The 65,003-nt window shown below is 51.1% G+C and overlaps 1 protein-coding gene across 1 annotated transcript; it reads right to left on the bottom strand.

Annotated features, from left to right (window-relative positions):
* Positions 1 to 5,588: 5,588 nt before the first annotated feature.
* STUM (stum, mechanosensory transduction mediator homolog) lies at positions 5,589 to 52,615 on the bottom strand. The gene is made up of 3 exons (XM_058669268.1): positions 52,247 to 52,615; positions 9,873 to 10,052; positions 5,589 to 6,032 (listed from the first exon to the last, which is right to left on the bottom strand). The coding sequence occupies exons 1-3, from the start codon at positions 52,446 to 52,448 to the stop codon at positions 5,998 to 6,000; spliced, it is 417 nt and encodes a 138-aa protein (XP_058525251.1). The 5' UTR covers positions 52,449 to 52,615; the 3' UTR covers positions 5,589 to 5,997.
* Positions 52,616 to 65,003: the final 12,388 nt, after the last annotated feature.

The following is a 65,003-nucleotide window of genomic DNA, read 5'->3' as shown; positions in this document are numbered from 1 at the left end:
TCACCTTGTGTGGTGCCTGTTGAAGCGGAAGACTGCACAGCCAGCATTCCCCGGCCAGGAGGATCCTGTCTTCTTTGGAGCACACGGGGTATGGGGCAGACACTCAACTCCAAGCACTGCTCCCTAGAGGATCTGGGCAGACTTGAAAACGCTTCCGGTTGTTGTCATGCTGCCTCCGGCTTAAGTCCCCACCTGTCAACCTCAGGCACACATGACATCCGTGAATTGAACTTGACACCTCCCCAAAGGATTCCCTCTGGGGCTATGGCAGCCTGCAGGCCCAGCTGGTAGACCAGAAGGCCCTGGGAAAGGGCCTAGCCCAAGCCCCAGCAGGCTCCCCAACCAAGGGGCCTGGGCTGACCCGAGGAAAGGAATCACAGTGGAGTGAATAACAAGATCAGTGCCTGGACACACCCTGTTGGGGCACACAGCCCCACAATCCCCACCCAGCCTCTCCATAGAAGTGACGTCACCTTAGACCCTGGCAGGCTGCTGCTCACGCATCTGTGGGATTTTGTCAATCCCATCACAATCTGGGGGAGCAATCACAATTTGGGTAAGCATCAAGCTGCCTGTCAGATCCCCAGGCATGATGGGGGAGGCTGCGAATTCCAGGCACAACACTTTGATTGTAACGTGATTAGATTTCATCTTGTTAGCTGGCCTCTGCCTGTCAGGAGTCTTTTGGATTCAGATTTGTTCACTAATAGATTTATTTCCCTCACTCACAAATCTGATCAGTTTTCTAGGTCTTTATCCAATTACTCACGACAGCTTGGCCAGGCTGTGGAGAGCAGTCCAGGGTTCCCTATGAGGTGTAGCCAGCCCCTCATTCTAGTTCAACAACTACCTGCAAACACATACATGTCCCTGAGCCGGTGGAGAAACCAGGAGAAGGCTTGGGCTACACCTGCCCACCTGCACTGATGGGTCCCTGGTACATGCAGGCATTTCTGGATGCAGGGAATCCGGGTACCAAAGGTGCAGTGGGTGGAGGAGGTGGTTGGACCTGCTTCCCAGAGAAGGGGAATTCAGGAGAAGGGTCTTAAATGGAACAAGACTGACCTGGGGAGGGGTGGCTGGCATGACAGGAAGAAGCCTGACAGCAGAGGCTGCTGGGGCGGTGGGGAGGCAGGCATCTCGTGTGATTCTAAACATGGGAGGGAACAGGAGCACGAGAAGCCACCAGAAAGCTCACGTGAGTGTTTATTACATAGAAAAGAGGGAGGGGAAGAAAAAGGTTCCAAAGCCAGATTTCCAAGGATTAAAAACAAACAAACAAACAAAAAATCTACATACACACAAACTTAGAATGCCAGGGATGCCGTGCTTGCTGTCTGTGCAGTGGCAGTTCGTGTGTCCATGGAGTTATGTACATGGAGTTATAAACACAGGTTTCTGTCATCAGACGTGATGTTTCCATTACATGGACAGCAAAGCTGCTCGAGTCACAGATTTTAAAGCTGGCAGAAGCTGGAGAGACTGTGACACTGCTGGACACTCAGAGTGCACCCTACAGGGCACAGGGGCCCGCCAGGCTGGGCTCTAGGCAGCCCTGGACCCCAGGCTATGAGAGTGGGCCAGGGTGAGTCCGGAAGCTTCTCCGAGGTCCCCAACATTTGAAGTTTTCTTTGAAGAATAGGGCCCGTCATTAGCCTCGGCTGCAGGCTGTCGCCTTGGCTGGGTTGGGCTGGGGTACGGTCCCCGCAGCTCAGTGCGAATGTACAGCGATCAGTTCAACAGAGAGGAAAGAGACCCAGCAGCAGAACCCTGCAGATCTGAGCGCTTGTCCCCATGCAGCCACAGCAGGTACACTCAGAACCAGGTGCCTTGCTTTTCTAGATGTCGTTTTCAAAAACAGCACCACATGCAGAAGAACGGAAAATAACAGCCTGCAAAGTGGGCTAGCCCCCGCCATCGGACGCTGCCTAGGCCTTCCTGTGGGGAGCAGGGGAGCACACACAAGAGTCTGTCCCAGCCACCACACCCCTCCTTCCTGCTGGACACACCCCTGCCCCTGCTCTCCCCTTGGTCCCTGGGCCAGGACGGGTTGGGACTATGGGAACAGTCAGGACAACCTTGCCCTACTCTGGACAAATCCAGTCCTGCTGATCCAGCAGTTCAGGGTGCATGAAAGAGAGAGGAGAGAGAACAAAAGGGACTCTGCCCGTGTGAGGGTGGGATGTGGTAAGCATGCGCTGTGGCGGCCACACAAGCCTGGGGGTTGGCAAACCCAGGCAGGAAGGAAGACAGAGGTGTGGGTGCGGGACGGGATTGAGATTCCCAGGCAAATGCAAATCAAGGAACAGCTGATGCTAGAAAAATGGCTTGTGCGCAAGCCAGATTGTCGCCTGCATGCTGGCCCTCTGGGATAGCGTCAAGAGGGAACAGGAAGCAGGGTCTACTCTCCCTAGGAGAGTCTGGGCTCCAGACTGTTGGAGTGGCAGCTTAGTCCAGGGAGCACACTTGCCTCTTACCAGCCCCCTGTTAGGCCCAACCCTGCTCTGTCCACAGGCAGTCCCTACAGCCCTGCGGCTGGACCTCACTGGTCTTGACATTGTGGGGTCACTCTACTTCTGTGTGACCTTGGATTTAGAATGGGACCATGAATGCCTTCATAGGAGTCCTGGTGCCTGGGGGATCCGTGGACTTTCAGAAGCTCTAAGACAGATGCCAAGTTCAGGAGCTGAGCCTATCACCCATCAACCTAGGCTTACACTGACCTCGGAGCCATGCTGGTCAGGGAGGACCGCTGCCCTTCCCCTGCCACGTTGGCCTCCACATGCCAACAGCCCACACATAGCGCTGTCTGCAAGGAGCAGCAGCAGCCAGGCCTTAGAGAAGGTGCCCACACATCTGCCTCACTGGGGAAGCTGGACAGCATCTGGGGCAAGGTGATGAGGCCAGCCTTGTTTCAAATTTGGACCTGCGGTAGCACTCCCAGGGAACTTACTGGACAAATAAACAAAGCAAGAGAACGAGGGCTGCTTGGGGTCAGCAGGTGGCTTCTCCTCAATTCTACAGAGAGGATCACATGTGTCCCTCAACCCCAGGCTCTGCATCTGTCCAAAGGTGTGTATGTGTGTGTGTGTGTGTGTGCGTGCACACACAGATGAGCAGCAGTGACTGCAGCTGCACCCAAGCCTGAGGCCCCAGCCATATTCAAGGTCCCCAATGTCAACCTTGGCAAATCCTCCAAGGAAAGCCCAGCCAGAGGGAATCCCAGTGGCAGAATGCTCAGCATGTGCTGGGGAAGCCAGCATAGAGGGATGTGAACCATTCTGCACGTCCCTTTCCGCCTCTCCATGTGCAGCCAGAGACTGGCTCCAAGACAAGGGCAGTAGCTTGTCCAGCTGGATCAGATCTCAGGGAGGGTTCCCACAGCACAGCCTCCACTCCACGGGCCTAGCACCTGGACAGGGCCAGACCTGGACCCAGGCACCTTCTATTCCCCATTGTCCCCAAGACTCCAGCCTTCCCCAGCTGGGCATCCTGAACCATCCCCACTGTTGGGGGATACTCCCAGACTACCTGATAACTCATCCTTGTCACCAAGGGGCCCCAGGGGCATCTCATTGAGTCTGATTTCTCTGTACATCTGGGATTCCAGCCCCCAGCTCCCACAGCCAGGTACCTCCTGCTGAGTGCCACAGCCTAAGCCCGAAATGGCACCCTGCGCCTGTGGGGCCAGCAGTCTTGTGCCACACACAAAGGCAAGGAAGGGTCTACATGTCTGCCAAGCACTGCCTGGCCCAGGGACCCAGTCTCAGCAGATAGTGGGGGGAGGGCATTCACAGGTGTCCACCTGACAGGTGGAGGGGCCAGCTCTAGACCACACTGTCCCTGAGCTCGGGAAGGAAAAGTGAGTCAGTCCAGAGGACACTATTTTGAGCTGGTGCCACCTACATGGCAACCCTCACAGGCTCATTGTTCGGGCAGGGTGGGAGGGTGGGCTCTCAGAAGCGACTCCCACACACCTGTTCACTAGAAAGGGGCTTCCTCCTGAGACCGGTGTGTGCTCCAGCCTGCAGAAGCAGCCCACAGGGAAGGGGAAGGGAAAGTGGGCTGGGGAAAGGGACGGTCTTCCAGGAACACACTCCCCTGCATGAAGCCACCCCACACTGCAACTCACGGTGACACCTGCCACTCAAGCTGTGCCCACCTGCATCTGGATTGTCATTAAACACGCAACACAAATTGCTATCTCTTCTCTACCCCCTCAGAAGCCACCCCTAGCCCAAGCCAGGAAAATGGAATCCTTCTTTCTCTGGTGGGCGTGGGCCTTTTGAGGACTTCTTCACTTAGCGGGGCCAGCACAGAGGGGCCATGGGATGGGGGCTGAACCCATTATTTCCCTCAACTGAAGCTGTTTTCTTGGATTGCGGAGCAGCTCTGACCCCCGATGTGGCTTCCTCCAGAGCAGGGAGCTTCCAGCTTGGAGGTAGCCTGGTGTTTAGGATAAAAATCAGATCAGAGCCCCCAGTCTGAAGACATGGAAGCTCCCAGCTCCCGATTGCTGCATTCAAGTGGAAGAGGCAGTAGGAAGGGTTGAAGGCAGAGTTAGTGCTCCAACAGGGCAGTCCAGGGATGGAGGAGGGAGCAGGTGCTAAGAGCGCAAGCGCAGACAGGAAGGGATAGAGGCTCTGCCTCAGTGGACGTCCTGGCTGAGCCCTGGCTGAAGTAGGTGAGTGGCTCCAGGAAGGTCTGTTTCTCTTAGGTGCTTCCACTGAGTTGGGGGCGGCGAGGCCTCAGAGCAGGGGGAAGACAAGGTGGCTAGACACATCCCTGCTCTAACCCTGGCCAGTTGTGACTGCCAGGGAAAGCTCCTCCTCCAAGATGGACATTCTCAGGGCCTGGGGGAGTAGAGTGGGGGGGCGGGGCGAGGTAAGGATAGAGAAGACCTGCCTTTGGACCAGATCTCTCTCGATCTCTCTCTCTCTCTCTCTCTCTCTCTCTCTCTCTGCACATGGGCTCTAACTCTGTGCCAAGCAGTCCCCCATGGGTCTCCTTGCCATGGGCAGTCTACCCTTCTGTCTGCAAGGAGGATGTTGGGACAGAGGCCTCAGCACCCACAAACCTGGCTTGTACCTCCAATGGGCTTAATCCATGCATTGGTGCTGTCTGACCCGGCCTGAGCCAGCTTTGTACAGTGCTTGTTGACCCCAGTGAATCTGATGTCACACGTTTCTCTGCAGGAACATTCACAGGCCTGAGACCTGCCAAGGTAGTCCAGAGTCCCACTCAGTGGGTCATATTCCTATTTTCAGCTCCAATATTTCTGAATTCTTCTGACTCCAAGGATGTCAGAGAGAAAGGAGTATGGGTGAAGGATGCCCACCATGCCCATTCACCCCAGGTCTAGCAGTGTTGGCATCTTCCAGGCTGGAGTCACTGTCTTCCAGAGAAGTGGGGCCAGTGCTCCAACAGGGTAACAAAGCACAGCCGGGGCTCAGCGTTCAGTGGCAAGGCGGCCAGTGGTGTGAGCCCAGGAGACTCCTGCAGAAACCCACCCTCCCCCTGAGGCCCATGGCCTTTCCATGCTGGGCTGGGGACTGGTCACCCTCTCCCTGCCGGGGGCTGCTCCCATCAGGCCACAGAGTCCACTCTGAGGACACCAGGTTTTGAGGTAGGGCTTGGGGTCCCCCAGGAGATCCTTGGCTTACCTGCTCCACATTGTGTCCTGGCCATGAGCAGCAGGCGTCCCAGCCTGGAGTGCCCCAGCCCCCCTCCCATTAGCACTGCCATCTCAACCCTGATCCCCAACACTCTGGGTGCTGCACCTATGGCACTTTCTGGAACAGGAGGAGGGCCCGGCAAGCCCTCAGAGCCTGTTCAGAAAAGCAGATGCGTTTTCACAATAAATAATATTTTTAAAAATAGTCCCTTTCCACCCCAAATCCGAGAACATCAGAAGGAAACATGTAAAGGTCTTGGTGCCTGGAGCCACCTGGCTCGGTCCCTGCAGGGCCCTGGACTCTCCCTGCGGCTCCTGTGCGCTCACAGCTGCTGTGGGATGCCTTGATCCTTGTAGCCTGTGGAGAAGCAGCAGAAAAGAGATGGTCAGAGTCCCCACTCCCTTCTGGCCATCTTCCCAGGACATGCCCCCAGGCCCACACATGGTCACAAGACCAAGTTTATACTAGAGTGTCCATGACTACTAATTCCAGGATTAAAAAAAAAAAATGTCCCCATGATGGGGACTTCCCTAGGGCTTCGGTTTCAGTGGAAAACAAAAAAGAATGGATCAACAGCTGCGGAGTACTGGGTTCCCTGGGACTGTACGAGAGGAGGGTATTTGGAGCAGGGCTGGAGCATGCTGCTGTGCTCCTGACTATGTGCACAGCAGTGACCCCCCACAAACACCTGGCCTGGTGTGGTTTCCCAAGGCAGAGCCCCAGGAGGGGGTGCCAGGCAGCCTCCCCCAAGAGGCAGGCAGGGTACAGGTGGAAAGAAAAGGAGGAGGAGGAGGTAGGCAGCACACAGAGCGAATAGCCATATGTGCATATGCCCAGCTAGCTGGAGTGCTCAGACAGGAAAAGAGGACTGGACCTTAAAGACCTCATCAACACCGATAAGATCTTCAGTGAAATTTGAACACTGCTGGGACCAAGGAATTGTTGGTAATTCATGTAGGTGTGCAAAGGTATTGTGTTCATGCTGATTTTTTTTAAGATACTTTAGAATATTTATGGCTGAAATGACATGAGTGGAATTTTCTTTTAAATATTTAGTGATTTGAAAGGCAGAATGAGAAAAATCTTCTACCCAGAGGTTCACACTTCAAATGGCCTCAACAGCCAGATCTGGGCCAGGCTGAAGTCAAGAACTCTATCTGGATCTTCCATGGGTGGCAGGGGCTCAAGCACTTGGCTCATCATCTGCTGCCTTCCCAAAGTGCAATAGCAGGAAGCTGAATAGGAAGTGGAGCAGCCAGAACACAAACTTAGCCTGCTGTGTCCCATCACTGGCCTGGTGAGTGGAATTCACTGAGTTGTCATCTCCAATTGGCCAGCTAATCTAGCCTGAAGAGGAGAAGTAGGGAGCTTCTCTTTACTGAACAGCTTCTTTGCTAATTTTAAATGCTAAGAATCCAGTGCTGGGTGGGCGTTGGGGGAAAGATTTGAGGAAGACACAAACAAGCACGGCCATGAATTGATCAGAGTGAAGCTGCTGTGAATATTACCAATTCATTACTACAGGTGCACCATTTTTGTCCACGTTATAATATTTTCCAAAAACAGGGTGGCCGTTTGATATCACAGTTAAGATGCCGTTTGGGATGCCTGGGCTTGAGACCTGGCTTTGTTCCAGACTCCAGCTTCCTGCTGACACACACCCTGGCTCAAGCAGGTGGGTCCCTGCCACTCACATGAGAGACCTAGATGAAGTTCCCAACTCTTGACCTCAAGGCCCATCCCCAGCAGTCGTGAGCATTTGAGGAGTAAAACCAGCAGATGGAAGCTCTGCCCATCCATTTCTCTCTCTCTTTCAAATAAATTATTTCAATAAATAAATTTTTTTTTAAAACTTCCTAAAAATATTTTTTTCTAAAATGTAAAAACTAAAACCAAACACCCATTGACCGAGACAAAGAGTTGGATGGGCCACAAGCAGGGGTGAAGCGCCTGGGAGGACTCACCTTGGGAAACTGCAGCGGGGCAGGGAAGTGAGGCAGCAGGAGGAAGAAGGGGAAAAAGAAAAAGAGAAGCAGTCTGAAAACAGAGACCACAGGAACGTGCAAAATACAGAAGGAGGGAGGACCCAAGGAGGGCCGTGCCAGGGGCATCATGGTGGCCAGGCCCTCAGACAAGGGGCCCCATGCCGGCTGTGGCTGGCCACAGTGACCAGCAGCCAGCCCACCAGGGGGATGGACATGGCCTCCCCTTCTGATCCTGCATGCCCTATCCAGTGCCTCCCCAGTCCTGCAAGGCAACTGTACTCACACTGCGGCTCATCCCTGCCCTTACTGTCTGTCGATCCCCAGCCCTTGCTTGCCTGGACATGAAGCCAGGGACCTGGCAAAGAACAGCTGCAGTACTGGTCGGATTGCTACAAACTAAATCTGCTACAGTGCTCCAGCTTTGGCCCTGGCCCAGCTCTGTCTAGGGCATATAGTAACGTTTATCTGTGGCCAGAAGCCACATATACAAAACCTAACACTTGGGTAAAGACCCAGGTCTGCGGGTGGCAAATAGGTTTCATCTTGGTCTGATCGGCAGTGCCTGCCTACAGCCCAGTGTGGAGAAAGTATGAGATGGCTCAGCAGGAAGTGTCATGATCAATTAGCAATGTCTGCTATGAGTACAGCAGTAGAAGAGTCCACCATGGAGCTGCCAAGTGTTCATTAACCCATGACCAAGTCAGGCTTTTGTCGCTTGCTCTTTGTTATCGTTAAGACACATACAGCAGCTCACTTACAAGTTCCTGAATTTAACTTGCATTTTGATCTGCATTTCCCTGAATCCCCCACGTCGAGGTTTTTCTTGATAGTATGTTTGCAGAGGTCACCTGTGTGACACCACAAGAAACACCCACCTGTATTGTTCCAACTGCAAAGTGTTCTTCGTTATTACAAGTAGGGGCTAGAGCATCAGCAGAAAAAGCAGCTCTTTGTCCTACTGACTAGGCAGGTCAACTATGGCTACTCCGTTCAGAGGAGTCACCCTGGGACACAGACACTCACTATTGCTCAGAGCGCTTAGGGCTGCCCCCTGCCCTCTTACTCCTCAGGCTGCCCCTGATTGCCCAGCATCTGTCTGCTTTGCTCTGATGCTGGGACATCTCCCCTGCCCTCTGCTCCCAGCTACTCCCAGGCAGTCTGCCTAGCTAACCCGCTGGCTCTGAGGGTCTCGCCTCAGGTTCTGCTTCCTGTACCTTCTCTTGCCCAGTGGCCACTGGCCCTGGCCCCAGCCATTGTGTGCACACTGGATCCTGGATTGTCCCAGGATTCTGAGTTCAGGCTGAGTCAGCTCCAGACCATTCTAGGGTCCCTGGATTTTGGGCTTGCCTCCTTCCTGGGTCATCCTTCTCCTGCAAGGCTCTTACTCATGGCTCTGGCAGGTGCACCTGGGAATGGTTTTGTTGGGTATAGAACACCAGAGGGAGCACAGGGTGGGGAGTGGCATGAAGGGTAAAGCACCCCAGGGGCTAGCGTCCCCAGTGCTGAGCAACTGGGGCTTAACAAAGCAGGTGACACTGAGGAAGCACAGGGATCAGGGCCAGTGGGGCTAGCAAATGGACACAGCTGTTGGCTTCAAGGCAGTGCCCATCAGGGGCTATTTCAAACAAGGTACACTTCACTTGCTTATACAAGGCCATTTGGGTTTGCATCAAGTTCCCATAAAATGACAGGTGAAGGCCCAGTCACTGTGTGTAAGAATGAAGGAAAAACACAGGCTGTCACAGTGGGAGGAGGAATTGGAGCTGCTTGGCCCCAAGTGGGGACAAATGTACCAAGAAGTCTTTTTTCTTCTTCCTGCAAACTACATGATGGAGACAGGGAGAGGACTGCAGGCCCAGGGGGCTGAGCTCACAAGGCCACACCCACCACTGCCCAGTCTTCCCTCTTGTCTGTTTCCTTGTCTAATGGCCAAGGTCATAGGGGAGAGGGGCTTCCTCCCTCCCTCTCTTCCTTACACTTGGTGGCTGGCTCTGGGCCTGCCATGTACTCACATGTTCCGCAGGCCAGGACAGGCCAGGACAGGGGAGAGGTCCCCTGTGCCAAGCAGCCACAGCTGCTAGTCACAAAAGCTTTTTCATAACTGGGAAGCTCTGGGGAACACCTGCCACACACAGAGCCCTCCCAGTCCCACCCTGGGCCTTGTCCATCTCCCCCGCCCTCTTCCCGACCCCAGCGGCCTGCAGCTACTCACTGGCGAGGATGACCATGTCCATGCCCCAGAAGATGCTCATGATCCAGCCCACCATGACGATGGCTGTGAGGATCTGGATGAGGGCTGCGGCGATGTTCAGCCAGAAGACGCAGCACACATGCCTGTCTGGGAGGTCGGTGCGGGCCCCGCACAGCACGGTGAAAGCCGAGACAAATGTCCCTGCCAGAAGCCAGAAAGCACAGCCTTCAGAGCGCGCCGGGAGATAGACCCAGGATGCTGCAGAAGGGGCAGGTTGGAGGGGGCTGAACTCTGTGTGCAGGGAGAACCCTGAATCACAGCCACACGGATGCTAGTAACCACACAGCGTCAGGGTGAAACGCTCCATAGCCCCTCTCCCTGCCTTCACCACCTCTACAATCTCGCTAGAATGGCCAGATCCATGGAAGACCAATGGGCCTTTTCATGGTCTCTGCTGGCCATGAACAAGGGCAGCCCTGGGGTCCAGGGCTCTGCAGCTGTGCAGGGCTGTGTAAAATAAAGAACCTCTGCAGAGGCCCCAGCTTACATTAGGAAGAGACAGGCTAGGTTGGCTGCCACTTTATTTGAGAAGCCGAAAGACACACAGTTCCCACTTACCAGTTCACTCCCTTAATGTCTGCAGCTGCCAAGGCTAGAGCCAGGAGCCAGAAATTCAATCCAGGTCTCCCACATAAGTAGCAAAGGATCCAGCCACATGAGCCATCACCACTGACTCCCCAGGTGCACACTGGCAGGAAGTTGGACTTGGGGACCAGCATAGACTACTGAACTTGGGCACACCAATAGAGGCTGCAGGCATCTGGACCAGTAGGCTAGATGCCCATCTTCTCCATCACGTAGGTCAGTCCACAGGAGCACATTTGTGGTGTAGGGACTGATTTGAGCCACTACTCTTCTACTCACATAGATGTATTCATGATAACTTCAAGACACATGTGCAAATAGCACATTGTATACACTCTGGCTTGTGCAACAGATTCACACAAATGCAGTGGCACCAACTGGGATTTCACCATTCGGGAAACAATGACAGTAAGTCCTTGTTGCCATACAAGGCAGCACCCCCCACATAAGGAAGGAATAAGTTGATGGGTGTACAAGGACACTCCAACACGTTTCTGGAAAATGGAACTAGAAGATAAGCCTGTTTGGGTGCCAAAAATTTCTGAAATCCATGCAGCTTTTTCATAACATGCATTTCCCAGAAACTTCATAAAGACTGCCTATCTGAGATGAAAAAACATTGTTTTAATCTTTTCAGCAATAAACTTAAGAAATTGTGTTAGCACATTTCATATGTAGAGGTGCTAATTATTTTAAATGAATCTCACCCGTTAAGCAAAGAGTTCTTCCCAACCATAGGGTGTCAGTTCCCATGTTCCATATACCAAGCTGGAGTCTAGGGAGGAAGAGACCAGGCAGGTCCTGGGGACCTGACCCCTCCCATTGCAGAACCACTAGGCCACTCACACCACGAGTAGTGATGAATGCAGCACAGCCATAGCAGGAGAAACTGCACAGAAAAGCAGACAATTGAGGGTCTCTAGGTAGCTGATGGGGACTCAGGAGAAGGAGGAGAGAGAACATCTGGAAACAGATGTCCAAGAACTTAGAGCATAGCATGCATAGCTGAATTCATGACATGTGCAGAACAGCAAGGAGAACCCAGGCTGGGAAAGGTCCTGTGGGTCTGGCCCTGCAGTCTGACTTTCTTTTCCAGCCAATGGGAAGCTGCTGTGGAGAGTTAGAATGGAGAGCTGGAGGGTCATGTTTGAACTAATGTTGTGATTCCAAAGGGAAGATGGTCAGAAAGGGTGAGGTGGCAAGAGGGCGGGGGAGGAAGTGTGGCCCAGTCCACAGCAAGATGACGGAGCTAGGGGAGCATAACAGAGGGCGCAGAGGGAGGACTTACAAAGACAAGATGGGTGGCATCCCTGAATTGCACTACCTGCTACACTGTTGAGATGGAGGAGAGGAAGGTGCACAGAATGACTCTGGTTCTCCCATTTTCCACTCTACCTACTGAGGGCGGAGCATGGAAGATGGGGAGGGACCATGCCGGAGACTGTGATTCAGGCTGTAACCGCCTCCCAGAAAGAAAGAGGGTCATATAGGAGGACATGAAGTGCAAGGAAAGAAAGTCAAGGACAGACACAGCAGAGATGGAGGCCGAGCAGAGAGGCTGGAAAAGAGGCTGGAAGAGAGGGCTGCAGACACAGGAGTGGAGGACCTCCCAGAAGATACGGGGGACAGGCCCACCAAGGCAACCATACTCACTGGACTGGACCAGGTGGAGCCCCTGGGGTGGCTCTGCAGGGAGACTGGGAGGTGTCTGCAAACCACAGCGCAGGGTCTGGGAGAGGATGGGCTGTGGATGCCAGGCCCTGAGTGAGGGCTGCTCAACATGAAATGGAAATCTGTGCAGGCAAGAAAAAAGGATGGAGATCTGCAGAGGGGGTGTCTGTGGACGTCCCTGATCAGATGGGAAGGCCACTTGGAAGGGGCTGGAAGGCAAGGTTTCCCACACCAGCATGACCTTTGGACAGAGGACCACAGCAATGCAGATTCCAAGGCCCCTACCTGCAGACCACCCATGGCACAGGGGCATCCAGGAATAAAAACTCCCCAGCTGACACTAAAGGACAACCAGGTATGAGAGGCTTCCCTATAGGGGAAAGGAGTTAACTTCACAGATCCAGGCCCAGGAAAGCACATAAACCTTGCTGGGAACCAGTTATCTATGCTGGCTTTTCCCTTGGGCCACACTGTCCCCTGTGTGACTCAGAGCTGAAGTTAATCTCAACAGAGGAGGCAGGGAGATAGGGCCCTGAGCCTGGTGCTCCGGAGGTGCCAGGACTTGGCTAACACTGACTAGCCCAAGGAAAATCCTGGTCATGAACTATGCTGTCAACCCCAGGACAAACAATTTATAAGACACCTGGTACATAGGCACACACTGGGCATACAGGCACACACCTGTACTTCACACATCCTGCTGTGATGTGAGAAAGCCAGGCAGCTAGGAACCGGCTGAGGAAGCTCCCCCCACCAGCCTTTGGAGGCAAGGCCTCTTGGGCCACCACTGATCCTGCTGTCACCTCTGGGCTGGCAGCTTTCCCAAAGAGCTCAGCGCTTCAGGTCAAGACACAGCCACAGGGAGTGGAAAGGTGCAGAAATCCCCAAGGGGACTCTCTGGGCCTAAACTCCAGGTTCAAATAGTCAGCAGGAAGAAGTTGGCTGAATACCAGCCCCGTCCCAGGGCCTGGCCATGTGTCCTGCAGACTTCTCTGGCTAACAGAGGCCATGGCCATAGAGGGCCAATGTACGTCCAAGGTTAGACCAGTTCTATATCCCTAGGGCCTCTGTCCAGTAGCATTTGTGAAGTTGTTGGGCCTCGCTCCTGCAAGCACAAGAGAAGCAGTGGAAGTAGCCACTGTTGTCTCTCCACAGAAGAGGGGCAGGTACCCGGGCAGGCCCAGGGCCTCCCTGGATTCAGCTATCCACATGGTGCCCATGGGAGCCCTGGCCTGTGCGGGGTTTGGGTCAGGCCGATCCTAGATGTCACATGCAGCTGGTTCAGTGGTCATTCAGCTGTGCCACTGGCTTGCACCTGGACACCTGCCTGTACTCATCGGGAAGGGCAGGGTGAGAACTACTCACACTGCAAGCTCTGGGGACAAGAAGAAAATGGCAGGGAGGCCCTGGGCTTTGTAGCCCAGCTGGAAGGACAAGCCACACCCTGAGTAAAGAGTCCAGTGCCAAAGAGTGCCTAGTCAAGGTCAGAATGAGGCACATGGAAGATCACATCCAGGGTCAAACTCAACCCTACGAAGCTTAGATTCTCACAATTGGGAGTGGTTGGGTGGGGTGTGAGAAGCAACGAGGGTTATGCTAGAAATCTGCCTCCCTGGCCCTGCCACCTGACTCTAACTCAGGAGGCCCTGGCAGCATCTACTCCAGCTCTGGGAAAACAATAGAGAGCTGGCTGCAAGTACACAAACGCTCCTGGTCAGGAGTCCTAGAGATGATGCAGAAGTGGCCTGACCGCAGATGTAAGTCCCTGTGACCATGGCTTGTGTTAGCCAGAGGAGACTGCAGGAGACATGGCCAGGCCCTGGGGCAGAGGGTGGGTGTTCAGCTGACTCCTTCCCGCTGACTCCTTTGAGCTGTTTTCTTCAGAAATGGGGCCGAAGGAAGTGGATCTCACATACAACCCTGGGCACCCTGGGAAGGCTCCATCACTCCATTGCTCCAGGGCAGAACATGGGAAAGGCAGAACACAGCAGGAAAGAGAAGGTTCTGGGGGATAGGAATGCGGGGCCAAGCCCAGTCCAAGTGCAAAAAAACTGTGCCTTCCCTGAAACTGGGCAAGGTCATCCTCCCAAAGAGGCTGCAGACCCTGCCTGACAAGCAGCTTGCAAGGAGGACACACAGAGCATTGCAGAGCAGCACACGGGCCATTCCAGGACCCTTGTCACTCTGAGCATACTCCAAGCTCCTCAGAGGGGATTGGCTAGTGCCCTTCACCCCGACACCCTGGGCCAGTATGGGGACAGAGCGGTCTGTGAAGGATGTTTAACACGCGCAGCAGCTCATCAGCTTCCTATAGGCACCCCCAAAGGAAGTGCAGGTTCGCTCCTGCCATCAGCTGCTCCCAGCAGCCCTGGATCTATCTTGGACATACCCACACCTGAGACAGGCAGTGAATTTATTATGACTGAGACCTTTCAAGCAAAGACGAAAATGGAGGAACAACAGAAAGGTGGCCTTCTGCCTCCCAGCAGAGGTGCCAGCACCCTAAATATCTTCTTTGGCCCCCATTGCTCCTCCATACCCACTCCCCTCTCCTCCCTTCCTCTCCTCTCTCCCTTCCCTCCCCTTTCCCCTCTCCTCCCCTCTTTTGCCCTCCTCTCCTTTGCCCGGACACTAGGCACTAGCTCAGGGCCTAGTGTCAGAAAAGCCTTCGGGAGGTCACCTGGCAGGCTGAAGACTGAGGAGCCAGTGGAGAGGGTGGAGGTGTTTGGTGGTTGGGAGGGGTATGTGGCAGCAGGTGTACAGGAGCAACCTCTGTAGGTGCCCTCAGAGGAACAGTAGGAAGGGGCTGCAGTTCCTGCCCAAGTGTGTGTCTGGAAGGGGACTGGGATGGGAGCCCACCAGCTGCCACACACAGTTCTGAGGACAGGAAAAAAGACCAGCCCCCTCCTCCATCCCCCTTGGTACCTCCATCTGATGGTGATCCCACGGGAGGTCAAGTCAGGCCAGAGCTGATAAGTAATTCTAATGACTCCAGGTGTCGCATCAGGCTCTCTGTGCTTGTTAACAAGCCTCATCTGCCTTTAGCCTTCTCCTCCTAGATCTGTGCCAAGTCCCCAGCTTGGAGGGGAACAGGGGCTGGGGAAACCTCAGAACAAATCTAGACAACTTAGGGCTCTCCCTGGGTGTAAAGCTGGAGCAGAAATGCAGCCACATAGCACGTCTCAGTTCCCTGGCTCTCACCCTTATCCTGACAGCATCTGGGCTTAGAGGTGAAGGTGAGCTAAGGAGACTGGGGTAGGAGTGGGCTGGAAAGGCAAGAAGAGAAGCAAGAGCGGCAGGGGAACCCAGAGCCTGGACGGTAGCTGGCTCCTTCCCACAGCTCTCTGCTAGGGGCAGTCAGGCAGGCAGTGAGATGGGCAGGACGATGGCAGTGGCATTTGTTGGCGAGGGTGGCATGGCTTCCAGCTCCTTAGAATTTGCATCCTGACAAGGGGGCATTTGCATGGGCTGATAAGACACAGGGAGGGGTCTTACCCAATGCCAGTGAAGGGGGTCCTCCTGTGGGCAAAGGCACCCAGAAGCCCACAAGAAACAGAGAACATGGCCCCCAAGGCGACACCTTGCCCTAATGTGTTTTCCGCAGTCTTCACATTTATGGGTGTAGGAAACCAGCTCGTTTCACACACACCAGGTATGGTTGCCAGTATATTCATTCCCTCAAACATTTCTGCTTTCTGTTGAGAATCCTGAGAATCCCCTCTGCCAGCTCTTTTGAAATAGACCATGAATTGCCAGCTGTGATACGGAATTGCTCTGCTGTAACAGAGAACTCTAGAACAGGTTCCTCCTACCTAAGTATATTTTGCGACCTGCTATCCAACCTCCCTCTCTCCTCCATCTTTCCATCCTTCCCCAGCTCTTACCACAACTCCACTCTCTTTCTTCTATGAGATTAACTTGTTTTAGCTTCCACATCTGAGTGAGGAGGATGTGCAGTCTTTGTCTTTCTGTGCCTAGTTTACTTCCCTTCACACAATGTCCTTGGGTTCATCCTTGCTGCTGCAAAGAACAGTATTCATTCTTTTCCTATGGCTGGATGAGAGACTCTGGTGTGGGCCCAACGTGGTAGCCTAGCAGCTAAAGTCCTTGCCTTGCATGCACTGGAATCCCATATGGGTGCCAGTTCTAGTCCCAGCAGCCCCGCTTCCCATCCAGCTCCCTGCTTATGGCCTGGGAAAGCAGTGGAGTACAACCCAAAGCCTTGGGGCCCTGTAGCCACATGGGAGACCCGGAAGAGGCTCCAGGCTTCGGATTGGCTCAGTTCCAGCCATTGGGGTCACTTGGGGGAGTGAATCAACAGAAGATTTTCCTCTCTGTCTCTCCTCCTCTATGTATATATGACTTTTCAATAAAAATAAAAATAAATCTTACAAAAAAAAAGAGTCTCTGATGTGTGTATACACTACATTTCCTTGATCCAGTCAACTGCCGACAGACATTCCACTTGTTGGCTGTTGTGACTAATGCTGCAGTAGGCCCCACTGCAGGTGTCTTCCACAGGCCACTTCTCTTTCCTGTGGATATTGTCCAGCATCGGGATGGCTGGGTCAGATGCACTGGAATGCAGCTCTACTTGCAGTTCTTCAAGGAATACTCCATAATGGAAATACTGCTTTTAATACTGCTATTAATTTACCTCCCACCCACAGTAATGAGAGCTTCCTTTCTCCCCATCCTTGCCAGCCTGTTATATTCTGACATTTTGGTAGCAGCCACATAGTGTCTGTCATCCACAGGTGCTAAAGACATGGCACCCAGGTTCACGATTGAGTCTAGGTCCATTGCTTGGAACTTTCAAGAAATACCTACCACATACTCTGCATTGCACTGTTAAAGTCTAATTGCTCCATATTGACCCAAGCCAGGCTGCTCCTAGGCCTCCAGCACCTGTGAGTGTGTGTGAACTCACGTGTGCCAGGTGCCAGCGGGAGCTCATAGGTGTGGGTGACCACTGGGATTGGGCAGAGTGCCCAAGCTGTGACCTCGAAGCATGTGGGAGGACAGTACACACTGCATTCTCCTTGAACCATTAGGAAAGTGACAGATGATACCATGCTGCACAGACAAGAACAGAGCAGTATTTCCAATCATGCCACGTAAACCTGGAAGCCTGCATTCCTAGGGGCAGTGTCACCTTGTGGTAGACTTGTGGTATCCTTCCTCCAACCTAGATCCATGTGTTAAAGCTTTAGTGGTCTTCAATGCTATGGTATTTGGAGGTAGGGATTACAGTGATTAGATCTGGATGGGGTCACAGGTTGGAGACCCCAGAATATGACTGATGTCCTTCTAAAGGGATGAAGAGACCCAGTTGTTCTCTCATGCGTGCTTGTGTTCCCCCAGAGCCCCCAGCAGGCTAAGCAGGCTGACAAACGACTCGTGCCAGAACCTGATGGTGCTGGTACCCTGGTCTCAGACTCCACAGCCACCAGACCTGTGAGAAATAAATGGCTGAAGCCACCTAGGCCATGCTCTTCTGCTATAGTAGCCCAGACCAACATGAACCTGTTCTACTCAGCTTGATGTTAGAGCCAAGAAATGCCCAGGGCAGCCAACTTTCTACAGAGAGCCAAGGTTTCTATAGCTCACAGTTTTGGAGGGCCAAGAGCATGGCACCTGCGTCATCTCAGTTCTGGTGACGACCAAATGGCAAATAGCAGATGGCCCTGCCATGGTGGGAGCAGTGTTGGAACAAGAGGTGTCATCTCAAGCCAGGAGCAGAGACAGTGGGGGTGGAAGGGCAACAAAGTCAGGCTTTAGAACCACCCGCTGGTGAGAACTGCCTCCCAACAGCACCACTCTGGACGCTAGGCCTTTAATGACATGTACTTTTGAAGGGGTACCCAAGTCATAGCAGTGCCTCCTCCACCAGAAAACCATAACAAATTTATTTTGCCCATTCATTTTTCCCTGTATTCAAGCTAGTAATATGAAGCACTCGCTGAGAGCCAAGAACCAGGCCCCATCCATGTGTACCACAACCAAAATAACACTACCCAAGCTGTCAAGAATCCCAGGGCAGTGACAGGGAAAAAGAGTTCCCAGAGTACAAAGCCGTGTGGTCAGTCTGGCGAGCAAGGAGGGCTAGGCAGGGAGGAGGGATGACTTTGGGCTCAGAGGTGGCCTCTGGAGCCAGAGGTCAGGGTCCAGATCTCACAAAGAAGTCTCCAGCCCCTCAACCACCACCATCTGTGGGATGCAGGTGATGGTAGTAGCCTGCCTCCAAGGGTAGCGGGAGAATTCAGCAAATGCATGTGAAGGCCTTGTGAAGAACACAATATGAACCCTATGAGAGCTACATGGGCACCTGAGGGAGGCCCCTCCAGACAAGAAAAGGGTAGTGGCCAGGATCGTCCTCCCCCAAGAGGAGGAGAACTGGAACCAACTCTTGGCAAACAAGGTGTATTAACAGTGAACATGAATTTGAAGCTGAACATCTCAAAGAATCCTGCTTGCACAATGGCGTCTGGCCAATGGCACTATTCTTCACACCACCTTGGGGGAAAAAAAAGTACTGTGACTGCTAGGATCACATGTCAGCCTCGGGAAGCATGAGGCTCAGTGCTCATCCATCTGCCTTGGCATTCTGCAGCCAGTAGCAAATGTGAGGGTGATGACTACGCGGTGAGATGGAAGAGTGCTCTAAGTGCAATTTCAAAAATAGTGTGTGTACTCTGGGGGAGGGGTTGCTATTTAAAAATATTTACATGTGAGGACAAGGACTGGAATGTAATAAGAAAAAAAATTGTTTTGCCATGGCAGAATTCTAGGTAACATTTCTTCATTTTTCAAAACCAAGTTCTCTCTTGGCTTAAAAAAAGAAAGAACAAACAAACAAAAAAAACAGAAAGATGCAATTGTGTGGGGATGTTCATCAAACACACTCGTGCTGGCCACTCCAGTGGTCAAACGAACTGGGGAACAGACGTGCAGCCACCTGGCACAGATAAACCAAGGAGGTGCGAGGCCCAGGACTGTGCCGAGCCTGGGACAGAAGCCCCCCAGGCTGCAGGAACACCTCTGGAATGTGGCATCATTTCCAGTTAACCAGACAAGGGTGGGGGCCCAGGCTCAGTTGCTGCAGGTGGGAAGGGAAGCCAAGTTAAAACTACAGTATCAAGAGACCTTGAAGAGCTCATGTGGGTTCATTTAGATGTCTGAGATACAACAACAGTGAAAAGGGCAGTTGCTGCACCAGCTGAGCCAGGTCCCAGCCTCCCCAAGCACCGGTGAGGAAGGAGGCAAAACAATAGGATCTCTTTCAGGGGCCTGTGCTCAGGTGCTCCGCGTCTAGCTGGTGACCCCCTGGAGGTGTGGCAGATACATCTGCTCCCTCCTGGAACAGTGTGGACAATGTGTCCTCCTAGTGCAGGGATGGCTTCCTGCCAGAGCTCACAGATCAGGCTCGGGATGGCTTTCCTCACAAGAAGCTGTCATTACCATTCATGTCACAGGAAAGGACTACCCCTGAAAAGGGAGGGGAGTCCCTTGTGGTCTGTATCTTGAAAGTAACTGATTTGGGGCTGGCATGATGGCAAGCAGACCAATACTTTGCCTGTAAATGCCAGCATCCCATATGGGTACCAATTCAAGCCGAGACTGCTACACTTCCAATCCAGTTCCCTGCTGATGGTACGGAAAAGCAGCAGAGGATGGACAAGGCCGTAGTCCCCTGAACCCATGTAGGAGACACAGAAGAAGCTCCTGGCTCCTGGCTTCAGACCAGCCCAGTTCTGGTCACTGCAACCATTTGAGAAGTAAAGTAGAAGGAAAATAAATCTCTGTGTGTGTGTGTAACTCCATTTTCAAATAAAAATAAATAAATCTTACATGAAGAAGGAAAAGAAGAAGAGGAGAAGAAAATGACTCAAACAGGCTGAAATGATAAAGGGACTTATTGGTTGACACGGCTGGAAAAGTCCAGAAAGGCAGAGTGGAGTTGGTAGATTATAGCTGATACAACCTATGCAATGGCACTATTACCATTTCCTGACTCTAAGCTTTAGCAACTTACTCTGCCTCTGGAAGCCTCGTCAACACTTTGTAGGCCAATCTGCTCATTTATCAGATACAGGTTATGGCAATATTCGCATCCCAGGGGCTCTGGACAAAGCTGAATATAGTGCGTGCATGAAGAGTTCCTGGAAGATACTAAGCACTTAATGGCTGCTTTTTTTGTTAATAAGAATTCAAAGTTGCTTTGATTCCTTGGCTCGCTAATTCAACACGGATCCAGAGTCTTCCATCTCTGCATTCCAAAGGTCACCTTCCTTCATGGTGACAAAATGATTGTAGCAGTTTCAGATTTCATATTCATATGCCACATGTCCAGAAGAGACCAAAGTTTTCTGTCCCATCATGTCAGTGGAGTCCTGGGATTTGTGCAGGTCAGAGCGTTGAGACCTTACACTCATCCCTGAATCAATGATCTGGAGAAAGAAATGGAATCTGCTGATTGCCTTAAGCATTTGAGTCTACTCTTGAAGCTAAAAGTCAGGTCAGCTTCCACCACAAGTCCCAGGCTGCTGGAAGGTGGCATCAACCCCTTTGTAAAAAATCTAGATTTTCTTGGGAAGTTAGAAGAGGGCAAAATGCTGTTGAGCAAGCGATCAGCAACATTCACTAGCAGGGGAGAAATGTGTTAGAAAATCAAGCAAAGCAATGATAAATAGAATAAATCCAGATGATGGATTTGGCAACTTTAAAACATGACCCCTAATTTTCTGGGGTTTTTGTTTTGCTTTGTTTTGTTTTTGTGTTGTGCTTTTGATATCCTTCTTCTAAAAGACAGAGTCTCACCATCCCCTGTGAAATCTGCTGAACACCAACAGATTACAACAGGAACAGCAACGGGCTCATTTCCTAGGCAGATGTTAACCAACAAACAATGGGGCTTCCTTTGCCTTCGACTAACAATGCATAGACCCAGTCACCATGCTGTAAGGAAGCACAAAGTAGTCCTTATGCAGAGGCCTGGGATGTTTGGTCCAGCCACCAGCTCAGGGGCAGTACCAACCAACAACCAGTGTCAGCTGCCAGGCATGCCAGTAAAGACATGGGCTCCAGACAATGCTGAACCCCAGCCATCAGGCCACTTTTGACTTTGTCTTGCTGACTGAGGTTCCATATGTCAAGGAACAGAGACAAGATAATCCCAGTGTGTCCTCCTAGCCAAACTCCCAACACACAAAATTGATGAGTGTCTCCCAATGTTTTGTTTTGTTTTGTTTTGTTTTTTTCACAGCCACTGGGTAACTGTACAACTAATGGCTGGAGCAAGACTGTCCCTGGGCAGTATGGCCCTGGTCAGGGAACAAGGGTGGCAGGGATTAGAAAAGCTGTTGGATGCTCCCAGGCATCCCTGAGCATCTGACCAGAATCCTAGATGATCTGTTCTGTTGGTCTAATGGGGGTATAAGGGTCCTTATTCTACCCTCCAGCCCAGAATCCTGCCTGGACCAAGCCAGGAAAGACTAGGAAATTCTCTTGGGAGAACACTGAGGCAATGTAATAGAAGTGCTTGGTGTTATCGAAAGATACAAACACATCCAGAGGTGGCAGGCCTGAAGTAGAGGCTGCTCTGTCCTGTGGCTAGGAAGCTCCTATTTCATGCCTCCTAAGCACAAAACCAGACTCTTGCCTCCCTCCCAAGCTCTCCCTTCCGTTGACAGTCAAGAGGATGACTCGGTGGCAGAAGGAAGTGCTGTGCTGGACACAGAGCTGTGGACAGGACCAGTGAGAATTAGCCCCCTGAGGACCTTTCTAGATGGACAGCGATGCATTAGTCCCTTAGGCTAGATGTGCATGCTTCCTTGTCTCATGAAGGTGCCTTCCCTCCTCCTAGGGTCAAGGGTATCCATGCAGCAGCAGTCATCATCTCTGCTCAAAACGTGCTGGGCACTCATGCAAGACTAGTTGCCTACTACATGACCTATCCTAACTTCTACAGCCATCCTATAGCTTTCTCGTCACTAACAGACAAGAGTGGGACTCAAACAAAGGCAACATTAGCCAACAACCAGGAAATCGCCCCATTCTGCACTCATTGTGCACCCCGTCCTGTGCAATTGATCTCCACTGGTTCTGCAATTAGGCAGTAAAGTTTGTCTGCATGCCCTAGGAACCCAGCTGGCCTTGTGGCCCTCATTGGCTAGGAGGAAGTGGTGCAGGTGTGGTGCGGTGCCAGTGGCAAGCCCGGACCACAAGGCCATGCTTTTGCTGGCTCTGGTAGAGCTCTCTGCAGCCACCATGTGAACAAGCCCTGCCAGGCTGGTGGTGGACGATACCCATTGAGGACAGCTCCAGGCATCCAGCATACCCATCTGAGAACAACTAAAGCCTAGCCTGACCAAAAGTATTACCCTCCTGCGCCCAGCCCTTAGAGTCAGGAATGCGATCCATGGGAGGCACTAGGTTTTGGGAAAGGTGGCCATGCAGCAAGAGTTCACAAGGTGCCTTGTGCCTCAATCACCAGAAAAGATGCACAGGAGGCGTAGGAGCCATGGCCACGACCTCCCACTCCAGCTCCATCAGAGAACAAGAGGGTCAGGGGTTGTGGGCTCCCACAGAGGGGGATGCCCTGGGACTGCAGAAGACTTTTGTAGGACAGGAAAGTTGAACCAAATGGCCTGGCTTCCTATATGGTCTTCCAGAAACCAAATGTGAAAAGACACTTCAGGAACCATGGACTGAACTCTTCAAGGGGCCAGGGCCCTGTAGATTTGAGAAACCTTTAGAAAGGACCCAGAATAAAAGAATAAAACCCTGTTACCCTGAGGGAGACCTGCTTCAGAGTAGGGTCCCGGCAAGGGGGCACCCAGTGCCACCTCCATCCTGGTGGAGCTGTGAGGCTGTGGGAAGGACTTCTGGGACCAACGCTTGCAGAAGGGGTCCGGGAAGGGCTTTGGTGCCACCATGGCTGCAGGCAGACTTAGCTGAAGGAGATCTGAAGGGAAGGGATGTAGAGACAGTGATCTGTGACATAGGAGCAGGTCTATGACCAGGTCTGTGACCAGGTCTGTGACCAGGAGCAGGACTGGAGCAGGCAGGCGCCGGGTGGACAAGAGGCAGGTTTCGGTGGACCTGCAGAAGGACCTCCACAACTGTGATGGGAACATGGGAGTGTCCTGAGGACACTGAGCCAGGCCCAACTTAGAAGAAACCCTTAACAAACATAGTGAGCCCCTTAGCCCTGGCTCCCTCCCAGCATGCACAGCTTTCTTCTTCTCAGCCCTGCTTGCTGGTTGCCAATTCTCCCACCTCTGGAAGGCTGCCCACCCTCCCTGACCAGCACCTTACTCCTTCCCATCACATGGTCCAGCTCAGAGCCAGGGGCTTCCATGCACAGCCCACCTCTGCTCCACCCTGGGCTCCTCATGCCTTTGGATCATCTCCCTTTGAACTGGAGTTGTCTGGATCTGCTCTGCCCCATCACAAGGTAAATCCAAGGGTCCCAACCTTGTCTGGTTCTCTTGGTGGCCCTTACCCCACCTAAAAGCATAACTGGTACAGCGAAGGCTTGCCTGGAGTATTACATGAGCCTGAATAGGAATACTCGGTAATTACTAAATAAGCCCATGTATCTCCTGGTTCTTAACCATGTCCTGGTGATGATGTGGTGAAGAATAAGAACCTCCAGGGAAAAAAAAAAAGCAAGATCTAGTGGGGACTGTGACATGATCCCAAAGGAGACCAAGCCACTAGCTTTTGATACCTGCAACATTAATCCCACCAGTGACCAAGGTATGGAGAAGGGCCATGGTCTGAATATGTCCCAAGAAGCTCATACATTTGAGCCTTAATTCCCAGGGCAGCAGTGTGGAAAGGTGTTGCCTGTGGCAGGTGTTGAAGTCAAGTCATGAGAGCTGCACCTCCAGCATGGACTAAGGCCATTCTCAAGGGCATTGGCTTTGTTAGAGGAAGGAGCTCTTCTGCACCTGCGTGCTTGTCTGGTCACCTCCCAACCGTGTGATGACCCCGCACAATGCCCTTGTCTGACACAGGCAGCATACCTCAGGATTTGCAAGCCCCCAGATCATGAGCCAAGTAAAGCTCTTTTATTTTTCTTTTATAAATGGCCCAGTAATAGGATTAAAGCAACCGAAGACAGATGATAAGAGGAGGAACATGCATGCATTTTTCCAGCAATGGAGAGAGATCCTCATAAAGAATGAAGACAAAGGTGAACCTGTATCTTGGATGCTGATCTCACAGAGTCAACAAACAGATGCATGGGGATATATAGCTATTTGTGTCCAGAGAGAGGCCCTTGGGGTAGTGGGGGAAGGGGACAGGAAAGAAAAGAATTGATACTTGCTAAGCACCTACCAGATCCCACATAACAGAATTGGGCAGAGTTGCCACATAAAATACAGGAAACCTAACTGAATTGGAATTAAGCAAGGAGTAATACTTTAGAGTACAACTGTTCTAAATATTATATAGGACATACTTAAATAGTGACAAAAATTCTGCTTAGTTGAAGCTTACATTCAAATACTATGCAATATATGTCTTTGTCTGAAACTCAAATTTTGCAAGGAATCCTGTATTTTGATTTGTGGACAATCCGAAAGCCTTAAAAGACTCTCTGTGCATATTCACCTCCAGCCAACAACTTCCATGTATCTGCCTGGCAGCCATGGCTAGGATCATTACACTTAAATACCGTCGAAAGTTGCGAGATACGGCCCCATTTCATCTTCCCAAGAAGTCTATAATGGAGACAGAGTAACTTCCAGCAGGTGGGTGTCATGGCTCAGCAAGCCACAGCCTGTAACATGGGCATCTTATTATTGGGACTACGTTTCCCAGCCTCCTCTGCAGGCAGGAGATGCCATGTGGCTGAGTCTGGGCCAATGGCCTGTGCATAGAAGAGCAAAATTGCTGAATCATCTGTGTGTTCAAGACTGATGCTTTCTTGTTCTATGGACTGGAAAGTGGATATGGCAGTGATCCAACCTCAACCACAGAGGCTAGAACAGCATCCAGGGCCTTGGCGGGCCCTGGATGAAGAATGGTTGCCAAACTGGATAACAGAGATGATCTCCTGGAGCAGAGCTCGAGCCCCGGCCTGGCCTGGCCTCACTGCTTGGCGGCAGAAAAAGGAGGTCTGCTGCCTAGAAGACAAGGCGTGTCAGCCTCTTGGTTGCAGCAGCACAGCTTCTGCTGTAACTCACAGACCTCCAGACAGCAGGCCCCGGGCTCTCCTGTGGCCTGCAGTCACACCAGGGTCCCCAGGTGCTTCCCGCTTTCCTAACTGCTCAAGGCCTTTCACAGACCACAGGGAGGCCAGCTCCTGAGAGTAGCTGCCAGGAGGAGAGTCGCCCCTCCCCCTGCACAGGCTGGGCAGCCCCAAAATGTGAACTCTGCCTCTGAGGCCAGTCTTCTGGACAGCCTGGTTCTGCCACTTACTCCCTGTCACTTTGTGGCTTTGTGCCTTGAATGCCTCACCTGAATGTGACAGTGACTTCACTGGCCTCTTGGTACTGAAGGAGGGTGTCTGAAACAGTGGGTATCACCCCAGTAAGCCCCAAGAAGTGCATGCCTAGCTGTTATGACTTTAGGAAACAGGCTGCCTTTTGCTCTCTCCTTGATTTTGCCAGCACCAGTTCAATGCCTGGTTTGTGGCTGGCCTTACCGAGGGTTTGCTACACGACTGGATCTCTAGAGAGTCATGAATCATAGCTGAAGAGCTAAATGTCTGCACAGCTACGCCACTTGTGTCCTGGGCTGCTGTTGTCCTGCATCCTTGTGGCTGCTGGAAGCTAGAGGGGTGGAACAGGAGTTAGTATTTGAACGGTCCAGAGTTCCAGCTTGGGAAGAGGAGAATGTTCTGGAAATGAACGGTGCTGGTGATTGAAGACTCTGTGAAAGTACTTAATGCCACTGGATGACCCACCTACAAATGGCTAGGTATTTCTGGCATGTCTGCTTGCCCCTAACTTAAAAAGAATGTCCATGGAATGTGTGCTAAGTCACTAACTGCTGGCAATCTTAGTGATAAATGGGTTTTTTTCCCTGAGCTAACCATCCCACACACCAGCCCTCCACAGCTGAACTGAATCTCATCCCAGCTTTCAGAGGATGGGGAGAAAGCTCTTTTCATTCCCTGCTGTGAACATCAAGCTCATTAAAGTAGCCCAACTCACAGGGTGTGAATGCTGAAGTCACAGCTGCCTGCCTCCAAGGGAGACTTCTGTCTGGGAATAGTCCAGCGCCAGCCCTGTCTAGCTAAGTTTGCTCCCACAGCCATTTAGCTCCAGGAAACTGTGTGCCTCTCTCCTCCCTGATCCCCCTTAAAGAGGTACTGCTGGGACCTGAAGTAAGGATAGATCATCCATCTACCTTCCTGCCTGGGAACTTTGAGAAGTGGATCTGTGCTCCCTCCAGGTGATCCCCATCTGAGCGCTGAGCCAAGAAAAGAAGTTCTGGGTGAAGTAGCGTTGCGTCCATGCCTGATGGATTCCTCCAAGCAGGGCACACAAGGTGCCAGGAGACTTGGCCGGGGCTCCGTGAAGCAGAGAACTGCCTGCCCTCGCAAGCAGGAAAAGGAGATGGGGTGGGCGGGACTCTGCCCTGGCCAGTGGCCAGCGCAAACTCCAGGGAAAAGCTGACCCACAGACATTGCCTATTAGGGCAAGGAGACTGCCAGCGTGGGAGGCTGGTGTGTATGCCGAGCAGCTCCCACTGATATGCTGGTGGTGCAAATTGGCCGCTCCCGGCTCCAGGATGCTGAGAGGGCACTGGGCAAGGCACACAATTTCTATAGAAACTCCAAGTTAATGCTTTCCTTCTAGAAAAAGTGCCTTGGGGAACCTTGTCCTCTCACAGACACTGCATACTTGGGTTTTCTCTAGCAAGAACTGTGTGTAAAGGAGCTGGCTTTACCCCATCCTCTCAACTACCCCTCTGCCCCCCAGCCTCTCCCAGCCAGCAGCCAGGCCCAGCTGCCCAGTCCAGGGACCTGGCTAGCCTTCCTCTGCCTGCCCCCTGCTTGCCTACCCTAGCTACTCCACTGTGGGAGGCCTAGGCCAGCCTATCTTTCTGAGCATCCCTAGCTGGAAGAGTTGCCTGCTTACTGGTGCCACTTTTTCAGTCCCCACCAGATGCTCTGTGTCACTCTGGGGTAACATAACTGGGCTTGCCTCCTCTCACCACCCGCTCCCTGCAGGCTCCACAGGTCCTCACACAGCCCTCTGAGGTGGGTGCAGCTTTTGAAGAATGAGATGTGTGCAGCCATGAAGCAACTGCTGCTCATGCTGGGGGATTTACTTGGTTCTGCCCCTTCCCACCCTCAGGTTCTCCCCTGCTACCCAAGGAGATGCTATCCGCCCCCCCAGTTCCCACTGAGACCTGCTCCGAGCAGCAAGAGCCCAGGCCCATGACCCAGGCCTCTGTGCGTGTGTGTGACCTTGACCCTACACACTCTTAACTCTGCTTGTGAGGGAGGAGAGGTGGGGGTTTGGCTGGTGGGACAGGCCTTTCCCTGGGGTGCTGCCACTCAGCTCCTGCCCACTGGGGCCTTCAAGAGCTCTGGCATCTCCTCATCACCTTGACTTCTCAACAGGTTTAGGAAAAGACCCAGGCCAGCCACCTCCTCAAAACCAGGCAGATAAGAACCCTACAAGCCACCTGGTAGCTCTCCCACGCAGCCTCTGGGTTTGCTCAGAGGAAGACAACCTCTCTGATACCTTGTTCCTTTCCTTAGCTTGCAGCTCAGTTCCCCGGCCCCACCCCAGCCCCCCTAATTCAGCTATTGAGAATCTCTTCCCATTTTGAGAGTGGGTGATGCTAACATCCGATCCTTGGCCTCCCCAGTGTGTGCAGGTACAAGTGAGGGCACCACCAGCCCCGCCAGGTCTACTTACCCATTATGTTTGCTCATTTCACATCAGTGCCCCTTCTGGAAACACCACCCATGGCTTCCTTTGGGGTCCTCCACTGATTGCCCCCTTTTGCTGAGCCAATCCTGTTGGAGCAGGACTGACCTTGGTAAGCACATGACACAGGTCAGGCTAATCCAAGCATCCCTTTCCCCCAGCCACAGTGATTGGCTCTGAGATGGGCACATGACTCAACCCTGGGCCAATGTGATTCAGTTTCAGGAGTTTCCTTGGACAATAGGATGGGAGGAAAGAGCTCTCTCTGAGAAGGAAATCATGTCATTTTCAACACCATAAATGATCCTGGGGCGATGTGGGGGGAGATGGGGGCGAGTCACCATGCTAAGGAAAGTGAACCAGACACAGAAAGAACATGAACACCTGGATCCAATGAGATCTGAAATCCACTGGGCCCTCAACTTCATTGTTCTCAGAAGCAATGAATTCATTCCCTCTTCTGTTTAAAACAGCTTGAGTTGGTTTCCTAACACTTCTAGCTGAAAGAGTCGTGACTGACTCACCATCATCTGTCACACAAGCTCTGTGTACATTAGCTCTCTATGGCAACAAGCATGCTCAGAGGGTATTATTAACTTCAGGTTCACAGAACTGACCTAGCCAAGGGGAGTGGGGCAGAGCCCGGGACAGCAGGACTGAGGCATCACTGGGAAGCCTGCAGTGCAGCAACTAACCCAGTGATCTGCTGTAGTCAGATCACTAGCAGAGCTGCCCAGAAGACACTGCTGTGAGTGCCGCGTCCCTGTTCCACATAGCAGTACTAAAACCATGGGGCAGGTGTTTAGGTTCAATGGTTAAGATGCCACTTGGAATGCCACATCCATACAGGAGAGTCCCGCCTTTGCTTCCAATTCCAGCTTCCTGCTAATAGGCATGCTGGGTGGCCTTAGGTCCCTGCCACCTACATGGAAATCCCAGAGAGTTCAAAGTTGCTGGCATCTACCTGGCCCAGCACAGGCTGCTGTGGGCACTTGGGGAGTAAACTCTTCAGCAGAAGCTTTCTGTCTCCCTGTCTGTCCTGTCTCTTGTCTCTCTACCTTTTGAATAATAGTTAAAAATTGTTAAAAATCACTGGAGAGCCTGCAGCAGGACTGGGAACTAGACAGGCCTCCATTTCACCTCCACATTGGGTGGTTATGACCTGCTACCCAGGGTTCTCAGGCAGAGACCCTGACTCTAGCCCTGATTCACTTTCCTTGCACCTGGAACTGTCTGGGACCCTGGCCCTGTAAAACAAAAGGAAAGCTACTCAGTAGAACTGGCATCATGGACCCCACAAACGTTGCTGCTCAGAACTGGGGCAGAGCTCCTACAGGGCTGGGTGGCAGTCAGGTATCTTCCCACAGGTGGGAACTTTCCCTAGGGCAGAGCAGCCAGAGCCTTTTGGGATCCCCACAGGAAACTGGCTTTCCCAGCCGGCCCAATGCACCTGCAGGCCATGCCTTGGGCAGAGTTCTTGCACAAAGCAGGTTCAGTCAGCTCCCTCTTCTGGCTCCTTAGGCATCTGTTAGCCTCTGCCAGTCTGGGTTTCCTCTTTGAAGCCCAGCTCCATGAGAATACCACTGTGGATCCAGGATCTACTCAAGTGCCTACTACATCTTAAGCCCATAATCCCTACTGTTGGAAGCTGTGGAACACCGTAGGTAGGAGAAAAACAGACTGGAAAAATCTCCAACTGCGGAGTTCTCAACTTTCCCAGGCCAAATTGCATTTCGATGACCTTAACAACTAGGGACACCTGTGCTTTGCATGCCTCTGTGGAGAAACCCCAGGCTCTCACAGCAACCCATGTGCCCAACATGCCCTTGAACCATGATTTATAGGTGGCACTTGTCCAGGACCCTGCTCCCTCTTCTCTGCCTGTCCATCCCCCAGCTCTGACAGCACAGGTTTTTGAGAAGTTTTGGTGACTAGGCATCTAGCCACACAGACATGTTAAATACAAAGAAGCAGGGAAGGACTCCCCAGGGGTAAATTCACCGGGTGGAGCTAGAGCAAAAAGAAAAAAATCCATTCATAGGGGAATTCATGAACCAGGACTTGAAAAAAAACTGCCATCTTTGCTTTCAGTGTCCTCTAACTCAATTTTACCATTTCCTTTCATTACGAAGGTAGGCAACAGATGCAACAATATTAGCAGAAGCTGTTCTTCATCATCCATGGAAAGCACAGATTTTTCCATGTCATAGTGCAGCTCAGGAGTTCATTTCTCAAACTCTAAATGAAAAAATCACCATTCCAAAGTTCCAGCCCTCATTAGACCCACTGCTGGGTATTCTTATTACATGCATTATTCCAGAAGCATGGTCTTTACACATATGAGTTTGATCAATTTTAAAAAAAAAAACTATGAAAACTGTTTCTTCAGTATTATTGAGGTTCTTTGGAAGTCTTAAAATGCACTGATCTAAGAAGGAGCCCAGAGCTTTACTAGACTGTGAAAGGATCCAGTAAGCCCAAAACCAGGTTGAAGACCTCTGGATTTCGGTCTCTAGTAGCTCCTTTCAGATTTGATGGCCTTTGCCTACTGAGATGGGAGGAACAAAGGCAGGCCTTCAGTGTAGCAAGTTAAGCCACTGCTTGGAATATTCATACCACATATCAGTCTCTGAGTTCAAGTCCCAGCTTGATTTCTGATTCCAGCTTCCTGCTAATGTAGCACCTTGGAAGGTGGCAGATGATGACTCAAGCGTTTGAGTCCCTGTCACCCACATGGAAGACTCAGACAGAGTTCTAGGCTCCTGGTTTCAGCTAGTTCTAGCCCCAGATGTTGCAAACATTTGAGGAGCAAACCAGCAGATGAGAGCTTGCGTGCATGCTCTCTCTCTCTTTTTCCTTCCCTCCATTTCTGCCTTTCCAAATAAAATGAATGTGAGTGTGTGTGTGTGTGTGTGTGTGTGTGTGTGTGTGTATATATACACAAAGCCATTTACTTGGATGTTGGGGTTTCAAGTGTCACAGAAGAAGGGAAAGACCTTGAGGTACTGTTCACTAGAGGTAAATCTGACCCCTAGGAGGAAGTCAGGAGGGGGCAGGTTGCCCAACCTACAGGGGTCAACACGTTTCTCATACTGCTGCTCTCCAGGCAAAGCCAAGGGCAACAGCATCTGGCCAGGGTTCTGAGCTTCCCTACTTGTTGGAGGAGCTCCACTTGGCAACCGCTTCCCTGCTCAGAACATTCTCTTATTTTACATGATGCTTGTGGGCATCTTCAGATGTTCTGATACTGCCAGTGTGCTTTGGATAAGCCTTGTTGCTAAGAAACCAATCCCAGATGTATCTTCAAACACACAGCCCCAGAAAAGCACATTCCTCTCCACTCAACTCCACTGTGTCTTGTCTTGGGCCACTTAGGTTAGACTAACAGCTGTTCCAAAGGCCACACTGTGAATCTCAAGGAGATCACAGTACTCCCATACCTGAACAAAGGAGCCACCTTCAGAACTCAGGGTGACAGCCTAGGGCAGAAAGGAGGACACCATTCCAGCTAAAAAACACTTGCAAGCATTGAGCAGGGAGGCTTGAGAGGCCTCCAGGGAGGAACAGGGCTTGAATGGGACGAGCAGGGCTCAAGGAGCTGCAGCAGTCACTGAAGGTACCAGTGAGCTGTAGCCACTCCTGGGGACTCCTCTGAGTATCTCTAGGGGTCACTGACCTCACACCCTCCAGACCACATCCAACCATTGCTTCTCTCCCTGGAAGCCTCTCTCTCCCTCGTGTTCCCCCAGACAGTTGCAGAGCAAGGTCTCTGAGGAGAAATGTCACCCTAAGTTCTGTGGCCCTGCCCCATCCCTACCATTACTGAGCCAGGCTGCATAGGACCACACATCAACTAGGTCCCAGGCTGACTGTTCCATTTCAAAATGACTGAGCACCTGCTATGAGCCAGACCTGGGACGAGTGCCAAGGGAGGAGCCTTCCTGCACTTGACAGGCCGCAGACTAGGGACCTCTGGGCTGCAAGGGAAGAACTGCCTATACAGATTTGCAGGGCAATAATCATAATATTTTCTGTGTGTACAAGGCACTGTGCACAGACTTTTTACATGATGACCCATTAAACCTTCGAGAAGGTGCTATGAGGTGGGCATCATGATCTCCCATCTTGCTAATGAAGAAACTGAGGCACAGACAGGGAAGTCACTCAGACAAAGCCACACGCTCACCACAGGGAGAGGGGAATCCAAGAGGCATTCCTTCAGCAAGAAAAGAAACCGCATCCAGAGAAAGTTCTCTAAGACTTGGGAAGAAGTACACACACACACACACACCCCACCCTGGGTCTCTGACTTGCCATCACCAAATGCCCTCTTACCAGCTCCCTCCTCTGCCACTCCCTTGGGCAACACAGCAGGTGGATCTGCTTCTGCTCACCTGGCAGGAGGAGCAGTAGCCAGCCTTGCCCTTCCTGCACCAGGGAGCATGGAAGTGTGCCCATGAGCACAAGGATGTGCCCACTGCATTTCACACCTGGGGAATCAGGGACATCGTAATATGCCCTTTTGTCCCCACAGTCGCAGCGGGGACCACCAGAGGAGACAGGAGGCAGCCAGACACCAGTCCTGGGGCTGCAGGTCCTGTGCTCAGCCACTTCTTCCCTCTCCACCTAGCCATCCATTAGCCCCACCCGTGCTGCTGGCTACTAGCACTTAAAAAAAAAGTTTCCTTTTTAATTAAATGTGTGTTGAGGGAAAAGGCTGGGACTGTGCTGCAGGCAGCGCCCTGGTTCTGATTCCACTTGGGATGGTGTGGGGCGGGAGCCTTGTCCTTGCTCCCACACTGTCCTGGCCAGCTCCCTCTGAGCTATTTCAGAGAGAACATAGAACACCTGAAAGAGCTATGAGCTGTCCCAACTCACCCCAGGTATGGTGGCTGGGCTTAGGGCAAGACAGGAGGTGGGTCCCAGGGTCCCAGTTGGAGGTGCCCACCTCTGCTTCTGAACCTGCGCTGGGACCCACAGCCCTGAGCTTCAGCCCAATGAGCTTCAGCCCAAGCCTTACCACCCTCTCAGCACTAAATGTTGCGACATTCTGCACACACGCCTACTCTCAGCCCATGCAGGGTCCCGAACAGGTTCACACATGCACCCAATGGGGATCCCCTGGTTGCCTTCCAAATCACGGGGTTGGGGGAGCCATTTCTAAGCCAGTTATTCAGTCTGGAACAGTGTTTCTTGAGTCACCCTGCTTGTATTTCCAACACTACCTGAGTAATAACAGTCACCACAATGGCTTTTAGTAATTCATAATTCCCTATGATTCATAATTCTATATGATTCAGACTCCTCTGCTGCTCCCAGGTGCTGGAATGCCTGACCTGCTTACCACAGAACCCCAGGCGGAATCCATAGGCACTGACAGCTCTGCTACTAACACCCTTCACTCATCATTTATTTTCCAAAGCAGTTTTTGTTATTAAAAAAAAAAACCCTCTTATTTATTCTGCTCCTCCCTCCAGCTCCTTGCATATCCTGTTCCCTGGGAAATAAAACTTAATGCTATGCAAGCTCCTCTGCTGGTGAGCAAAAGCAAGTGTCTGGCATCATTGATAAAAATTATGGCATTTGGTGCCACTGGGACCATCTACCTCCTCTAATTTCATCTGCTTTTCCTCCACTGGCATGCACAATGAACAGAAGATGATTTCTCATTCAGTGTTTTCCTGTTTCAACAGCTAATATCTCTGTGGTTTTACTCTGTTATTTTCCAATGCAAATGTTTAGTGTCTGAGCAGTATTGTGCATTATAGTGGCTTTTAAACCAATCTGGTCAAAGGGGAAAAAAAGGCGGGGGACGGCCTTGGGCTTCTTCCTCACCCTGTGAGTGGCTCCAGAATGTCCACCCCCCAAAAGGCTTTTGGTAATCAGAGTTTGGAAAGAGATTTCAGGTCAGTGTGACCAGGACAGAGCCATCGAACAGCGAGCAGGTGCCCACGCATTACAACTACATTGGCTTTTTGACCCCAGAACAGGCTGATCTCCTGCTCTCAATGGAAGCTTCCCAGAAGCTTCCTGGGTCAAAGGTGTTATTTAGGGATCCAGGTCTCTGCCATAACAGGAACTCATGGAATCCTAAGTTCAACCTTTGAAGGAAGCAGCCATGGGACAGCTGCTAAGTGTACCACCTACTCCCCCTCCCCCCTGCCCCGGCACTGCATATCGACCGCAGCCTTGCATGTGCAAAAATCCCCACAAAATTATGTTTATGGAAATTGGATTGCCATGGCAACAGTAAAGGTCTCACAAGTATTTTTAAAATAGCAAATTAACAAAACCCACTTATAAAAATCTAAAATCTGTTCCTTGATGGGCATTCGTGAATATCCAGACTCTAACAGATACCAAAATGTGTTTTGTGGTGTGATGGCAGAAAGTCTGTAAGGCAAGGGCCCCTGGCCCTGGGTTGGTGACCAGAACGGAGCAGAGCCTGTTTGTGAAAAGCCAATTCTGACTTTTGTAATAAAAGGTTGCACATTGGACTTATTCTGGAAAATGACACCAAGAACTTTGGTCCCAAAAAATATGGATAAGAGACCAGAATCACTAAAATCACTGAAGTAATTTTTTACTTTCTATTTCCATATCACTGATATTATTACCTTCCCCACCCAGCAAGACTGTTCCATTTTTAACTCATAGGTTTGCAGCAGTTGCATAAGCTTCTGCCGCTGCGACTTAGCCTGGCTGAATCTCTTCAAAAACCTGCTCTTCTGAGGCCTGCCTGCAAATCAAACACGCAGGACCGGCAAACAGCAGACATAGAAGCACCCCTTTGCTCTAGAGAAATGTAATTGGCATGACGATCAAAGGAGGTCCTTTTAAGTGACTGATGCGCAAATACTTGGTATCTTTTGTAAAGATTTAAAACATACTAGGCGTATTTTGATGACTCTTCTCATCACCAGGCATCATTGAGGGCTTGAAGCATTCCAACACTGGAGGAAGGAAAAGCAAACCCTGCCACGATGATTTCATTCCCTAGCTGGTCTCAGTCTCTGCAGGCAAGGAACAGAGGGAACCAGAAAGTCAAAAGAGCAGCTATAGGTGCTCTGGGGTGGAGAGCGCACTGGCCCCAGGAGTGGTCGGCTGTACACATCCTCTGCTCATCACAGGAAGGGTGAGGAGGGATAGCTAAGTTCAACAACAGGTGGGCCGGATGTTGCACCTTCCCCAAAGAGAGCTTCAGATGCACAAGGAAAAGGATAAATCTGGGTGAAGTAGGGGGTGGGGGGAAGGCAGGAGGTCTGGGCAGGAGGGGCAGCCTAGATACCTCCAAGCAAGCCCCAGGGGCCAGGACTGCCCCCTAGAGGAGCCAGGGAAGCAGCCCCACTTGGCCACTTCTGCACTCTCCCGCCTCCAACCCCTCTCATGGCACCTTCTGAGCACCTCAAGTCATTGGAAGCTGGGTGCTCACACAGTTCAGAAGGCCACAGCTCCCAGGAGGAAGACAGTGCTGGATTTTGACTTCTGCAGGAAAGGATCCAGGCAAGAAGAGGGGGGGATGATGACTCAGGATCCCACTGTCCATCAGGGAGCTGTGCAAGAGGGGTCCCAGCAAGCATCAAAGGCTGTCACCCCTGTGACAACAGTAACCAGTAGTAACCAGAAGCTGCCAGTTTTCCTGGACCTGAAGGGGAAGGAAAGGAAGAGAAGCAGGGTGCTCTCTGAGTCTGGAGAGGGTAGTGGGAAGAGCTGCAGAACAGAAGCCATGATCTTAGACAGGAAGTGACGTTTGACCTCATTCTTCCTTGCTTCCCTCCTTGTCAGGATTCCACATTGACCAAGACACCTGAAAGCAGAGGGCAAGGAGGTAGAGATGTAGGCCAGAGAGCCCAGCCTATTCCAGTCCGGGGCAGATGTGATGAGGGTAAAGACTGGATGGAGGGCACAGCACAATAGCATAGTGGTTGAAGTCCTCGCCTTGCATGTGCTGGGATCCCATACGGGTGCCGGTTCTAATCCCGGTGGCCCTGCTTCCCATCCAGCTCCCTGCTTGTGACCTGGGAAAGCAGTCAAGGACGGCCCAAAACTTTGGGACCCTGCACCCTCGTGGGAGACCCGGAAGAGCTCCTGGCTCCTGGCTTCGGATTGGCTCAGCTCCAGCCATTGCGGCCACTTGGGAGTGAACCATCGGACAGAAGATCTTCCTCTCTGTCTCTCCTCCTCTCTGTATATCTGCCTTTCCAATAAAAATAAATAAATTAAAAAAAAAAAAGACTGGATGGAGAGGAGGGAGAGGAGAGAAAGTTAATCAGCCCACCCTCCAGCCTCCTCCCCTGGCCATGTGTACCAGGACAAGACTCTTTTAGATCATGCAGCTCGAGATGGGTCAGGCAATGGTGGCAGCTCCCCGCCTGTAGCACCCATTGCTGCAGCACAGTTTCCATTCTCTTCCTGACATAGAGGCACCTAGTGCATGTGGCCTGGATTTTGCTTCTTAATGGATCTCAGCACAAACAAGGAAGCTGTAACAATAACCATTCCTGCTTCCAGTGGGCATGGGGGTGGAGCTAGACAGTCACAGCAAGCACCATCAAGAGAGCACAACTGTCATGACAGAGCTGGGCTGAAAGGCCTTGCTTCCAGAGCTGAGTATGGCACAGAACACACTCTCCCTGAGAAAGATGCACAGGTCCCAGCTGGCTATCAGCCAGCAAGGACGGCAAGATTCTCCTGCATGCTCTGCACTGGGACACCTGCCAGGACGAGACACACAGAAAAGGTGTAATTCAAGACAGAACTAACCCACCTGGGTCTGAAATTAGAAAACAGAAAATGAGAGTGACAGGTAGACCAACAACTCAAAAGAATAGCTGCTTTGTTGCAACACACATCCTACACTAACCTCTCTTCCTGCTCCAGGTCAATGTGAGCTATCTCCAATGTGAGCTATCTGCAGGCTGATGATGCCAGCTCCAGGTGTGTGTTAGGAATAATGTTTGTGTCCTCTAGCAACTGCTGGGAGTGTCAATCCTCTGGTGTCCGGGGAACCACTCAGCTACTCCCTTCTATGGATCTGCCTGCAAGGAGAGCCTTAGTCATGCATTTCTCAAGAACCTACAGCCTGACACAAAGTCCTCAGGGGAGAGGCCAAGGGAGGTCTGAAACATCCTGCAGCAGTAGCTGCTTTGGACTCAGATGAGAAGCTAGCAGGGAAAACCACGCAGTGTTGCTGCCCAAGAGTGGGTCAAACAGTGGGGAGATGTGGGGAGATGTTTCCAGAATTTGGCTATCCAGGCTGCCTTTCCTTGCAGCCCAAATCCGTTCCCAAACACTGTGGCCTGTCTTCTCAGGCCAGGCCAGGCTCGGCATCAAGCTCTGGTCCATCAGACCCAACGCCCCACCCCACCCCCTCCCAGCCTTTGGGCCCTTGTGAACACTAGACGAGGATGCATCAGGGCCCGCCATCTATGCTGCCTTCTTTCTTGGAACCCCAGCTATTTGGGCCTAAGATGGTTATGTTTACTTCTTTGCCTTCTGAGTCAGGCCACAGGGGCACTCCCGGCAAGATTCCACTCAAATCCTTAACCCCCACGATTCCCCAGAGCAGCCTAGGCCAGGGAGCAGCTCTCCTGTGCCCTGCTGGCAGGGAGCAGCCTTTGGTGGATGGTTACCATTGGCTTCTTTGCAGCCTGTAAATGATTCTGAGCTGTCAAAAAAGAGGAACAATCAAGAACAAGAAGGCCTCTCCAAAATAGCTCCCTGAGGCTTTGGGATCTGCTTCAGCTCTGGCTAAAGTATGCGGATTCCTGAGGGGCCCCCAAGGAGGCAGCCAAGGAGACCTGTTCCAGCCAGCAAGCCACTGAAGGGGAACCATGGCTGCATGCCCTGGCCCCAGGCTCCTGGCAAACACACTTCACATGGATGTCCTGAGGGTAGGGATTCCTGGGGAAGAACTCTTCGGGGAACTTGATCTTGCAGTGCTGCCTCATACTATGACTTTCTTCCTGGGGACCCTGGATGGCCCCTTAATCAGTGAGAGTTGGTAGAGCTTTGGTGCTGAGGGAGTGACTTACTTAGGGAATAGTAGTTGGGCTTGAGACACAATCACTTTGTCTGAACTGTGAGTATGTTGGCTTTTGGTCAGGTCATTTATTTTAGTTCTTTTCCTTTCTTTTAAGAAATGTATTTTAATTAATTCATTCATTAAGTTTCATTATAAGGTCATTTTAGAACACTTTCAAACTGTCAGAAAGGTTGCAAGAATGATATAGAAAACTACATTTTTTTACTCAGATTTCCTATTTCTTTTTGTTAATACTCTTGTTAAAATGTTTATGACAGACAGATCTTTCATCCATGAGTTTACTCACTCTCCAGGTTTCCACAAAAACTGGAGGTAGGTTGGCAAATCCAGGAGCCTGGAACTCCCATGTAGGTGGCAGAGACCCAAGTCCATGGGCCAGCACCTGCTGCCTTCCAAGGCACACTGTAGCAGGACCCAAGATCAGGAGGAGAGTCAGGATTTGAACTCAAGTACTCTGAGATGGGATGGGGGTGTCCCAAGGAGTCTGTTCTACACCAAATGTCTGAGCTAAGATGACCAATTTCTAACATTTTATTACATGAGTCAACCCATATTCTCTCTTCCCCCACCTCAGCTCTGCTGTCTTTAAATGTTCCTTCATTTTCCCTGAGTCATTTGTGACTGGGGTTGTCTACATCCAGGCCTTTCACGGCCTCAAACTTCAGTGTGTGTTTCCATAGACCTAAGCTATCCTGTTAGGTGTTCTTAGGGCAGTTATCACACTTAGAAAGCTTTACACTGATGAAATATTTTTCTCTCACCTACAGCTCCTACTCCAGTTCTGTCCGTTGTCTCCATAACTTGACATGGGTGTTCTTGCTTCCTCCAGTACAAGATCCAATCCAAGATCATGCTTTCCATAGAGCTGCCATGGTCTTCACCCTCTTTCATCTTTCAGTACTGATATTTTTGAAGAATAGGCTGGGTGATTTGGACAACGTCCTTTGCTTTGGGCTTGTCTAATACTTCCGCATGAATAGATTGAGCTGATGCACTCCTGGCCAGCGTACTGCGGAAGTGTCATCACGTCCCTCTTAGGGTATCACACCAGGAGGCATCCAATGTCTTTCTGAATTACTGGTGACATGAATTTTTAAAAATACTTTCATTGACATAGAATTCATATACCATAAAATGTACCCATTACACAGTTGGTGCCTATAGTCACAGTTGTGCACCAATCACAACCCATTTTAGAACATTTTCACCAACTTCAGAAAGACTCCGGAAGCAGTCACCCCTAATGCCCAACCCACTCCTTTCCCCTCCCGCCAGCTCCTCTCTGTCACATGATTTGATCATTGTGGACACTCAGCATTAATGGAATCCTCAGGAGGGGCCTGTGTGACTGGGATCTGCCATCTGACACCATTCTCCTCAGGCCCAGGAGATGGCAATTCTGCTCATCCTGCCAAGACACCCCTGGCCTCCCCACTCTCTCATCTTTCCCTCCTCTGCAAGGTATAAACATTCTGAAAGAATACCACTCTCCTGGTCAGTCTGGTTACTGCCCAATCCAACCCTAATGAAAGTTGCTAAGATCCAGCACCTCTCCCACTCCCCTCACACTCACTCATCCATTGTTCCCTAAATAACTTCAAAGGATGCGAGGTAATTAGGGAACTTGGCCCTGCTCCTCTTGCTCACACCATAACTGCTCCAATAAATGCCCCACAGGGCCACCATCTGTCCCAGTGATGGGGCAGCCAGCATCTCCCCCTACTCCATGTCCCTTCCCTGTGCAAGTGGTACACCTCACCTACACACATGCTGTCCCCACCCCAACCCACTGGGAGCCCTGGGACCTCCTCCTGCCCTCTGAGCTAGGGAGGTTCGAGAAATGATATGACAGCCTGTGTCCCATGGGCAAGCGTCTACTAGGGTAAGGGCACCAAGTTATGCTCTTGCTTCCACCTTTCCAACCCACAGTTCACATGCGGATGCATCCCCACTTTCAGAAACACTAATTGGAGAGGACAGCCACGGGAGGCTCAAGATGAGAGAAGCATGGCCTTGGCCTTCAAAAAAGTGACTTCACATCACAGGGCTGAGATAAGAGCAAGAGCTGGAATTTCAGGGAGAACAGGAGAGATTCTCTAAATGACGTGATCTGCCTGCTGCTAAGGAAAAGTTCACCTTCCTGGAGTGATTAGGAAAAGCATCCAGGAGGCAGGGTGGTGGTATAGTGGATTAAGCAGCTGTCTGCTACACTGGTATCCCATACATACAGATACTGATTCAAGTCTTGGCTGCTCCACTTCCAATCCATCTCCTTGTTAATGGTCTGGGAAAGGAACAGAATATGGCTCAAGTGTCGGGGCCCCTACACCCATGTAGCAGACCCAGAGGAAGCTCCTGACTGCTGGCTTTAGCCTGGCCCAGCTTTAATCATTGCAGCCATATGGGGAGTGAACCAGTGCATGAAAGATTTCTCTCTCTCTCTCTCTCTCTCTCTCTCTACCCTTCGTTGTGGCTCTTTAAATAAATAAATATATCTTTTAGAAATAAATAAATAAATAAAAGACATGTAGACGAGAGCATGCCAGGTAAGCTGCCTTGTGGACTGGATGGGAGTTGGGCAGTAACAGAGGGGAAGGTACTCAGGCCCCCCATCCAAGAGGGACTAGACACGTTGGGTGACAGTGAATGAAGTTCGTGCTTCACTGGGGGACACGAACTTGGTTCAGTGGACATGGAGGGGCTCCTGAAGGCTCAGGATAGAGGGCAGCCACATAAAGGGCCAGGCCTCCTCTGTCCCCATCAAAATTCCACTGAACAGGAAGGGGCAAGGAGTTCCCTCAGACCCATTTGCACCTGAATGGCTGCGGTGCTCCAGCCTGTAGCTCAGCAGAAACCAATGCAATGCAATGCTCAGGCCTCCCTCCCTGAGGGCAGCTCACAGCTGCAAACACAGCCCACCTCCTACCTTCCATCACCGGGCCAGGTGAGTCCAACTTCATGGAGAGTGTTTCTGCTTGAGGAGATGCTTCTTGGGAAAGCAAACCGGAAAATAAACCACAAAACTCTCCCAAACGCTGCTTCCTGGCGCCCCAAAACCTGTTTCAGAAAGGCCTCCGTCAGAGGCCTGAAACCAGGGTCAGAAAGGGCCTACGACAGCCACGCCCTCGGGAAGTGCCTGCGCTAAGGTGTCCTTGTCCAGTGAAGCATCTGCGGTTTGCCAAATAAGCGGCCCGCAGTGTGGGGCTGAGGCAGGGCCAGGGAAGGGGGCACAAGGGCAGAACATACTCAAACCCGCAGGCTCGAATCTCCGGGAGGCAGGGTGGGTGTAGGAACAAGCCTCCATCAAATTGCTCTGAGAAGAGCTGGAACCTGAGGACGAGCAGGCGCTGAGGTCGCATTCCCTGTTCCTGGGCAGGTCAGGGCATGGCACGGCTGTGCGTAGACCCACAGAGCTTAGTCAACACCCGCATGTCCATGAATTAGCACTGTACCATAAGCCAGGCCTGAAGCAGGCACCGAGGCCTGGAGCCAGGGTGAGGCATGGTGAGAAGAGGGGCTGGAAGATTGTCCCATCACCCTGTTGAAGATCAGCACAGCCTGCCATCTCCGAGCTCCGATCACTCTCAGCCTCCGGGTTCAATTACCCAGGAACTGAGCTCAACAGAGGACTCTGGCCATGGTGCCCACATTTTCCCAGTCCAAGGACCAGCTCTCATCTCATGTCATTGTATCCCTTTCAAGAAAAATGACCTTTTCCATGCCAATTTAAGGCCTTTCATAGAGGAAATGAGCCACAAGATTGGAGTATTTTTACCTCCCCAATGCCTCAGCTTACAGCAAGTAAGTGTTCCTACTCAACATGACTTCAAGAGCATGAAGCCAGCATGGCCAGCACTTCTCACTGGGAAATTCACACACTGAAGACCCACCAGCCCACAGCACCTCCCCCTTGGTACCAGCCACCAAGCATGGGCCTCAGAGCTATTGTGAACCAATCATTCAATGGTTTTTCTGCATATACAAGGCTGGGATTTGCAAACAGAGACCTGAGAACTGTCTTCTAACTTTTATAGTAAAGAAGCTACAGATGAAGCCTATGGGGTTGTGCGTGTGTGTGTGTGTTTGCATACAAGGTGCATATGTGTGAACATAGGTGCATGTACACCCACTCCACTCTGAGGTTCTCATAACTTTTCACCAAACTGAAGTTAGCCTCAGAGATCTGCCCTGGAGCAGGTGGTAGCATGGTGGAGAAAGATTCTACTCAGTGTGTTAAACCCCACCCTAGAGAATGCGTGTTTGGTCCCAGCATGTCTCCTGTGAGAGGTCCAACCCACAGGAATACACAACTCTCTGCTTTACAAGCCAAGGAGATCCAGAGGCTGAGAAAGGTGGCCATGTGTGGTGATTCTTACAGATGGAGAAACTAAGTGATGTGAGGCTAAGGTTCTAAGTTCAACTCCAGAGTTTAGAGGTTGCTAAGAGGAGTCAAGGAAACCAGGAAACAACCCACGAGGTGCTAAGGAACTAGAATGAGCTTTGAAGTCTGTTGCCTTTGAGTTCACTACCATTCGTGGCATTATGAATCTGACATTGAACTTGAAATGCTAGTTCAGTGCCCTCCAGGTCCCTCTGTTCAGGCTGTTGCTCCCTTCCCAAGTCTGCAGGTTTATCAGGAAAGCCACTCCTCATGGCTGCCACCTGGCTTCAATGGGCATCCCCTCCCTCTTCCATGAAAGCACCCTTCTCTACCTTTTCTACTGTCTGCCTGTTCAACTGTCAGCAACTTGAGGGCACATTGGTGCCTCCCTGGCTTTGTACCCCAGTGCCAGGCACAGCCCCCCACACAATAGGAGCATAGTAGACATCCAAAGAGGAGAATGCAGGGAAGCCAGCTTCCTCTGCCAGGTTCCTTCTCTAGACTCGACTGAAGCCCAGTGCCACCTGCTATCCAACTTCAGCCACTCTTGGCCCTGCTGGCTACCTCTCGGAAGGATGTTGTTAAGTGATACATCCACTTGCAATGGGGAAGGTCCACATTGAGACGTTCTGTGAGTGCAAAATACACACCAGACTTGGAAAAAACTTAGTGCATGAGAGATACATACAAAGTGTCTCATTAATAATTTTCATATTGATGACATGCTGAAATGATAATGCTTCAGACACACTTGGTGAGATGAAATAGGCTAATAAGATTAATATCACCTATTATTTTTATTTCTATGAGCACTAGAAAAATTCCAAATTCCATATGTGACTCAAATGTCTATTGAAAATTTCTGGTACAGGCCTTATGGGTCATAAAAGAACCTGTCACATGGGAGTCATCAGTGAGCTCTGAGCCCAAAAAAGTGGCATAGTTTGACACACTCATGTTTCAAGGGATCACTGTGGTTGCCACTGAGGACAAGCAAAAGGGAGCAGACCCTTTAAGAAGGAACTCAGGAGGAAGGTGAAGGTTTGGACCAGAAATAGTAAGAGTTGGTCAGAAACAGAATAGATTCTGAAAGAAGAGCCAAGAGTATCTCAGATTGGGCATGAGAGTGAGAAAAGGAGGGGTCAAGAATGAGCCCAGGTTCTGGGCCTGAGTATCTAAAACGAAGCCATTTATTGAGGTGGGAAAGGATGAGAGAAAACCAGGCATTTGAGTTTGGACATGTTACATCCAGGATGCTCTGTGGTCCCCAACGGGAGATGTTGAGAAGGCAGATGGATATGAGATGCTGGAATTCAAGGCAGGGTTCTGAGTTGGGATCGGAATCTTGGAGTCACCATCACACAGATGCCATCTAAAGCCCAAACAGTGGGTGAGATCAGCAAGGAAGTGGGTATAGGCAAAAGAGAGAAGGTCAAGGTCAAGAAGGGCAAGTGCCTGGGGGCTGTCAATGTTAGAAGTGGCTGATAGCAGTAAAGCAAGTCAGGAAAAAAAAAACCCATGAGGTATGAAGGAAACCAGAAAATGGATGGGCATTTGAGCTAACAGTTAAAACACCGCTTAAGACATCCTCAGACCACATAAGGGTACTTGGGTTAAAGTCACACTGCCTGCAACTCCAGCTCTCCGCTATTATGCACCCAGTGTTGGCTCAAGAAGCAATGCTCTTGCCAGCATGTGAGAGATTTGGATGGAGATCCTGGCTTCTGGCTTCAGCCAAGCCTAGTTCTGGCTGATGTGGCCATTGTGGGAGTAAGTCAATCAAAAGAAGCTGTATCTGTTTCTCTCCTTCTGCCTCTCTATAATAATGATAATAATAACTTTTTTCTAAAGGAAAGAAAAAAAGTAGCAAGTGGTATTCCAGCAGCAAGTGAAGAAAACATCTCAAAGAGAGCGAGCAACAGCATCCAACACTGGTGAGAGATCCTGGGTGAAAAGCAGAGAGCTGACCACAATAGATTCAGCCAATTGAAGGATATGTGTGTGACAAGCACAGTTTAGGTGGACCATGGAGGCAAAAGCCTGATTAGAATGGATTCATGAGAAAACAAGACAGTGGGCCACAGGGAACAATACAGACACCTCTGATGAGGAGTGAAGAAACTGGCAGCAGACTGATGAGGATACAGGACCAAGAGACCCTGAGCTGAAAAGATGGGGGACAATCCCAGCATGTACATGGCCTGTTAGGCAGGAGACACTAGACAGAGAAAAATGGGCACTGCTAGAAGGGGTGGAAATTCTTCTAATGTGTTTCTGATCTTCAAAGAGTATGCTGATACTTCTGTTTCATGTCTTCTCTACCTTGGGCATTATTTATCACCTTCCTGTTGGGTCACATGAGGGTTGGGTGCTAATGCCACCTATCATCTCCTTTCCATTTTATTCCAATGTTCACCCAGCATATGCTACTGTCCCATTGCTCTGACACAGCACTCCTTCAGTTTATCTGTTGTTCACCTTGGTACCCTTTATTTCTTAGTCTATCGCCTATGTAGCATTTCCTGGTCGCCTGCAGTAACCACACCTCTACCCCATCCACTGTGTGTTATTCAGCTTTTGCATGTAACACTGAGACATAATGACAGTGCTAACACCTGAGTCTTAGCAACTCAGGCTTCTTTCTCATTCCCAAGACATGCCATGTCCTGCATCTAATGATGTCCTCTTTGGACAGCAGGTAGAACAGCAGGAATTCGAATTGGGGAGTTATCATCATTAGAATGCAACTTAAAGCCCAGAGCCTGGCCAACATCACCAAAACAGTGGGAAGAGGTGGAAACAAACAAATAAACAAAAAAACTGGGGTCAAGGAGTGCATTCTTGTGAGGTGGGGGACCCCACAACGCCTCTAACAGTGTCTACTCAGCCACTTGCATTCATACTCCATTGGACACAGTAAGTCGCATGGCCAAGCCAGGGGTCAGTGGAAAAGGGAGGAAGTAATATCCACCCACAAGAGGCAGGTCAGCCGTATGGCACCGGGCAGGGACATGCAATCCCTTTCTCTCTGCTTCTAGTCTCCAACTTCTGCAACCTGTATTTTTCATTTTACACCTTTAAGGTAGACAATCCTTCAGACTTTCAGTGCTTTATTGCTGGTTTTCAAAGCTGAAAATGACTGAGCAGCACTTACATTACTATGACCAAGCAAACATTCTACACAGCAGAGTCAAAGACCTGCCTTGTAACATCACCATCCCCATAACACAGGCTTGACACACTTGAGAAAGACTTGATTTCATTCCACTGCTCAGAAGCAAGCCACTTTTGGATGGTTTCCTAAATATTTATGCAACACCTTTTATGAAAAAAATGTTTTGATTTTCTTGAAGTTTCTGACAAACTCTCTTCTTTCTTCTCAGTAGAAGAAACATATCTTCTATACTGTATCTATCACCTGATATCCTCCAAATTGTTTCTCATTCCATTTAGTGGATCTTCCTATTCTGTCTTGAAGACTGCCGATTTGCTAACATCACTGAACAGGTAGTCTCACCTTGGCATCTTAATGCTTTTGTGTGAGTTTTTGTCTTCACTGTAATTCTTCATTGCCTTCTGTTTTTTCCTGCCTTTTTTTAAAGATTTTTTTTAATTGGAAAGGCCAATTTACAGAGAGAGAGAGACAGAGAAAAAGATCTGTTTAAAAAAAAAAAATCTTCTATCTGCTGACTCATCACTCCAATGGACCTGAGTTGATCTGAAGCCAGGAGCTGAGAGACATCTCCATGTCTCCCACACAAGTGCAGGGTCCCAAGGCTTTGGGCCATCCTCTACTGCCTTTCCAGGTCACAAGCAGGAAGCTGGATTGGAAATAAAGCAGCTGTGACATAAAGCAGTGCCCATATGAAATGTGGCGTTTGGAGGTGGAGGATTAGCCAGTTAAGCCAAAGTACAACCTGGCTGGTTTTCTTAATTTTCTGCAGTGTCCCAACCACACTCCTTCACCACTGTATGGATTGGGATCTTCTCTGTCCTCCCACTTCAGTGAGGACTGTCCACCCTCCAAGTCTGCTAAACAATTTTATTCTGGGTGTCCTGAACAGGAGGATTCCTTGCTGAATGTCATATTATTTCTTGGTCTACTCCTTAACCTTGCTGAAATGCATCTTCAAGTAGCTTCCTTAAAAATTTGAAGGGTGAATGCTTGGCCTATCCAGAAAGACATTAGTTAGGATGCTAGTGTCTCACATTAGAGCACCTCGCTCCAATCCCTGGTTCCAGTCTCTTGCTAATGCAGATGCTGGAGGCAGGGAGTGATGCAAGGAGCTGGGCTCTTGCCACCTATGTAGGAGTCCCAGACCGAGTTCCCACTTCCTGACTTTGGCCCTAGCACAGCCACAAGTATTGCAGGCATTAGGGAGTGAACCAGGGGAGTAAAGCCCTCAATCTCTGTCTCTCTTCAAATAAATAACATTTTTAAAATGCTTTGAAGGTGGGCCCAGCACAATAGCATAGTGGCTAAAGTCCTCGCCTTGCATGCCCGGTATCCCATATGGGCGCCAGTTTGTCCCAGCAGCCCCGCTCCCCATCCAGCTCCCTGCTTGTGGCCTGGGAAAGCAGTTGAGGACAACCCAAAGCTTTAGGACCCTGAACCCATGTGGGAGACCTGGAAGAAGCTCCTGGTTCCTGGCTTTGGATTGACTCAGTTCCAGCCATTGCAGCCGCTTGGGGAGTGAATCAGCGAACGGAAGATCTTAACAAAACAAAACAAAAAATGCTTTGAAGGTTGAGTAGAATGGAAATCCCCTTGGTTCTTACATCTTAAGGCCTATCTCACTTACATATAAAATGCATGCATAGGACTAGATCATCTTTAATGCCTATTTCAGAAATACAGTTCTGATTGGCTGAATTGGCCAATCCTCTTCCTGCAAGTGCCAGCATCCCATATGAGTGGTAGTTCACGCCCCAGCTGCTCCACTTCCCATCCAGCTCCCTGCTTGTGGCCTGGGAAAGCAGTCGAGGACGGCCCAAAGCCTTGGGACCCTGCACCCACGTGGGAGCTCCAGAGGAGGCTCCTAGCTCCTAGTTTCAGATCAGCTCTGTGGTCTTTTGGGGAGTGAACCAGCAGATGGAATATCTTTCTCTCTGTCTCTCCTTCTCTGAACCTACCTTTTCTTTTCTTTTTTTTTAAATTTTTAAATTTATTTTATTGTATTGTTGTTGACAATTTTTACATAGTTAATTATGGTTTAAAAAAAAAGTTCAGGGGGTATAGGGAAGTGGGTAATACTGTTATGTCCATATTGTTTCCATCATGTATCTGAGGTAAAGGGGGATATTGAGGGAGAAGCCTCACCCGGTTTCCCACCCACCCCAAGTCCCGGATGTGGGGCATGCTCTGAGATATTTGTTCAAGTGGTTTTAATAGTTCTCCAGTTATGAATCGCTGCCAGTTTCACTCGATGAGGTCGTCCACTGATTGATATGGTCCATCATAAAGTCTCCGTTTGCCCCATATTTCGCTGCCAACATATAGCTGAGATGAATGATTGACCTGTTCTGTCTTCTGTCTTTTCTTGGTTAGAGTTCTGAGTCCAGCAGTTTGATTGTGGAGATCTCCAAAGAAACCTTGAGGTATTCCCAGACCAGATTCTTGTATGTTCTAGCAAGCACAGGGCCTGGCACAGTCCATCACCCCAATCAGCTGGTGGTTTCAATTGCTGGGTTGTGAACCTACCTTTTCAATATAAGTAAATAAATCTTGTTTTAAAAAAAGAAGCAGCAAAATTTTAGTCAATATGTGTTTATTTAAAACATGTTACTTCAAGGAGAAATTCTAAACAATTGTTTCTCTCACAGACTTTGCAACCTATCTGTATATAGAGTCAACTTTCAAAACAATAACCAAAGTCAACAATGTAAAAGATGTTGAGGTGTGATTAATTCCAGTTTGAACCTTGGAGGTAGGGGAAAGAGAGGCTGAGAAACCCTGTGGTGCTGCGGGGGAATAAGGCTCAAGTGGTGTAAGAACAGGCATTCTGTCAGGGGCGGATTGAATATTTACGTCATGCTCAACAGTAGATTAATGACCAGCATTAGTATGATGGAGTGGTTCATGGTCAAAGGAAGTTCTCATCTCTCTCACTTTCCCTGGCACCATTTGAGACATCAACATTTTTGTCTCTCCAGATCCAGAGAGATATAACTTTTATATTTGAAAGTATAATTAAACCCCTGACCAGCACACAGACACTTTGGCCATTTTGGGGCATAACCGTTAACTTTCGCCTCATGTAAGAACAGTTGTGTAAATACAGACAAATGCCGTGCTTGTCAGAACACGAAGGTGCCAGCAACCATCTGGATGAACAGAGTTGCATGGAAGAGGACTGGGGATGACTCTTCTCCAACATGCATTTAAAAATTGTTGCTCCTTATTCCCAGAAGGAGCCAGCATAAGTATAAATCCCCCATCCTTGCCAACCCCTTCCAGCAGAGGAAGCATCCCTCTTATAGTATCATCCTGAACACACTGTGGCTTGAAGGAAGAAGGCCCTGGGAGTTTGTTGCTTGTCTTTCAAAGATGCGTTTACTTATTTGAAAGAGTTACAGAGAGTGGGAGAAACAGAGAGAAGATTCCCTCTTTTGGTTCACTCCCCAGACGGCCTCATCAGCCAGGACTGGCCCAGGTTGAAGCCAGGAGCCTGGAGCCTCTTCCAGGTCTCCCTGTGTATACAGGAGCCCAAGGACCTGGACTGTTTGCTGCTTTCCCAGATGTATTAGCAGGGAGCTGGATGGGAAGTAGAACAGCTAGGACAAACCGGTGGGGTGTTGCAGTTGGCAGTTCTGCCGGCTAAGCCAAACGGGAGTTTTAGGACTGAGTTTCTCCATGATAGAACCAGTAAGACAAGATGGATCTGACCTGGACCTGATCCACTTATATCAGAAGGAAACACAAACCTTCCTTCAGCCCAATGCCTACTATCTCACCTAATTTACAAACAAGAGGAGCACATACAGGGAAGGAAGTTTCCAGGAACAAAAAAGAAAATGTTTGAGCACTGCTCAGAGCAGCTTCTAGAGACTAGAATGATGATATGTGCTCCAAGCCATGTGATGGATTTTTCTCTGCAGAGTCTAACCTAGCACTACTCTCTCTGGGGAGGCTTTCTCAGATCCCCACCCACCCCCAAAGAAGGATCAGCTGCTGCCACAACAGTGTTCCTTCCCCCTGTTACTGTGTTCATCAGACCCAGAGCTGGCATCAATTTGCAGCTAAGACATCCTGACTGGTTTGTTCATCCTATCATCCTTGGGGGCAGGCATCTGGTGGGTGCCTGCATCAACCGAGTGAATGAGTGAATGAACTGAAAGCAGCTACATTTCAGCCCAGTAAGAAAGTCAGCATGGATGTTCAGTTGTCACAGGAGCTTCTGACAAGCTGGGAGGACTTGGAAGGTGAGTGTGGGCCAAGAGAAGAGTTTCTAAGAGCTACAGCCCTCCAGGCCCCTCACCAGGGTAGGGGTGGGAGGAGACAAGGGAACCCGAACACGCTGGTAAAGTTTCACCTGAGCTGAGAAGTGGGTCCCAAAGCACTGCAGGTAGAGAGCCAAGTAGAGAGTCACAGGTCATCGTACAGGGCAGATCCACAAGTGTCCGTGGGGGCCACTGCTGCAGCTACCCACCCTCACTCAGGAAATGGGTCCCTGCTCAGCCCTGCAGAAGAACAAAGAGCAGGCCAGAACCACTGTCTCTGCAGGGTTTCCGGGGGGGGGGGGGGGAGCTGCACATGAACCATCCTATTTTCTGCCCCCAGCAATTTGGTGAGGATGTGTTCCTGACCTACAGGTGACACACACACACTACAAGAGGAGGAGCAAGAGCTGGGGCAGCCAGCATGGTGCACAGCAGCAGCCAAAACAAAATGAGAACTACACCTGCAGTAGGTCAATGGAAAAAAAAATCCGGAGTCTGTACACCCACGGCTCACCTGTTTCATGGCTCTTGCAGTTTGCTTATTTTTCTCTTGCTCCTGGTTTCTTAGAAAGCTTTTTGTTGTCATTTGCTTGTTACAAAAATCCCAGAGGATTCTGATCTATGGGAATAGTGAAGCGGGCAGCAAAGCTGGGTCCCCCTGGTGGGTGAGGGAGGGAGGGGGAGAACACAAAAGGGCAGGGATCCGTCCTGCCCTGCAGCCCAATGAGGTGTGACCCAGGAGGACAAGCACAGGTGCTCTGTGGACAGAAGGTGTCTGTCCCACAGGAGTAACCCAGCAGCAGCAGCAGCAGCAGCACTGGTACAACCCCTTCCACCTGACACCCGTGAATCTATTTTCTCAGAAGATCATAGGGTGGCATTTACTTCCACACTTCAGAAAAGAAAAAATATGAAATCAAGACCCATCCAGCCTCATGATCTTCACATCCTTCAAGAGATGTGGCTAGCAATCTCTTTTTCACTCCAGCAGGTGGAAATTTTGGACACAACCAAATCCACATCAGCTTGCATCCTGGCAGGTCTCAGGGTGCAGAGCAGATCTGATGCCACCAACAGGGAGGAGGAAAGTGAGTGTGGGTAGCAGGGTGGGCTGTTGGAGGCAGTGCTAATAGCAGGACCGCCTAACTGGAATACGCGGCAGAGGAGAAGCTCTCTGGCCACCGCAGCGTCCGGGGGTAGAAAGTGCAGCTAGCAGAGAGGAGGCTCAGGTCCCGCGTGGGAGGCAGCAGCCTTAGCTGTACCCTGCACGGCAGCAGTAGAGGCCTCCGCAAAGGCTGGCTCAGAGCAGGGTCGTGAGAAAGGCCATAGTGGGACCGCTAAGCCACTTCCAGCTGACCTCTGTTCCTGGGAACTTAAGCCACACGCTGGCAATCAGCTCCTCAGCAGGCGCAGGCTTTCTCCCCGAGAAGGCACAGGGGTGCCTGCCTGCTTGCCAGCTTCTGCAGGGGGCAGCCGCCAACGCCTCCTCGGCGGGTGGCAAACAGGTGGGCTGCAGGGGAGGGGGCGGAACTGTGGTCAGGAGTCCGGTGGTGGGAGGGGGAAGAACTCCGCATTCCCTCCCAGTTTTTAGGCACCATCTCTACCACAGACTTGTTTTCAACCCCCAGGACCCCTCCTGGCAGCCAGAGCCCGACACTGAAATTACAACGGCGCCCGCGCCACTGTCTGTGGGGTCACGTGTAGCCAAACAGCTGAGGTCCTCGGCGCCCTGCAGAGGCACGGGCGCCAGGCGACCAAGTGGAGGAGGCTGGCCAAAGAGCGCACCCCGCCTCGGTCCGCTCCTGGCGCCCGAAGGGAAGACTATGGGGCGTCGCCGCTTCCCCGTGCAGCCCATTTCTCAGGACGCCTGGGAGCCTGGTCACCACCACCGCGATACCGGAGCTCGCCCCGCTTTCATCCCACTCCCCTCGGCAAAACAGGGCTCACCAAAAGATGTGCGCGACGGGGAAAAGCAGCGGACTCCCAATGCCTGGCTGAGAGAGCCTAGCCCCGGCTGAGAGAGCCGTCCCAAACGCCGCCCGCCGGCCCCGACGTGCCCCGCAAAGTTTCCAGCTCTTCCGGGTCGGGCTATCTCACCTGCAGACCCAGACCCCCGCGTGGCAGCTCCCTTCAGGGACGACCACTCCATGAGCTCTGCCACCTGCTCAGGGGCGCGAGGCAGGCACTGATCTTGCCGCTGCTGGGCGCCCCACCACCACCACCACCGAAGGTCTCCCTCTACACCCACCTTCCATGGGCTCCCACCCACGACAGGGTCGTGTCGCCCGGGGTCGCGATGACAGTGTCTTACCCAGTCCCGGCACGAAAGTGTTGAGGAAGAGGCAGATGACGGCCACGGGAAAGGGCATGTAAGGGATGGCGGCTCGCAGGGGGCCCTTCTTTTCGCGGACCTGCACCACCACCCCGCTGGACGAGGACGCTCCCCGGGGGTCCGCCGCCGCCACCGCCGCCGCTGCAGCCGCCGTCTCGGGGTCTTTGTGCGAGGGCTCCATGGCCGGATGGCTGTGCCTGGGCAGGCGCCCGGCTCACGGGGGTGGACGACGACCGGCTGAGGGCTCTGTTCTCCCGGCTGGTGCCCAGCTCCAGTGGCCGGCGTGCTCCGTGTGCGGCGCGGCTCCCCGTGAATCCCGCCCTCCCGCGTCCCCACGCGCCCGGCACGCTGCCGCGCGCTCCGCTGAGCTCCCACCTCCCCAGCAGAGGGGCGGGGAGGGCAGCACGACACTCGGTGACAGCACTCCGATGCCCCTCCCCTCCGGACCCCTTCCCCGCCCTTCTCTCCATATCCCCTCCTACCCTCACCCCGTCTCGCTGCCCCAGTTACTCATAAGAAATGGAAAACCAGAGCGAAAGGAAGCAAAGTGGACGAGAATGCAAAGGGAGCTGGCTGTCCGGGTCCTGGGATTCAAGGGCATACCTAGCCCTCACCAGACAGGTGCATCGAGCATCACGGCAAGCTGGACGAATGTGTTCCGTTAGCATGGTCAAGAAACCCCCCAGTTTGAGTCTTTGGATCACGATTAGGGATGCGCGGTGCATTCATTCTGGTTTCAATTAGTTGGTTTCAAATCACGGTGGAGATGTATTTCAGGAGTGGATCACCAACAGAACTGGCTGCGACAGACGGCTTTTCTAAGAACAGGTCAGGGTTCCCCAAGATTTACACACGTGCATGCACGCACACGGGCAAGGAACGCGCCCGTCGCTGGGAAGAGGCGATGTTGTGGAGCATTCCGCTCCGCGCTAGGAGTGGACGTGGACGCGGCAGGAGGGTAACCTGCGTCTTTTGTGCACCCGACGTGGCGGTTCCGGAGCCCGTGAGCGTACAGCGCCGTCTGGTGTTGAATTTGGAGATCCAAATCCTTCGCAGCGAAAGGATTTGGAGGGGACCAAGCGCAGAGTCCCATACCCGGGTTGGATTTCTGAATAGTGCCGCCTCCACTCCCGCACCTAGAAAAGTTAAGTCCGGGGAAATAAGCGCCTCTTACATTAGGGAGCCAATGTCTGAATCACGGGAAGGACAAAGATCTACTTCCTTCCCAGTGATCCGCTCTCTGGGAATAATAGTGACTGACCCAGACACAGACCAGGGCCTCAAAGGAAACCTGCTGAAAGAACAAGGACTGTTTGATGGGCTGATCAGTTGCAATAGTCTTAAAAGCAAATGGTCAGCAGCTGGTGCTAATCGTGATGGGGACACACATTCACACACAGGAACAAGCTTGGGCTTAAGCAACCACTAATGAACTGTATGCTTTAGAGGAATTCATTTAGCCTTTCCTGGGCTAGAGTTCCCGTGTTTGTACAATCAAAGCAAAACTCAATTTCATGCATGTTGACCAAAGGACTACTGTGACTCGGGTTCTGGAGGGAAAGGGGAATGAGTAAATTCCACCCCTGCCTTCCAGAACCTAATAGAAGAACTGAGAGCTGCTAAAAACTGCAGCGATAGACAGTGACAGACGCTGACTGCAGGGTGTTGAAGGTGCTGTAGCGACCACAGGGGTCAATGTTGGGGAGCCACGAGGGGAAGTCTCCTGAAGGAAGTGCAGGTGACTGGTTTTAGTATAAACAAGCTTCTATCCAAGTAATCTCTGCCTGACACCATCCTAAAACACTTGACATGTTTTACTTGATCTTATCCTGACCTTAATTCAAAGGAATATTATTTACTATTCCATTTTACAAATGGGAAAATTGAGGCACGTTAAATCAGCTGCAACAAGCTGCCCGCTTACAAAAGGTAGAGCTGCAACTTGAGCACCGGCAGTCTGGCTCCATATTTCATATGTATAAGGGTCATTTCATGAGAGACCCAGGAAAAGCTCACATACTTTGAATATTCTTTTTGCAGAATTCCTGGCCTGTTTTGGAATCACTACATCACTATTATTCCTGGAGAAAAAGGATTTCAAGGAAGAAAGAAAGGAAACATCCTCCTCCCAGTTCCCGGGTGATTGGCTGAATATCTGGATGCCTTTAGGCAGAACATCCACATGCCCTGGAAGCCAAAGAAAGTAGAGACCATTCCAGAATTTGCAATACAGCTGGGGCTCATGTGTCAGGGACAGGAAATAGGCCTGGTGGGGTGGGCAGCAACCTAGTACTGAAGGACACATGAATTTGGACTTGCTTCTGGTAGCTATGTGGAATCCTCAGAACATTTTAAGTTTGGGTGCATGGCATAAGTATGCCAGTTACACCTAGGTAACAAGTCACCCCATTTTCTCTATGGGCACAAATGCTCTGATCAGGGGACTAAACAGAACCCAGCTGAGGAAGTTCTCCTTTGCGCCTGTGACTGAGCTCAGCTGGGAAGACTCAAATGCCTGGCTCCCACCCCGCTGGGGCTACAGGATCCTTTCCTAAAAAAGATTCCAAGGTGTCCTGTTGGGACTGGGATGACTTGAAAGCCGCCTCCACTGGGAGGCCTATCCATGTGAGTTGGACAACATGGCTGCAGGATTCTGACAGGGACTTCCTACATGAGCGTTTCAGGCCCAGTAGGAGCTGCATGGACTCTGGAAAACCCCACTGTCACTTGTATGTGAGCATCACAGACCCAACTACACTGAGTGTAGGACTCCCCACTTCTCTGTGGAGGGGACAGCCTGAGATTCTGAGCCCAAGCATCTTTTGAGCTACTTGTGTTGGCAGGATTGCCCCATCTACAGCAAGGATGGGCCGAAGAGGACGAAATGGGGTCACATCTACAGTGAGGGTCTGGGTGGGAACAGAGGAAGAGGGCTAGTTCCCAGATGAAAATTGAGTGATGTTAGCATATAAAGGAAGTGTTGAGTCGGAGGAGTCTGACTCTAGGGTCAGCAGGCACTCCCTGTCTGAATGGCCAGCAGGGGTCATTGTCCAGACAGAAGTTGAATGTTTAGTCAAATGGAGGCTTAGGAATGCTATTGGCACTGCAGGTGTAGGCTCCATCAGCTCACTTGCCAATGGTGGTTCAAGCTCTGAATGCAAGTATGGAATACAAAGAAATGACATGGGAGTCACCACAGGGTACCACACCAGAGAGGAGGATAGCAAAGGTCTGGAGTGCAAGGGCAGAAGCACCAGCAGTCAGATGTACCACATAAAGGAGTAGGTCAAACCTCACAACCACTCCCCCCCTCCAGGTGTCACTGGATTTAGTAGTTGGGAACTTCAGCTCTCTGGGGTTCTAACTCAAAGTCCACTGTGTACAGGTTCCCACCTCCCTCAGAAAGTGTCCATTTTGTCGAAGTTGTTGAGTGGTTGGCATCAAATGCTTCTCTCCTGTTACTATCTTTTTGTATGTATATGTATACTTGAGAGACAGAGAGAAACAGTTTCCATCTGCTGGTTCATTCCATAAATCTCCATAACAGCCAGAATGACTCAAAGCTCGAGCTGGGAGCCAGGAACTCAATCCAAGTATCCCATGTGAATGACAGCAGCCCAGTCACTTTGAGCCATCAGTGTTGCTTCCCAGGATCTGCATTAGCAGGAAGCTGGAGCCACAACTCGGAGCTAGGAACCAGTCCAGGAATTCTGACATAAGATGTGGACATCTCAACTGGCATCAGAACCACTAGGGTCAAATGCCCACCTCTTCTCTTTTCAGTGTCTGTCAAATCTGCAATAATATCTTCTGTTTCTGATACTTTCCATGTATGGGTTCCATTTTTTCTTGATCACTCTTGCAAGAGGCCCATCCCATGTCTGTTGGACCTGGGGACTGCACTGATGTTTGTGGCGGAGTTGCAGATCTAAGCTGTGACAGCTAGGCAGAGGCTCTGAAAAAAGACAAAGCCTCAAGAAATAAGTCAGGCACAAACACAACAGGGCAAAGAGATCAAAACCATTGATGACATCAGCCAAATAATACATGTAGGCCAGGCGTTGAGTCATAAAGATAAAATGCATCACTTGGCCTTGTTCTGTCATCAGCTGAATAAAATATTTCAGCTTTGGGCCTTGTTTTTGGGGGAAGAAATTGCTGAGATCAGCTTCCAAACTGCAAAAGAACTAGTACTCTGACTTGGATAGGGCAACTTTCAGGCAAAGCCTAATATCATCACCCTAGCAGTGGAAAAGCAGACTTCATTTGGAGTGGAGTCTTTAAACAAGTTTTCAAAAATGAATTTATTGATGTCATTTGAAAGGCAGAGATGAAGAGATAGGGAGAGAAAGATCTCTCACTTGCTGGCTGATTTCCCAATGGCTGCCACATGCAAGACTGAAGCAATCCAACCCAGCATCTGGGAACTCTGAGTCTCCCAATGGCCTGAGTGCTTGCGCTGTCACCTGTTGCCTTGCAGGGTATACATTAGAAAGCTGGATGGAAAGCAGAGGCAGGACTCAGCCACAGGCTCTCGTTCTTTCTTGATCACTCCTGCAAGAAGCTAATGCCATGACTGACAGTGTAACCGAGAATTGAACTAGTGCCTATATAGGATGTTAGTATCATACAGGAAGGTTTAATCTGCTGCTGTTGGCAATAGATAGATAGATAGATAGATAGATAGATAGATAGATAGATAGTAAGCAACCTCATCAGTACAGGACTCAACCAAACAGCATAGATTTGGACGCCAGGTGTGTACTGAAGTACCTGTGTCCGCTGAGAGTGTTAATGAGGAAAGGTAGGGGTAGCAGAGGCTCTCTCTCCACAGGAAGGTGACTTAGGCACAAAAAGAGGAAGAACACGCCCCAAGGTTACTGTCAGCTGACTCCACTCCATGCCCCACTCTGTCTTTAAAGACCAAGAAAAAGACCCTCACTTAGTCTTGAAGATCCAGCTAAACAACTGCCAGGCCCCGGAGCTGACTGCAGCGTGTGCAGCCCTGAGAACTGGAGCTCTACCCTGACGAGCCCTGCCGCTTATGCAAACAACTTTGCCTTTTTCTGGAAATTGGTAAGGCTGCGGTTGTAGATCAGGTTACCTAGAGAAACATAGAATGTCACTGAGAGAAAGGAGAGCCCCCACAGAAGCCTTCCTGGTCTAAAAATAGCCAGCATTGGGCATTCTGAAAGGGTCACACTTGGAAGCAAACAGGCCCATTTCCCAGGTCTCTTTCCGAAGGGAAGAAGTGGCTTCAAGGACGAATGGTTGTGTCCAGAGAGATCAGTAGCCTGAAACCCGCCCCGCCCCACCGGCACTGCTTAGCAGGCATTACTCAACATGGGCTCATGAGCTACCTCTGGCTACTTCAATGTAACACTAAGTCAGTTCACATTCAGCTCTTCACTTGCTCCACACTGAAAGCTCTGACTGGCCACATGTGTCTGGTGGTTGCCACACTGAGCAGGACAGACTGAGAACATTTTCATAACTCAGAAAGTTTGATCTGACAGCTCTGACTTACAACATAGGTTGATTGCCTATTCAAAAGATGTAACAGCCTTGTGCAGCCATAGGCTAAACCGTCTGTGACACCAGTATCCCCATTTAAGTCCCAACTGGTCCATTTCCAATACGCTCCCTACTACTGCACCTGGCAAGGCAGAAGATGACTTGAGTATTTGGGCCCCTGTGCCCACGTGGGAGACCTGGAAAAAAGCTCTGGGTTCCCAGCTTCAAATAGGCCAGCCCCAACCCTTGCAGCCATTTGGAGAATGAACTAGCAGACTGGCAATCTACCTCTCTCTCACTCTGCCTTCCAAATAAATAAATAAATAAATATTTTTTTAAAAGATGCCAAATCAAAGCGGCTTAAGCAGGATAATCATTTTTCACAAAACTTTCAGATAGTAGCTCAATTCCCCAAAGCCATTGGTTCTGCTCCCTGAAGGCATGGTGCTCACAGAGTCAGGAACCCAGGCTCCTTTGACGTCACAGCTGATGTTCCAAGGTGTTCTCTCGGCTGTGGAGTTCAAGGTGGCATACTAGCCAGTGGCCAGGGGGTGGAGAGGAAGTACCCCTCCCCCTAGGGAGGTCACCAAAGCCTGTTTTCATCCCCTCACATTCACTAGCCGGAATTTGTTGCACTGCTCCCTGCAACCACAGAAGAGGCTGGGAAACACTGTTCTGATCAGAAACAAAGTGCTTCATTGTGGAAGCGCCAGGGTCATGGTAATCCTACTCGCTCAGTCTCTGCCGCATTCTCTTCTAGCCTTCCTTTCTGTTCTCCATCTCTCCCTCGCCCTCACCACGCCTGACTCAGTCACCCACACATTCACCCCGTGTGGGATACCCACTTTCCTGATGAGTACACTGCAGCCCTGCAAGGAGGCTGGCCCTGTCTCCTCTCTCCCTCTCCTGCTTCCTCCCCATTGCTTGCCCATATCCCTCCCTCTGAGGCAGCTTTCCTCTGCCTCTTCCTCTCCCCACCTCCCAGCCCCGCTGCCTGTCTCCCAGCTCTGGCTTTTTTTCCTTTTTGCTCTCCCTCATTGTGACAGGTGAGTCTCAGCCCCAGAGAAATCTAGTATTCAACCTGTAAGTCAGCTCTCCTGATTAAACCTGCTGGGACCAAGGTTTGAGTTTTCCTGTAATTACAACTGAAGGTCTGAATAATATATCAAATTAACCTGCAAAAGAAGAGGGGGTTACCTTAAAACACCCTCACCTCCCCCTCTCCTAGAGGCCTTCAGGCCAGTCCCTGACTATTGGTGTTCTCCTGGACCCCCAAGGCTTCATGGTCCTGGTGGTCTGGGAGAGGAGGCAGGGGATGAGGAAGGTGGACAAGAATCTTCCAGAGTTCTCACCTTCATGTTCTGGGGCACCTATCCTCCCCTGAGCTTGAGAAAAGCTGTCCCTCCCTCTGTCAGCACTGGGCTTTTTTCTGTCTCCACCTGGGGACAGCAGCTGCGGAGTGCAGGGCTCTGTGAGAGGCATTAACGCCCAAGTACTACAGACTCTGTCTTTGATTTGGGCTGTTTCTGACAGTTCCAGGAGGGGTCTGTGGGAAACAGTGTGCATCACAAAGGAGCATAAGCAGTAGAGGCAGAGGCTCTGCTGAGATAAGGAGATGACAAAGAGGTCCTGGAAAATGAGGCCCCCTCCCCTTACCCCACTTCAGAGCCCCAGCACTTGATGGAGGCAGGGACACTGATCATGCCCTGCCCCCCACCCTCCACAGGCTCCATTCATAATTCTTACCAACCCTGGACTTGGGCAATCTTCCTCCCCCTCCAATGCCAGCCTCTCTTTCTGCAACTCACACCCGCGGGACTCGGCACATCCTGTTGTTGGATCATTGTGAACTGAAGGCATGTACTCCTTCAGGCTCCAATCAACTGTGTTTCCGCATGCAGTTTTTATTATTCAACTGTCCCAGACATCCCCCAATTCACTGATACCTTATCGGAAGCAGAGAGAGTCCTGGAACGGATGTCTCGCACTACAGGATATGGCAGAAGTCAGGAGGACTCCAACGAGAATTGGGCAAGAAGGCAGAGAGGAGTGGTGAGAGGGAGACAGACAGAGGGAGCTTGCCTCTGACCTTGAAAAGTCATCTTTCCCAGGCCACTGGTATGGACTGTGTGTCCTATTCTCATTATCCTAGCACTTAACTAAGAAAGTTCTTGCTAACAGAAGACAAAAGCAGCAGAAAAGCCTAATCCACCAAGTAGGTAGGCATTGTCGCCAAAGAAGGCTCACAGGCAAGATGGACTGTCTCAGTGATTTCATCCCAAGTGTGCCCACTGCACTCCCCTGACCCCAAAAGCAGAGGTCCAGCTTCACAGGCCCCTGGCCTACCTGACGCTGGCTCCCCAGCCACTGTCTCCCTTCCTGACAAGGTGGCCCTTTTGGGCTCAGTCTGTCTGGCACCAGTTGCATGGTCTCATGTTCCCTGCAATGACACACAGGGACAGGAAGCTCCATGATGCTGGCAGGCACCACCGCCTGCCTGGTCTCTCTCTCAGTGTTTGGTTCCTGAGCGTAGGATGAGCTGTTTGTCTCTTAGCCATTCAGCACTTACGTCCCCACCTCCAAGACTTGGGGGCTGAATCCTGTGCTTTGTATTCACTCTCCTGTCTGCAGGGTGATGAAGGGCCTCTCAGCAGGCCCTCATGCCTGGGCAGGAGCTCCTGCTTCTTGCCCACCTCCCTCACATGGGCGGGGAGCTGCCTCAGAAAGCCCATCCATGGCTGTGATCCAGGGAGGTGTGCAAGCTGCCTGCATGAGCATGGGCAGTGCCTGGTCCACAAAAAAAAGTATTACCCATTCTGGAAGTCAGCTCTTCCTGGAACCAAGCAATCCTGCTCTACTACTCACTACTTCTCTGACATTGCACTAGTGGCTAGACTCTCTTCCAAAATGGGGGCCACAGTAACACTGCTTAGCCTTGAAGAGAGTACTGAATAGAATACTTAGCATGAGGCCTCGCACATAGTGAACACTCAGCACCCACCACCTTGTACCTGCCATCACTGTTCCTAGGACCCTCCCAAGGAGGTGGGGAGATTTCCTTGGTACCAGATGCCTGAACAACACAAACACAGAGTCAGTAGGGGTTTGCTGGCATCACTTGTCATCCAGGTAGTAGGAGAAGCAAGGCATGACTCCAGCACCCTTTATCACCTTCCAGGAAAGCAAATCAGGTGGTCATCCATCCTGAAGAAATGATTGCAAGTGCTCTTCCAGGCATGCAAAGAAACCACTTCCACAATTGACAAACAAGTCAATGTCATCATAGATGTTCATGCTGGTCATCTGGGACTAAGGCAGACAATCAGAAGGCATGATACTTCTTGGGGAACTTACTTCTTCAGCCAATCACTCCTGTTGCCTCCCAGAATGGGCCTTAGCAGGAAGCCGGATCATAAGCAGAAGTGCCGAGCACTCCAACATGGGATGATGGTGTCCCAGCAGTGTCTTAATGGCTGTACCAAATGCCTAAACTCTCCTCCCACCTTCCACTCCATTTTTGACTTGAGGTGGAAAGGGGTCCAGTGTGCACTGAGCTCCTGCCCCAGGAACCCTTCCCTGAACTGAAGGGAGAAGGTTGCCCTTACCCTGTGGGAAATCCAGGGCCCTTACGACAAGAGAACCCCAGGTGCCAGGCTCACCCGGACAGTAGGGCTGCCATGAGCTGTGGAGGAAGCCACTAACAAGGACCAGCATCCTTGGTCACTCTCAGTGCTCTCCAAAGTGGCCACTCTAGCAACCTTGGCTCTGACCTTTGCAGGCCTCCCTGCCTCCTGGTGGCAGAGCTGGGGCCATGGTAGAACTGGGACCACTCCTAGGTGAGGAGGGCTGCACACTCTGAGAGTGGATCCTCACATCAAAGGCTATACAGATGCATGTCTGAGTGCTGAGTTGGTGCCCCTCCTCCACTCAGCTGCCTGGCCTCCATGCCAACTGTGCCCTGTGCTCACACCATTACCAACTGTGCCTTCTCATGCTAGGGGCACCTGTGGCCACTTCATGTTTCTCACGACTGACTTTCCTGGGTGGTTTTAACCTTCTGATATTCTGTCCCAGAGCCCTGCCATCCCCCCCTGCTTTTAAGCACAAATCACACAGCAATTATCAGTTGCTCCCACAGAGGGAGAGGAGGGGCATGGCATCTCTGCACAGGCCTCCCTGCTCCTTCCCCACCTGTGTTTCCCATTCCCCATCTCCCTTGTGGCCTCTGAGGGGCTGGGTGGAGTCCATGTGCTCCTGAGAGGACTGTAGGACCCTGCTGTCCAGGGTCTAATCAGACCTCTGCCTCAGGCCCCGTCCATCAGTGGGAGCACAAAGGCTGCTCCTAGCCTCTGGAAGCAGCAGGGGCCCTAAGCACTGAGCTGCAGCACCATTCCCACCTGGAAGATGCAGAGCCCAGCCCCCTCACCCTGGCAAGTGGCCTGACGCGTGCATTTGCTTTCTGGGAGACAAATGTTCTTGGCTGCCAAGGAGAGCTTTAAATAGACTCTGAGTTGAAAGGAAATGTATCCATTATTTAGTCCAGCTCCTAACTCGGACAAAAATCCCTGACACCAAGAGGTGAGCCAGGTGCTCTTGGATACTTCCCAAGGTGGGAAACTCACTATCCCACACCACAGGAGCCTCACTCTTGGCAAGACAGGCCTCTGTGAGTACAGTTTGCTCAGAGGCACATTGTGCAGCTGCTACACCATGGCCCATGTGGTCTCCTCTTCCATAGACTCTTAGGCTGTGTGTGGGTCTTACTTTGGACAGTGGGATGTTAACAAGCATGAGGCTGGATAAGCACTTGCCAGTTGGAGCCCTGGCATGCCACCATGGTGAAGGGAGTTCAGGTTAGGCCGCTGCAGATGCAAGACCATAGGGAGTGAAGCCCCAGGTTGCCTCTCAGCTGAAGGCAACCGCGTTAAGAGAGCCAGGTGATATACAAGGAGCAGAAGAACTGCACCCCCACAAAGCCAAGCCAAGCCACAGCATCCTGAGAAATAACAAATTGTTATTTTAAGACACTACGTTTTGCAATGAGTAGATATACAATGACAGCTAACTGGAAATCACGCAAAGGATGTTTCTGGAAGCAAGTTTATGGGATAACATAGCCAAGATTCTTCATCCTGGGTCAGCTGCTGGCTGAAGACAGCATAGACCAGCTGGCTCAGTCCAGAGATGGGCTGGAGGGCGAAGGCTGCCCGCTTCCTCCAGGCATCCCAGCCAAGAGCATCTGTTCTGCACCTGCTGTACCAGCTCCCTGTTCAAGGGAGAGAGACTAACAGGTGAACCAGTGAGCCAATGTGATAACGAGGAAGCCAGGGGCAAGGGAACTAGCGGGAGGATGCCTGCTCCTATGGGAAGTTGTGTCCAAGGCAGAGCTGAAGGACCAACAGAGTAAGGGTGTGGACTGTAGCTTACCCACTCCTGCCCAGGACCCATCCATCCCTTCTTCCTTCCACTCAGAACATCATTTCATTCCGCCAAGCCAAGCTTCTCACTGAAAGACCCCATTTCCTAGTTTCCCTGGAAGCTGGTGAGATGAACACATACATGTATAGGGTTTCCTAGAAGGATGTCTGTCTCAACAAGGAGACACAGCCTAGTGGCTCCATCTTCATGTGTGGAATTTGGACTTGATGCCTGGAGTACCTGCAGCCATTTGGCACCATAAAGCAAACTTCAAGATGGAAGCCAAATACCAGGAGTGGTGAAAGTCTAAAAGGAGCCTACGCTGTGACAGCTAGGAGGCAACTGCACTGGACCTGCATGGCCCATTTCTGGAGTCCACCTGCATAAGTAGCAAGTGTCCTATGTAAACTTCTTATTTGTTTTGTAGCCTTTGTAACATGCAACTGCATGCTACAGCCCTAACAGCCATGTCTGAAGGGCGCACACGGCCTCATTCTTCACTTACAGATGGAGCTCAAAGTGGAAGATGGAATGGGGCAGAGAGGGGCTAACAAGGCAGCAGAGGTGGGTCTGAAGGATACCAAAGAATGTGTTGTCCCCTTCCTATCCCTCACATTTGGAGAAACAGCCTCCTACTCTCCAGAGATCCAGGACTGGGGAGCAAAGAGTCCCAGGTTCAAGGCTGTGTCCCACAGCTGCCCTCACATGTGAGAATGGCCACAAGACTCTGCTTAACTCCAGAGATATCTGCTCTGTACCCCATCTTCCAGCTGAATGAGGCCTCTTCCTTCCAAGGGCTGTGCAAGGACTGAGAGCAGAATCCAGGGAGCCCCCTACCCCACCCAGTCTTCCCTCGACTTCCAACTTGAGATGCTTTCAGAAGTGTTTGTTGTCTGGGCTTGCCTGCCCATGGGCAGCTTTGTAGCTTTGTTCCCACTTTTCTAGGCCTGGACAGTAGCCCCTCCCCGCCCCCCACACACATGCACCCTTCCAGGAGCCCAAGTTCATGGTGGCTGTGAGTGGCCATCTGCATCCCTAGGCCTCACTAGCACAGACCTGGTGGTATCCAAACTCTACAGGGAGCTTCATCTGGCTTGCTTTCTGTTCCTCCCAGGTCACAACCCTCAGGTCCCATCCTCCATCTTTCCTGAGGAAACTTCTCCTTAGTCCCTGATGGCTTGGCCCAGCTCAGCACAACCCTGTACCTGCCCCTAACCCAAAGGAGTCCACCTCAAACTTCATGGATGGCCTGGGCCCTGGTTCTGTAGTACAGTGGGTTAAGCTACCACCTGCAGTGCCAGCAACCCTTGTGAGCACTAGTTCTAGTCCCAGCTGCTCCAGTTCACTTTTAATGCACCTGGGACAGCAGCAGAAGATGGCTCAAGTGCTTGGACCCCTGCACCCACATGGGAGACTTGGATGAAGCTGCTGGTTCTGACCTCAGCCTGGTTCTTGCAACAATTTGGGAAGTAAACCAGCTGTGATGGAAGATGTCTCTCTCCCTCTCTGTCTCTCTTCCCCTCTCTCTTTCTCTTCTCTCTATAACTCTAGCTTTCAAATAAATAAATGAAATGAAATGAAGAAGAAGAGATTTACTTCCTACCCTCCTGTCCTTCTCTCTGTCGTAGGGAAAGGGAGGGAGGACTCAAGCAGTTCTAAACCCAGTGGGCCCTGCATTTCCCCCTATCCCCGCCAAAATGATACAGCCTGGAGAAACCTGTCACCTCAAAATCGAAGAGGAAGCAATCAAAGATAGACAGATCAAGTAAAAAACCACAGAGGTGTTTGGTGCAGGACTAAGGCA

This window comes from Ochotona princeps, chromosome 10 (assembly GCF_030435755.1).
Source record: "Ochotona princeps isolate mOchPri1 chromosome 10, mOchPri1.hap1, whole genome shotgun sequence".
NCBI classification, from domain to species: Eukaryota; Metazoa; Chordata; class Mammalia; order Lagomorpha; family Ochotonidae; genus Ochotona; species Ochotona princeps.
The sequence above is the reverse complement of the archived record's forward strand: the minus strand, read 5'-3'. Positions and strand labels throughout refer to the sequence as shown.

Excerpts from the sequence above, each read along its gene's own strand:
- STUM (XM_058669268.1), bottom strand. The coding sequence starts at position 52,448 with ATGGAGCCCTCGCACAAAGACCCCGAGACGGCGGCTGCAGCGGCGGCG. Across the intron at positions 10,053-52,246 it reads CACTTTCGTGCCGGGACTGG|GGACATTTGTCTCGGCTTTC; the intron begins GTAAGACACTGT and ends GGCTTCTGGCAG. Across the intron at positions 6,033-9,872 it reads GGACATGGTCATCCTCGCCA|GCTACAAGGATCAAGGCATC; the intron begins GTGAGTAGCTGC and ends GCTTCTCCACAG.